We start from the raw sequence: 71,360 nt of genomic DNA, 5'->3' as shown, positions 1-71,360 counted from the left end.
AGATATGTAGATAATACTTTTTTAGAAGTTAGTTTTATTTAATCATGTAAATTTTAAAAACGAATTTTTAAACTCTCATTCGAAATGGTCACCATTTGCTTTCACAGAAGCCTTCAAACTATTAGCACATTCAGCTATAGCAGCTCCTCGAACCAAAGATGGTTTCAGACTCTCCAAATTTCTGTGAGGTCTTCGACAGGTCATGTTCTCCAATTCTGACCACAAACTTTAGTGCAATGGATTCAGATCTGGACTTCCAAAAGGTCAATCTTCTGCGGCAATGAGCCCAGGAATATTGTTTTTAGCCACCTATGGGTGGTTTTTGCCTTATGGACTGGAGCGGAATCTTGCCAGAAGATCCAACCACTTTTTCGCAGAAATGAAGAGATGTATCGCCTTTACAAGACACTCGCCACCAAACTGGCTGGATGGTGGCCACGCTAAAACCTTGAAACAACATTTTTTGCGTCTTTAGAAGTTTTATCATCGATTTTGTCGTTTTGCTTAATAAAAACTTCTTCAACAGTAAACATTTTCTCATCTGTGAAAAGAATAAAGCTGCTTGCGTCTGTCGAGTCTAATGTTCTTCAAGCGCGTTGTCCAAAGATGACCAGTTGAGCGATGGAGGGTTTTCATGTGGGAATCATCTCTAATTAGTCTTTATGTGGATCTGGTCAATACATTAATTTTCCTGGGCATGATTTTCTGCATTTTAAGGGGATTTCTGCGAATTCTTTCTCGAACGACTTTTAAGGCTGCATTGGTTCGAACCACGCGAGGACGGCCACTTCTTGTTCTGTCTGTCACTTCAGATGTTTGTGGAAAACGATTGATCGCGCGCGCGGTGAACAAACAATCTCGAAATATTCAGTTTTCTTACCAATCCGTAAATCCCACTTGCACTTTTACCACCCTCTTTGTAATGCAATCTGCGTCATGTAATGCTGCGTACCCAGTTTTTCATTTTCTCATCAATTTAATTTTTTTAAGAATTTCAAAATCTCAAATGATTAACTTTTAGAGTACTTATAATAATATATTAATGCTGATATCAATCAAAACAGAATCTGTCCAGCTATTAAAAAAATTATGTTGAGATCACTATACGGCAAAATTTAAATTTTTTTCAGGATATTAGACCAAACCAGCCTGTATTCAGAGATTGAGTCATAAGTAACAAATTGATTTTCTCGATTTTCGAAATTGACCTCCGAAATCGAGATATGAGCCTTCGAAATTGGGGCTTTAGTAAACAGTTATTTAAAATTGATATGTGTAAATAACTAAAAAAGTAAAAATATGGCAGTGATCCGTCTACCCCACCTATTTAAATCGGAAAATTAAAAACAGTATGCAGTGAAACCACACTGGGGCAGACACTCACAGTTAGTCAACTTTTGTCCGCCAAAGAGGGGTGTCCACTCACGGCGGCTTATTTTAGAACCTTTTAATTTTCTAATTACAATAATTCAATACTATTTCTAATTTGAGTAAAAGCTACTGTATGTGTGCATGAAAAAACAACACACTTTTTTCATTTTTTTTATATTTTGTCCGCCTATGATGATCTAACGTCGGCTTAGCAAAGGGTTTTGTTTAATTTGGTATGAAAAGAAATCTTAATGTGATATTTGATAAGAGATTCGCGCCCGCTTAAAAGTAGTTTTTGTCTAAATTTTATGAAAAATAACTGTCTGCGGATAGCCAAGAGAATGTCCATTTGAGAGAGAGTAGTTTGTTCCGAAATGTATACTTAAAATTTGGTATTGGGAAAAATTTCTGCACAAGGGAAATGTCCGTCTAATAGAGATGTCCGTTAGGAGATGTTGCACTATATTCTAAGTAATGTTTGACTGATTTTTGCAAAATTGGTGTTGTTATAAAGGTGATTAAACGCTCTTTCCTTCCAAATGCGTTATTAATATATTTATTATTATTGAGTATGAAAATTAATAATTAATTTTTGTAAAAACTAAATTAGTAATTATATTGCGAACCTTATATACATATATTGTATTATATATAATATAGAACAAAAAATTTGCTTACTTTAAAATGTAACTTGTTATCTAAAAAATAAAAACAAAAAATGTTTTTTTTAGTTGAATTATTATTAGTATTTACGAGCAGTTTGCTTCTTAAAAATCGTGATCCTATTACATAAATGATTTGGAAGTGAGTCAAAGAGAATTAAAATAGTATATAGGAAGGCAAATTCATATAAGGTGATAATAATAGTTATTTCCAATTAAAAAATGTTAAGTAAAACTGCAATGGAGCTTTTGTTTTGCTTGCGTAAAATTTAATATGAAATTCAAGTCTGTTAAATATACATAAGTTCAATTGTAGAAAGAATATATAAGCGATACTTTGATAAATCTATCATAAAAAGTGAGTCTAGGGTAAGCCCTGTTAATGTGATTTTCAAAAATAGTGAAACAAAAAAATTGATCTACTGATGTTTGGAGTTCCTGCAATTTGTTATAAACCGGGTTATTACATAGTGACAGCAGTTATATATGAGCGAAAATCATCAAATATTTTTAGGTTTATATTAGATGTCCATAACCGCGATACATATTTTGTCTGTATATAGTAAATCTATACATTCGGCCGCCGTAGCCGAATGGGTTGGTGCGTCACTACCATTTGGAGTTCAGAGAGAACGTAGGTTCGCATCTCGGTGAAACACCAAAATGAAGTAAAAGTTTTTTCTAAAACCCTCGGCAGGCAATGGTAGACCTCCGAGTATATTTCTGTTATGGAAAAGCTCCTCATAAAAAATATCTGCCGTTCGGAGTCGACTTGCAACTGTAGGTCCCTCCATTATTCATCCAGTATTCTAAAAATTGTTTTTAAAAATTTGCAAGTTTTGATGAAGATTTGCTGAATTCTTCTGATTTTCTTAACAAATGAAATTTATTTGTAAAGGGTTTTTCAATATATCAAAATATTAAAAAACAAATCTATATTTGCCCAGGCGAAAAGTAAACCAAATTTTGTATGCCTTTTAATATATCCACTTCCGTTTGATGTCAATATTAATATCATAGAATGAGTACTAGTATTTAAAACCATTTTTTTTTTTTTGAATTTTCTGCTTTGGTACTTTAAAGTATTTTAAAAAATTAAATTAATGAGAAAATTAAAAAGGAAAAAATGCAGCATTTGCGTATAAAATCAATAGTTTTACGTTCATGTGTAGGCTTTTGTCGTACGGTATTATAATATATTAATAATAATTTCATATACCCAATTTCCGACCCAACGTTATGAAAATTTGGAATTGATTACAAGTCAAAACCTTTCATTAAATTTTCAGTCTTGCGGACAAATTTCAGAAGCTCTGCAACAGGAGAATTTTTGATTTCATTCAGATCCATTTGATTTCGATCAAATACGGCACTAGTCTTTGCCAAGTCAATACATTTTCACAAGATATACAATGTAGTTTCATCATCCTTCACACAGAGTATACCCTCAAAACCAAAAACTCAAACCAACTATTTTCCTTATGTCTACTTTACGCATGTTATGCAGTTCACTATTGTGGGTAAAAGATCTTATAAGCCTTTTGGCTTCACTGAATTCTTATGACACTTCGCAATAGGTAATTTTTTGAGCATTTTCCCAAATATTTGACCTGCATTTAGCTTCTGCCCAGTTAATACCACAGTTTATGTAGTTCTATATAGTGAAAATCTGTTGCCGACCTCGCCCTAGCAGTTCATCAGTCACACACCATTATATGGTATATGAGAATACATCAAATTTTGTTTTTGAATAACTTTTTTACTAAATAAAAAATATTGTATGTTGAGTGATAGAAATCTTTATTTGACACTTACGCGCTTCATTGCCTGTTTGTTTGTATTGCAAAAGTTGTAAATCTTCTTATAGGATGATTGATTTTGAGAGACCTTGTAAAAGTAGAGACCTTGTGCAGTCAAGAGCACAATTTCCCAAAAATACCTCCGAATGGCAGACTGTAGGTAGAAAGTCCAGACGAAATGCAAAATTAGCAGCCCATCTACAACCTCAAGCAATCGTCGGCATTAATAAGAATGAAACGACGGGACGCCTGGAGACTAACGGCAGTCATAACTGGCTTTTGGTCTATCGGAGAACAAGCAGCCAAAATGGGTATACCCCACAATACATACTGTCACAGTTGAAAACAATCGGAGAAAAAGGAGACAATCTTCCATTTCCTCTGTGAATGCCCTGCAATATGGAAGGACAGAATGTTAACCCTGGGCCAACCACTGTTCGAGAATCTCGAACAACTATCTGGCTTAGACGTTAACATCCTAATAAGGTTCCTTAACCGCACAGACTGGATATAGTTATGCTGTAAATAACCGTTAAACAAGTTGGTAACGAGGATGGGGCAACAAAATGGCGCGGAAGCACTAGTTGGATTCTGAAAGAATCACCACTTTAACCAACCAGCAAACTTAACACGGCTCAATCCCGCTCATATGCTCAGCGGTTAGTAAGAAACTTCAAATTTTAAATCTAATTATGCCACCGGACACCCAAACGTACATATATTCTCATAAAATTTCAGTTCCATAGTGCATATAAAAGAACAATAAATAATTGACGCTTACACCCTTTTTGGGTGTTTAGCCGAGCTCTAGAGCTCCACAAATAGACGGACCTACAGTTCCAAGCCGATTCCGAACGGCAAATATTTGTTTTTTTACGAAAAGCTTTTTCATGACAGAAATACACTCGGGAGCTTTCCATTGCCAGCCGAGAGGCGACCGCTATTAGAAACAACTTTTTCTATCATTTTAATGTTTTATGCATGGAGATTCGAGCCTCGGCCCTTCCGAATGGTAGTCAATAGTTCATATAGTCTAGGTTATATACGATTTCGAATTTTATGCTGTGAAAAAAAATCAGAAGCTGAGTGCTCTTAATAATAATCATTACATTACACATATTTAAATCAAAACAAAGTCATTATTCATGAAAGAGGAAATAAAAATCGAAAATATATATTATATATATACATAATTGGCGCGTACACCCTTGTTGGGTGTTTGGCCGAGCTCCTCCTCCTATTTGTGATGTGCGTCTTGATGTTGTTCCACAAATGGAGGGACCTACAGTTTCAAGCCGACTCCGAATGACAGATACTTTTATGAGGAGCTTTTTCATGGCAGAAATACACTAGGAGGTTTGTTTTTGTTTTTATTAATTTTGGTTTCACCGAGACTCGAACCTACGTTCTCTCTGTGAATTCCGAATGGTAGTCACGCACCAACCCATTCGGCTACGGCGGCCGAAAATACTTACTTACAAAAATCGAAAATACTTACTTTAATCAAAAAAGAAAAAATCAGTAAATAGCATAATAATTAATAATTATGCTCGAAAAAAATCCGATACTAATAATTAAATATTGATTAATATATTTTAATTTCTAACGCTCACAGCCGCTAGTAGAATACGATAAGCATCACACACTGAAATTCTCGCTCAAAATATCGGAAAGCAGTCTTCAAACAAAACACAAAGATCCTAAAATTTTCACTTGCTACGAAGCTTCGTCAGACAATTCGTCACACACACGTACGTAGAAATATGAAACAATTTGAAGCAGATTTGGCAGTGTCTAGGTGCCTTTAAAATTCCGCTTGGGTATGTTGCTCTTTGTTGAGAAGACACCACACACTATATTGAAACTTGCAATATATAGCAGATAAGGAGCAGGGAAAATTCGAAGGTACATGAATTTTTATTAAAATATTTAACAGTAAATCTATGAATTTAAAACTTTTCAACAACATCAAACTTTTATTTTGGCCTACTTATTTCTTATGATTTATTTCTAAAATACACCATTTAAGTTGAAGGTTCACGCTTGATGTCTTCGTTCATTAAATTTAACTTTTCAATGAAAGTTGTATAATTTTACTTGCCTAAAATACCCCTTTATACATATAATATCCCTTTTCCTTTTTGTTATATGTATGCAATATAACCGAAAAATTCTAATTGAAACATTCATCTTAATTTTCACCTTTTTGCCTAATTAATTCACCTAAATATAAAGTAAATTAATATAAACGCCGCAACGAAAAATCTGTCCCCAAAACAATATTGACCAATACCACCAAGCAACTTATTTGAACCTACACACACATACGCACAAGCGCCCGTATAACTTCCCCACCTTTTTGGCAAAGAGTGCTACAAATGTAGTGAGGGGTTGGGTCATTCGACTGTGCTGTAGGTTAACGAGAATTAATGGTTTTTAGTGGCATATTTAAGACAAGAAAATTGCCTTCAACGGCTACTATTGCAGCTTTGTGCGGGAATGAAGATTTCTTGGGCTACTACTTGCATACATTAAGGCGCACATACTTTACAATACTCAGCTTTATTAGCACCCGATTGTTGGACACCTTTTCACCTTGGTGACATTAAGTCACTTGCATAGAAAGAATGAAATAAATAAAATAAAACTACCAAAGACGTAGGCCATATATTTATTTCGGCGCAAGACTGAGGTGTGAGTGTGAAAGTTAAATGACAAGTCGAACCATGAAATTGCTGCTAAGCGTAATAACACAACTAACAAATGCAGGGTTTGGCATAAGAACAACACTATTGTTGGCTACAGCAACAACATCTCTAACACCCACACCCACACCAACACCACTACCACTTTCACCCCACGTTCTCCCCCGCCACGCACGCATCCAATTTAATAGGAAAACAACACAATTTTCGGTCGTGAAATTAATTTATGCCTGCAATTACGCCACGTCGTCAATAAAACACATTCATCTCCCAAACGCTCGCCCAGCGTCAACAAAGCTTCGCGGCTGGGAGCAAAGGCCATACAGCTGATTGCCTTAGCTGGTATAGAGTACCGCGGAGTGGTGTGAAGGATGCCAGTTTGGCAAAATTACTACCGAATGCCTGCTGCTTTGCCAAGTTAATTGGCTTTCTCGGTGACTCCACGTACGCGCGCGATTGGAAATTAAAATTTTCTTACACTTAACAAACATGCACTCGTCTACATACACAAATAGAGAAAGCTCCTACATATACTTGTACGAGTATACAGTTGCAGCTGGCAAAACGCAAATTTCCATAATTTTCAGATATCTATGCAAGCAGTGAAATTGAGCCATAATTAGCGTCGAAAAGCAAACGGTGCTAGGAAACCCATAGCTTCAGCCGCTACCTCATTCTCAACCTGCCCCTCGTCCTCATATTCAACCACCAACCAACACCAACACATACTCAAACTTACCGCAGGCTGCTTGGCGAGCAATTCATCGTTGCAAAAAGGCAAGTAATGTGTGCAGTGTGAGCACATCAGAGAGGGATGAGCAGCGAGTGGTTATGCGCATATGAGGTGTATGCGAATGCCCATTAAGCGCCACGCTATTCACGCCAACATCATCGATACTTTTCGAAACTAATTGGCAGCGCTTTTCGGTTTACTTCTTTGCCTCCGTAAAATATTTTTTTCTTTGTTAACGTCCTTTCACGCAATGTCTGTGCATTTGAGTGCAGATGTGTATGTATGTGCGCGCGCTCAGGTCCTGCCAGCTTTCGCATATAAAAAGCAATAAAATTTTTGCGTTCCAATTAAAAACGCACACAATCGCAAAGACAATCACACCGAAGCAAATATATATGTACGCACACATATATACACAAATGTATATAGGTGTATGCATTTGAGGGCAAAGCTACTTACCTTTAACAACTACTCGTATGTTTTTATGGTTTATTGAGTTTCATATATATGTGCGAATGTGTAATTATTCCATCCATCGCCAATTTACGCCACATTTACGCTTCTGAATGCATTTATGTATGAAGCTAGGTATGTTTGAAACAGCTTTATCTCTCAGAGCTTCTTTCGTATTAGTTTGTGTGTCTTTCGACATTCGGCTGGTATTAATATCCCTTAGTGCCCATAAAAATCATAACTATTTAGTTACCCTTGCATGGCAGACAAGAATGTTCTAAATTAGTTTTATGTAACAATTTATAGTATAGCGGTTAACATTTATTGATTTTTTTAGGTCGAGTTAGCTCCTAACATGTCGAAGCATTGTCAAGTTAAATATAACACTGTGGTACAAAAAAAAAAGTTGCAAAAAAACTTTGGATCGGACATGGTGAGGGTTGTAGCTTATGAAAAACTGAAAATAATGGTATAGTTGACATTTCCAATACACCCCCAAAATCTTATTTTATGGCCATAAAACCGTTTTTCAGTAGGTTGATATGAACAATCACTCCTAACTTCGCCAATTTCCATCCGATTTCGAATTTGCTTTTTTAGTTCGAAAGAACAAGAACAAGCCTTTTTGACAGTGTGTTAACATTTTTTCTGAAATGACAACTGACGAGACTGTAGACGGAAGTATTTGGAATTTTTTTATTTTTTCTCTATTTTTTCGACTTTGACATAATTTTTACGATATTATCCGATATTGAGGATTTTTTTTAGTACACTACTGTTATAGTAAATTTAATTTTGCGTCGAATGAGCTATATTTGACTGTAATTGAATTAAAATTAATAGAGTTGTGTGGGTTTTAAGATTTTATCTTTTTTTACTACGAGATTTGGTATGCGTTTCGAAGCATGAAAATAATAACAAGTGTCATTATAAACGCATAATATTTATTGGAGTATTGTGCAGTGCAGCACTGTACGGTATGGTACGGTGCAGTACACAACGGCACTGGTTCCAAACTTAAAAATGCATTGGAAACGGCCCTTTGGAGTTTAGTATGGTACGGTACATTTGTCATTTCTTCATCAGTTTTGAATACTTCTCTGTAAGAAATTCGATCATCATCATTCATCTGAAGTCGTCATCAACTAAATTCCATTGTTTAAATCGAGAAGCGAGCGTTTCAGATTGTCTTCCCGATAGAAGTATGTAAATCACGAGAAAGATCCTGAAAATCTGAATTTGATACAATGTCTCGTTCTGAAAACTTAGAACCAGACGAAAAGTACTCTTCATCATCAGGTTTATTGTTATCAGTTTGATCATCATCAGCAATGAGTTGAACTTCCTTCAGTTCATGACCTGCAGTTGAGTCAATCATATCGTCCAAGACTACGGGGTTCTTAACAGTTGCAACATCAGCATACTTTATGTGCTTTCGAGTTTTATAATGATGACCGTTTACGTCCGTTTTACAAAAATAACAATCATCTGGTTTATGATAAGGCTGATGATGCCATATCATCGGAGAATATTGAGAAATTTGACTTTTCTGGCAACGTTTTGATTTATATCTTTTGAATTTCAATGAAACAAACAATAAAACTTTGACGTTTTAATAAGGTTAAATTATAATAACAAACTTCTTTTGTTAATCAATGTACAGTGTGAACTTTGGCACACTTGGGAGCTTTTTCATATTTCTATTGAAAAAAATGTGCTATAATATGTCAGATATTTTCGTAAGTTCTAACCAGTTCTGTTGTATGCAGTACAGTGTACTCTTATGTATTCATATATACTCCAATAAATATTACGTATCTATAATAACGCATCAAAACACGTCCTTATTCCCATTTAGCGTAAGCTATACCAACATTCCAAATTAGTAAAAAAAAAAAACAAAAAATCTTAAAACTCGCACAACTCTACTAATTTTAATTCAATTACAGTTAAATATAGCTCATTTGACGCAAAATTAAATTTACTATAACAGTAGTGTACTAAAAAAAATCCTCAATATCGGATAATATCGTAAAAATTATGTCAAAGTCGAAAAAATAGAGAAAAAATAAAAAAATTCCAAATACTTCCGTCTACAGTCTCGTCAGTTGTCATTTCAGAAAAAATGTTAACACACTGTCAAAAAGGCTTGTTTTTGTTCTTTCGAACTAAAAAAGCAAATTCGAAATCGGATGGAAATTGGCGAAGTTAGGAGTGATTGTTCATATCAACCTACTGAAAAACGGTTTTATGGCCATAAAATGAGATTTTGGGGGTGTATTGAAAATTTCAACTATACCATTATTTTCAGTTTTTCATAAGCTACAACCCTCACCATGTCCGATCCAAAGTTTTTTTGCAACTTTTTTTTTTGTACCACAGTGTAATTTTAGTTTTTCTTTAATAATCCAAGGTCCAACAAAATTGCTCAGATTGAAGTTGCCCGTTATATTTCTTTCTATTTTAGTGGGCATACTTTAAATTGTAAAAAATTCCAATACTTTCTGAATTAAAAACAAATAGCAACGACGTTCAAAAAATACTTTTTAATTAAAAAGTTCCCAATCATAATTTGCGTGCCACCCACTTCTTCTTCTTCTTGATTGGCGTAATAACCACTTACGCGATTTTGGCCGAGTTTAGCAAAGCGTGCCAATTGCTAATCGAGGTGGACCCACCAAGTGAAGTCAAGTCCTTCTCGATCTGATTTTTCCAATTTAGAAGGGCCCTTCCCCTTTCTCTGCCAAAACTAACTGGTACTGCATCGAGCCGGAGCATTTGTATCCATTCGGATGACATGAGCCAGCCAACGAAGCCGTTGGATCTTTATTCACAGCACTATGTCTATATCGCCGTACAACGTAAAGGTCCAAAAATCTTTCTCAACACTCCAAAGGACGCCTCATCAGATATTGCCATCGTACAAGCTTCTGCGCCATACGTTAGGACGGACATATAGAAAGCCTTATAGAGTGTTAATTTTCTTCGTTGAGAGAGGACTTTACTACTCAATTGCCTACTTAGTCTAAATTAGCACTTGTTTGCAAGAGAGGTTCTACGTTGGATTTCAAGGCTGACATTGTTATCGATGTTAATACTGGTTCCTAGATAAACGAAGTCACTTAAAAATCGGTTCTAATGAAAACGAAAACAAAGCCTCCGATGAGAACTGTGTGCTAAAAACACTCTTATTTAATTCACCTGTACTGTTTTCACTATTTTTGCCTTAAAAATTGGGTAGCCACACCATACACAAACAATTTCAGTTAAAGTTTTATTCATTATTATATATTCTGATTCTAATTTCGAAAAACTCTACCTACTATATGATCGCGTATAGACCTTTTGCAAGATTTTTCTGATATTTTTTCAAAATATTATAATTAACCATTTCAGATCCATCAGTATAGTAAACCTAAGAGGCTGTTATAGTAAACCTACAAGAATTCTTGTATATAATTATAACGCCTGTATTGCGTGTAGAATAATAATTCCAGTAGCAATATTTTGGAGAATTGGAGAATTAAATTATTCAGCAATGGTTCGAGAACTCTCAAAAGTCAAAAACCTTCTTCCAATGCAATCACAAAAATTATACGCTTCAATTAAAATGTAGTGAAGCAGAATGTATGTAATGAGGGCAATAACATCTGCTGAACAGGTACGCATATCCCCCGTGCTAGACACTCAATCAGACAATGCAGTTTACCCAAAGTGGTACGATTTCATATTCAGCCAATGACTGTCACATTAGCACGATCCTCTAAAAATGTGGGGGAAATGTTTTATTCTTTTAAAGCAATACAAAATTTTCATCTCAATCTACTCATTTAGCTTTCCGCCACAAAACCTTGAACTTAATTTCAATCTTTTTTCTAGAGTCACTACTGTATATTTCACCTCTAGCAAACTTATTGTAAGTGTATCCCACGGTGAGCTTGGTAAAGTTGGCATTCCTTGCGAGAAGCAAACGTTAGTGATAAGTTGCAGTACAAGGTTGATAGATTACCAGGTTTGGCCAATCTGCTGTGGTGAAAAACAAAATTGTGCGAACAATTTCGGCTGCCACGTCACAAGGCCCCCTGCAGCCAAGGATAATAGATTTATCAGGTTTGGCCAATAACTATGGTGAAAAATATAATTGTGAGGAGAACCCCCGCTGCCACGTCACGAATCATCACCAACCGAACTCTGCATGATCATTTCACACATATTCACACACTCGTCAAATCAGTCGTTCTTCAGAGAGCAACGAAGTGGCAATGTTAATTTTTCTCGTATATCGCTAACAAATTCTTAGATTTTTCGGAAACAAACCGATCATTTCACCATGCTCTGTAGCCGATTTCTACTCGCTTGATTTACACGAATCCACACACTCCTTCGTTCAATCGTTATTCAGACGGCAATAAAGCAACATGAGCAAACACTGTCGTCTATCACTAAAACGATCTCAGTTTTTTCGTAAACGAACCGCTGTCATGACCCCAGTGACGTCAGCAAATTAGCTGGTACTTTCAAATTCGCTGAGCGCCGGTTAATGGTCTGATCTTGGCAACACTTTATGAATTATTTTCACCATGGTTTCAGTCAGTTTATTAACAAGCCCTTTCCGGCACTCCAATTTTCAATTACATTTAACTATTGTTGGAATCTAGAAGAGATTGTGTCCTCACTCCAGCATACAATGTAGATATTTAGATGACTAAGTTGCTAAACTATTTATACTTGGCTCTTAAGTAAACACCTTTACGTAGGTATAAAAATTTATATATCCATGGATATTTATATATTCTCTTTAGGGATATTATTATCATTTTATATTTATCATTATTGCCATAGATTAGTCACGGAACTCAAACATACATACACACACTCACAGCCATACCCTTTTGAAGGCTCACGCACTCTGCTTACTATCAACTCCTCTTATTTTCTTTTTCATTGTCTTTCGCTGTCAAATTTCCTGCCATGTAGCATTTGTCCACTTTGGTTTGACCGTTGATGCCACCGTAGCGAATTATAATTGCCTATTTATGTAATATGCTTGGGTATTGTCGCAATTACCTTATTTAGTATTTTATTGCATTGTCCAAATGTTTATATTTTCATTTATGTTTTGTTGCGTTATGAATACCTGCCTTATTGCAAAAGTGAATGTGAAATTGCGACATTTGTGGATGCTTGAAAGTGGACATAATCCATTTGGATATGACCATGAAGTCTCGCAATATCTTTAGCGTTAAATTGGATGCTTCCTGATGGTTAGTTTTTGCATTTCTTTCTGTCATAAACATAACTAATTTAAATGCATTGGGGAATGATGGTAACATACACATATGCATATGTATATGCATGTATAGGAGAGTGTATTTGGGTATGTCAGTATTAGAAATGGTTTGCAGTTTTTGTGAATTTTTCTTCATATACATATAGGGTGAAATTGTAATTCTTATCATAGCAAACATCAAGGGATCAACACACATACATATGTATTTCTGAATTTTAAAAATTCTTTAAGGGCTAATTTTTAGAAACATTTCCAGTATACAGTTTTATAACCGATTGAATTTTGGTTAAATAAAGTGCTAGTTTTAAGTTGCTCAAAAATTGAGTGGCTTTAAAAAAACTTTTGCCGAAGGTTTTTGGTGTTTTCTTCCAAATGAAAGAAATGTCGCACTTTTTGAAAATAAATATGGAGATTTCCACAACACTGCCAGCAAAAACAATATTACACTTACAACTTATTACTTACAACTCCATTATACCCAAATTCAATGGGCTACAGAACTGCGCACTCGAAATTTTTCTAAAAATGCTTATTAAAAAGTTTGAGATTAGCGGGAAAATTTATTGAATTTTCTTAATTTGCACAAAGTTTGTAATTTGATTTTATATATATTTTATAGGAGAATGAATTATATATGTGCATGAAAAAATTATTAAAATTAAATGAGAAACAGATGAATTATCAAAAATTATCAATAAGTCTCAGTGCTATAGTTATTTAACGCATTTTATTTATGCTGAGTTCTGGCGCTGCTTCCCTCCGTCCCGAAACTTTAAACGCATTCTTTTTAGTAGAATGCCGTCGGAGATTGATATTATGCCCACAAGTCAGAAATTATTCAGATACGCTATCGAGCTATTCTATGTCAAATAATCCAAGTATATTGGATATGGTCTCCAGTAAAAAACAGGTCTTTAAGTAAAAAAACGAAATAAACTAAAATAATTAAAAAAGGAATAATTTTAGATTTATTCAATGTTAAAAATTTTTGCACAGAATTTTTTAAGTGAAATGTTTTCGTTTTTTTAACATTTTTAAATGTTTTTTTTATTTTTATTGGTAAAATATACTTTTTAAAACAACTTTTTTTATTTGAGGAAAATATCTCCTAAAGTTTTTTTATTACTAGCTGAGACTGTGCTCTGTAATCCCTGAAAGTTTTCCACTATGAACTTAACTTTTCGAGTTATATGCAAATACCTACAGCAAACCAGTGAAAAACACCCTGTTTCTGCTCGATTGATTTGCAAATGCGTGTTATAGCCAAGACAAACGTCATCGTTAAGCGGGACTAACGGCATAGTTAATTCTGATTAAAATTTTAGTGTAACAGAAAGTTGTCACGCGGATTAGTAAACAGCTGATTCGTTTATTGGAAAGTTGTGTCAGTAAACGATGGTATTAGCAGACCTGATACTGAGAAATAATTATTTATTAAAAAAATCTTAAATTGCAATTTCTCAAACTGCTCCGAAATATCCAAATAATTAATGTAATTTTGAACGTGTTAATGCAAACTAGCCTTGCATCCAGTCTTTCTTGTTCCTCTCTTTAAAAGTTTCATTACTTTTCATTCACAATAGATATTAACTGTCATTTTTCGGCAAATTTCCCTAATCGTCTGCAATTATGAGAAGTCTAGTTGACAATCCACTTTAGATGCACTTAATTCCTGAGTTGATTCCGAATTAAGTCGGTAATACCGATTATAGACTAGAAAGATGAGGGCTAAAGTGAGTGTAGTGTGCTACATGGAATGACTATTGCTGAAATAAGAACCGAAACCAAATACTCGTAGTACCAAATGTGTTGCAAAATTATGTTAAAATAATAGGCTACTCCAGAGGTAATCAAGAAACTCATTTGATGAAGTTATATTGCATCACTAATTGGAAGGTGACTTTGTTAATTAAAAGATCGAAACATTGAATAATATATCTTCTTCTTTCATAGCGTTACAACGCGGGGTGCGTCAAAGCTTCCTTCAAAATGCTCCTCCAAAGCGGTCTATCTTGAGCTGTTGCTGCCTTTGGCCTTCACGCCCATTAGCTTTCCTGTCAAGGCTTTCTTCACGGTACAGTCAACAGGCATACGGATAACATTACCTAGCCATCTTATGCGTTGCGACTTAGCAAAACGCACAGCTGTCTCGTTCTGAGTTAGATCGTTCAGTTCCGAGTTCAATCGGATTCTATAGGTACCATCATCCATTCTTATTAGGCCAAAAATCTTTCTTAAAACTTTTCTTTAAATGCGAGCAATCTGAGCACAATCATCAACCTTAAAAGTCCATACCTCACAACTACATATATGTTAGGATTGGTCGAATAAGAGTCTTGTACATAGTGAACATTGTAGCTTTAGACAAAGTCGGGAATAAGTACAGGTGGGCGTAATACGCTTTGTTGGCGGCGTTGATGCGATCCCTGACGGCGGAAGTTGAATCACCGCTACATGCGAACATAACTCCTAGGTATATTACTTAAAATGCTGCACTGCTTCAAAAGAATAGGCTCCCACATGGAAATTTGGCATCTGTGCAGGCCGCCTCGATTTCAACAGATATTTGGTTTTGCCCTCGTTTACAAAAAGGCCAATATCGTTCGGAATTTTGTTAATTTTTAAGAAAATTTCTTTTAAGTCATTCCTATTTCTTGAGAGAATAGCGATGTATCTGCATAAGCACATATTTGGATTGTTTTAGATATCAAGGTACCACCTTTGTTGACCTCCCTTACGACAAAGTGCAGCATGAAATTGAATATGACTGTTGATAAGGCATCACCTTGTTTTACACCTGTTTCAATAGGGAACGACTCTGTGAGCTTCCCTTGAATGATCACTTTTGCTTGTGTATTTGTGAGCGTTGCGCTAACGAGCCTTATTAGTTTGGCAGGTATTCCAATAATAAGCAATATGTTGGATCCTATCTCTGTTAACACTGACGAAGGCTTGTTTGATATCAACGAAGAGGCAGTGAACATCTAGCCCGTATTCATAGTGTTTTTCAAACAGGCTAAGAACAAAACATTGGCCGATTGTAGACTTGCCTCTATGATATCCGCATTGGCAGTCTTCAATTATTCTTTCAGCATATTCGTTGATTCGTTCGTAGAGAACATTTGTAAAGAGCTTGTAGGCCGTGTTAAGCAGGAGATACCACGATAATCATCGCATACTCTCTTATCAACTTTTTTGTATACTGGGAAGATTATGCCTCCTAGCCAATCAGATGGTATGGATTATTTTTCCCATGAGTCTATTATTAAATGGTGGAGGCACTTTCTCCTTCTTTCAGGAGTTCCGTCGCTATAGAGTCTTCGCCGCTTGCCTTTCCATTTCGAAGCTTTTTTAAGGGCCACGATAATTTCGTCAAATTCTGGTGGAGGGATGATGTTTTCAGCTGTAGCTATAGGCCCCCAAGGTGAATGCTCTTCTTGATGCTTATTATTTGGAAGATTGTCAAAATATTGTCGTCATCTTTCTAAGATTTCTTGGTCAGCTTGTAATATAGGGTGTTTTTTTAGAGGTTAGGTTTTCAAGATGAAATAAAACGTATATAATATAATGTTATGGCCAAGAATTTAGCTTTATTATAAAGATAAGGATTTGCCATTATGTTTTAAAAATGATTTCGGGCAAGTGGCCGCCGCGGCTGGCTCGAATAAATTCCAGCCGAGAGGCCCAATTTTCGACCACTTTTTGCAGCAATTGGGGCCGTATGTCAGCAATAGCGCGCCGAATATTCTCTTCCAAGACGTCAATCGTCTCGGGCTTATCTGCGTAGACAAGCGCCACAAGAAATAGTCCAGCGGTGTTATATCGCACGATCTTGGAGGCCACGCCACAGGTCCACGGCGCGAGATAATGCGCTCACCAAAAGTTTCCTTCAATAAATCGATTGTTGCGTTGGCTGTATGGCATGTAGCGCCGTCTTGTTGGAACCAAAGGTCGTCCACATCAACATCGTCCAATTCAGGCACGAAAAAGTCATTAATCATGGCTCTATAGCGCTCTCCATTGACTGTAACATTATGGCCGGCTTCATTTTTAAAGAAATATGGACCAATGATTCCCTCTGCCCATAGAGCAAACCAAACAGTGACTTTTTGAGGATGTAACGGCGTCTCAGCAATGGCTTGTGGATTTTGTTCACTCCAAATGCGACAATTTTGCTTATTGACATACCCATTCAACCAAAAGTGAGCTTCATCGCTGAACAAAATTTTCTTGTGAAAATCGGGATCGGTGGCCATCTCGTTTTGGTTCGATTTGCAAACGTTGTTCAGGTGTAAGTCTATTCATTATGAAATGACAAACCAAACTGAGCATAAATCAAGTGACAGCTGTCAAAAAGACCATCTACGAAAAAAGTAGTGCCAACTTGAAAACCTAACCTCTAAAAAAGAACACCCTTTATATCACCATTTTCAGATAAGCAAATATTTATTCTAGGCTGAAATACTGTCGTTTGGTTTTTAATTTTCCGATAAAACTGAGCCGCGTTACACTTGCATTTAATTCTATTTCCTTAATTTCTTTTTTTATCCTTTTTTCTTTTTTATTTATAACTTTTCTAGCTGCCGATCTTTTTGAAACATATTCCGCTCGCGCTCTGCGGGTGCCGCTCGTTATAAAGTTGCGCCAGCTTTAATTTTTGGGGCTGATAAGCTCTTTACATTCATCATCAAACCATTATTTTTTGGATTGTTTCGGTAAGTACCCAAGCACCTCCTTGGCCGAGCTAGATATGCTTTTTGCTACTGCTTTCCATTCCTCTACAGCATGATTTGGACTAAGTTCATCCAATTGCGCACTCAACGTAGATTGGAAACTGATTTTAATTTCTTTATCTGAGTAAAGCTTTTCTAAATTATATTTTTCTCTCTTGAAGTTATTTTTAGACGCAACAACTGCCAAACGCTGCCTTAATCAAATTTTTATCAAATAATGATCAGAGGCGCAGCAATCTCCTCGGAGTGAACGAACGTCAAGTACTGAGATGGCATGCCTCCTGTCTACCAGCACATGATCTATCTGGTTAGCTTTCCGACTTCCAGGGATTTTCCACGTTTGTTTGTGGATGCACCTGTGTTGGAAAGAACTACTACTGATCCATAAGTTCGTCCCCTTAGTATAACAATAGCCTATGTGCTCATAGGCTATTATTTTTTTATTGAATTTTTGGATTCTCCATCGTCGATTTTATATGTGGTCAAAATTTTCTCAAATTTTAGTTCCACAAAGTGGGTCAAAACGTCAGTCAAAAAATAATAAATATTTACAGACATAACGAGATTTGAGTGAGAGCTACTTTCGACAAAAAGTTTGAAATTCATTTTCTCAAAACATCAAAAAATGTATAGGCTATTTTAATACTAAGGGGACGAGTTATTTTCAGTTGCAAAGTTTATTAAGTATTGGCCATTATCACTAGTAGAATTGTGTAGAGAGTGCATCCCAGAGTTCTCTTTCACAAACTCTTCCTCGCCGATTTTAGCGTTAAAGTCGCCCAGTAATATTAACATACCGGAGCCAGCGATTTTATTGCACTCTTTAGAAAGCAAATCGTAAAAGGCATCTTTTTCTTCATTTTTTGCAGCTTCAGTTGGAGCGTATATTGAAAATATTGGCACCGCTTGGAATTTGCCTTTCAATTTAAGGATACATAGTCTATCAGTTACGGGCTGAAAGAAAATCAGACTCTTTCTTATTTTCTTGCTGACATAAAAACCAACTCGGTTTGCTCCGTTTTTTCGCTTCCGCTTAAAAACAACGAATAGTCTCGCTTTTGTATTTCTCCGACATTTTTCCATCGAGTTTCTTGCAAAGCTAACACATCAAAACTGTATCGCATTATATTCGGCAGCAATTTCCGCCATTTTTTTCAGGTTGCAACATAGTGCGTACATTCCATGAACCGAATTTTACATCGTTGTCCTTTACACGTTGCGTGAGTCGTCTATAGATGGGGTTGTACTTTATCCGAGACTTTTGTGAAGGTGTAATGACTTATTGTTTTTTTACGTGAAATGGGGGTGTCAGCTCTAAGTCCATGTGCCTTTCAGCAAGTTTGCGGCAGGAATTTTTACCTGCGCAGGGCGACAGCATTTGCTCAGCGCCAGGGTGTTAGGTTATCCCGCCCTTACTCGGTCGACATTGCCTCGTTGGTGATAACAGGGGGCACCAAGTCTAAAATACGGTGGGTGAGGTTGCCATTTGAAGAGGAGAGGCTATAGATTTCGCATCACTTTCCCATACCCCCATTGAATAATACAGTGAGGGGCAAACTCCATTCCCTATTTTTTTTTCATATTATGTGAAAAATATGCAACAGATTTAAGTTTAATCGGTTTTGTTAACTAATGTTAATCGATAGAATTCGATTACACTATGTGTGAAATAGCTTTGCGATAATATACGCTGAAATTGCGTATCGTCAATGTCGTTGCGTTGGCTCCCGGTGAGCGTATATTCGACCGGGCGGGCGCGACGTGGACACAATCTTGCTGCTGCACGCACCTATCCACTTGGTGGAACACTTACAGTTTCCGCTTCTGCTACAGTGAAAGCGCTTTACGTTGATCATACGTTGTAGCAGGAGATCTGCTGGAGATGCTGGAAAGACGGTGTGGCCGCGAACTGTGAACATGTCTGTCCCAGATTTACCGCTGCTGCTACGGCCGCCACATTCGTTGTTGCCGCCGACAAGTAGGGATGCAGGCGCTGTGATCGCAAATACTGATGTCACGCAAATGTTTGCCTTTTTCTTTAACGCAAAGTTGAGCTCGTTTTTCTGCATTTTCCATGACTTTTTTTAATGTATCTGGTCCTATGGCTGCGATTTTTGTCGAATATTTTCTTTTAAAACTGTAAGTGTCTTCGGCTGGTTAGTGTAAACCTTTCCCTTCAAATATCAACACAGAAAAAAGTCGGGAGCAGTTAAGTCAGGTGAACGCGGCGGACTGGTCACCTTTTTTTGACACTAATCGACTTGGAAAAAAAGCTCCTGTAAAAGCTCCTGTGCAATGGTGATATTGATGTTTGATCTAGCTCTGCGGTGTATAATTGGACGTGGCACATTACTGAGAATACCAGTAGATTTAAATTTAGCATATAATGCACGAATTGTCTTAGGATCAGGTGCTTTTTTCCGAGGAAATTTTGCACGAAACGCGCGTTGAGTCAGAATAATTGAGTTCTGATTCTTAATGTAAAGTTCGACGATTTCAGAACGTTCGACAGGTGTATACTGCGACATGGTTAGAATTCTACTGACGTCTACTTTTTAAAATGTCATACTTTAAGCCGCATTTACGTCTACGTCAAAAATTATGGCCAGTTTACATTAGGGAATCGAGTTTGCCCCACCCGTTATATAGCATTTTTAAAAAGAAACCAACGGCCAGAATAACATTTCTTTTTTTTTCCTAAATTATACTTAGTGAGTCTCATACGATTTGGCGCGCTTAGGCCGAATTTCGTCTTATACAATTTGTGTGGCTCTTGATTTTGCACAATATAAGGGGAGTCATAGATTTTAAGTACATAATTAGATAAATATGAGAAAGGGTTTGACGTCCACATGAACGTTGGCTTAACTTGGTCATTTAATTAAATTCAAATATATCTTATCTCGCCTTAACAATATTCCAAACTTTACAAGCTATGTAATATGTTGAATATACCGATATCTTGCTTTTACATAGAAGCCTGTTCATATCCTGCACCTCTTTATGCAAGTATATAATACCATATGTACACCTGTGTTCGCAATAATAGTAGCGCGACATAATGGATGGACTTGATATTTGTTTTTTATTTATTTAATTTTTTTCAATTTTTTTATTTAGTTTATAATACAAAAAAAGCCATATAATTTAAAATTTCAAACCTTGTACAAAATTAAAAAAAATCAAAAGCAAATCAAAAATCTGAGTATTCGGTTTTGTAGCCCATTCAATTTTAGTACAATATAATATTGTGTCAGTTAAAAACTGCAAAGACCGATCCTTAAACTGTAATTGTAAAAAATATTAATTGAAATATTTTCAACTTCAGCTAGAGCAAATCGACAAATATAACAGCTTCATTTTTCGCATCCACTCCGATTCCATGAATTTCAACGATGATTTCGATTCATTTTTCATACACTTACCAACAATTTCGATGAAGTTTTCAGTGATTACTGATTTTGGGCGGCCCGTATGTTCATTGTCATTTACCTATGTCCTCACAACCATCTCTGAAACGTGAAAACAACTCACTCACTCTCTGGCACGGGATAGATAATCATAGCCATAAACTTTTTTCATTAAATCAAATGTTTCGGTAAACGTTTTACCGATTTTAAAACAAAATTTAATATTAGCTCTTTATTCGAAACTCATTTTTGTACCGATGACACAAACATACTGACACTTTCGACGCAATAACCAGATGAACCGAATGTCATCAAGCTTTCGCTGGAAGTCCGCTAGGAATGGAACTTTTAACGCACTAACACATTAAAAATTTGGCGCCATCAAAACCATCTTTATCACGCCAGTCTTGTTTGGACTTCACCTTATAGAACAGTTTGGAAACTTTCCTGAGATCAATAAATATATTATTCCAGTTACACCTGAAGAAGTTGGTAAGTTAATAAATGAAATGAAGCTTAAAAAGTCCCCTGAATTTAATTACGGCTGCAGTCTTCGTAATCTGTCGAAAAATAGCATTGTTTATTTTACCAGCTTATTTGATAAATGGCTCAGCTTTACGTACGTACCTATATACTCGTATATTGAAATTCGTGGAAGGTACCATGATACCTAAGCCTGGTACATCTCCCAACGGAGTGTCCCCTTACGAGCTAATATCTCTGTTACAGATAATGTCGAAACTTTTTGAAAAAATACTTCAAAAACATCTACTCTTTGAAAATAAACATCTCATTCTCATTCGCCAAATTGGTTTCAGAAAACAACATCCAACGCTCGATCAAATACACAGGGTCATAAGTAACATAGAAAGCTATGGAAAGGAAAAAAGTGTGCTCAGCCGTTTTTCTTGACCTACGCTTCTTGACACCGCATCTATAAAATAAATAAAAATCGTTAATAAAAAAAGTTAACTGTTCGATTTTTTTTATGGAGGAAACGCACAAGACCACCAGCAAAACACAAAATTATCAAAAGGCTACGCGAATTTTAACCTACGTGAAACTTGCACTTCAATGGTCAAAATTCAATGGCCTAAAAACTTCATTCTTGAAATTTTGCTTCAAATTCTGTTTGAAACAGTTTAATTAAAATTATGCACAAGGTTTGAAAACTTAATTTAAATGATTTTGTTTGTATAAAATATTTAAAAAAAATATAAATAAATAAATAAAGACAAAGAACTTCAAATCCCGATTAAGGGGGCAGATACCTTTAAACGGCCATATTTTCCCTGATTTTCATTAAAATTATTTTAAATGAAGAAGTCAATATATTTCTTTCAAAATTGGCATTCAGTTTATTTATATATTAAAATAATATAAATTTTTTTTATTTATTTTAATCATTTAAAATGGCGGATATACACTCAATTCTTCCAGGAAGGTCGCAGCGGGGCTTAATTTTCTAATTCATAATTTCTATTTATATGAATTAAAAAAAATTAAAAAAAAAACAAATTTCGCGGAATAAAATGCTTAAAAAAAATGAATTTTGGGGCAAATTTTTCTACTATTTTTGCTTCGAAAAAATTTGTTTTCGAACATTTTTCGAAAACTTGTAAATTCACATAGTTCGGTCAATAACTTTCGAGTTACCGTGTACGCCAATTCGAAAAATATTGTTTTGAGAAATACGCGTCTAAAGTCGTCAATGTAACTATACCTTTCCCAGCGCTCAAACGCAAAGAATAGAGGCGTCACGGTTGACGATCTATAATATAAGAAATACTTAAATTTACGTTCTAAAATTTTTTTGACATATTCTTAAAGGATTATATTAACATTTTATGAAAAAAAATTTTTTTTTTTCGAATTTTTACAGGTATCTTAAGCATCTATGGGGAAAAACAGGACAATACCTTAACTGAAGAAAGTGCATACATACAAACCTGTTTCAACAAGAACTCAACAATGAGCCTGAACCGACCCTGGAGGAACTCGAAAGAGGCGCGTACACCCTTTTTGCGTGTTTTGCCAAGCTCCTGCTCCTATTTGTGGCGTGCGTTTTGATGTTGTTCCACAAATGGAGGGACTTACAGTTTTTTTATGAAGAGGACATCGTGAAATACGTCAGGTCCCAAAGACTGGGCCATATTACGCGTATGAGTGATAACCACCCCCAGAAATTAATCGTGTCATATAACCTGATAGCATCTAAAGCACGAGGACGCCCAAGACTAACATGATTTGAACAAGTTCTAATGGACCTGAGGACACTGGGTGTTACAAACAGGGGAACTGAGGATCGAGAGCGCGATGCATCGAAACGAATCGCAAACGAAGCTAAATCTCACCCCGAGCTGTAAAAACTGTCCGATGATGCTAATGAAATAAATAGTCTAAACTTTGCAACAATATGAACATAGGTACTATTATTGTGAACACAGGGGTATATGCACACATTTAATTAGATATATACTTACATAACGCTAAGAATCTTCATATTTGTGTTGATACGCAGTCAGGTATTCATTTTCACCACAACATTAGCCTGACATTAACAATTTGTATATATTTGTACAATGCTCGCCACAACGCCCAAAGATATGCAATGAATGAGGTTTCTGCAAGCATGTTAAGCTCACATTTTCACGAGCTACTGACTTGTAAAATTAGCCATAAGTAAACCAGCACTCATGTACATACTCGTAATTGTAAAGTCACAGTTTCTGTTACTCTTTTGAGAGGATTTATTTGACCAAAATTGTATTACAAAATTGTCAGCACCTGAACATTATCATAATTGCAACATGACCACATTAATGCTTATGATTGTAAACACTGCGGAATAAGAAACAATTTGCTGCTAAGGTACACCAGCTGGTCTATGTTTGAAGAAGTAAAGAGTGAAGTTTGAACACTCGACTGTATTTTATCATCACAAATTCATTGTTGGACTACCGACTTTTTACACAAACTGTTTCTTACCTTCGAAGTTAAGTTGTTGCTGTGTTTCCTGGAAGACTCAAGTTGTTGCTATGATTGTGCAAGCATGTGCTGGTTACATGTTAATGTCGAGACGATTAATGCGTGCTTCTGGCGAAGATACATCTACATATCTACACACATGGCTAAGTAGGTACTTAACTCGTTATAAGATTTTGAGTTAAGTAAACCTATTTGAGGCAAGTTATACTCTTATTAACAGATAATCATATGAATTTTGTAATTTTTGTGCATTTAATTAAAAATATATCTTAAAACTACATCAAGTTTAGTTGTGTTAAATGAGCGGCAAAGGAAAAATATGAATTTTCAATAGTAATTTATATAACACCTTCACCAAAAATATCCCGGAATATATTCAGAAAATTCAAAATTCAAGCTTATTCCTCAAAAGGGATATCATCGGCCTCAATGTACTCCCCATCAACTGCAACGCACTTATGCCAGCGTTTGATCCGGCTCTGGAAACATTTGTGGACCTCTATTTTCGGTATAGCCACCAGAACAGTTTTCGATTTTTCCATTACTGTCTTTCTGCTGTTAAAACGCGTTCCCCATAGTAGTTTTGTGACTCGATCAAACAAAAAAAATCGAATAAAATGGTGAATCCGATAGGTATTGGATACTACTCATTTCGTTCTTAAAAAAATGCATGGCACTGTGCGACGGAGCGTTCTCGTGGTACAAAATTGCTTCACGTGAACGTCTCACGACGCCCAAATAATAGTGATCATTAACTGACTGACTTCTGTTGGTGTACAATATCGTCGTAATCCATCGAAATCCTGAACATCACTTTCTTTTTTGGACGAAAATGACGTAGTTTTTTTGGTCTGGATTCATTCGGAGCCCTCCACTCACTCGCCTGATATTTTGATTGCGTGTCGTACTCATAAGCCCACGTCTCGTTTCCAGCATGATGCGTGTGATGAATGTTGTGGCGGAATCAGCCCCAAATCATTGGAAATCGTGGCAGCTCGGTCCCTTTTTGCATGGAATTCAGGTCCTTTAGGAACAACTTTACAGCAACACGACGTAAACCCAAATCATCAACTGCAATATCCTGAACAGATCCATAAGCAATGTTCAAGTCCTCTGCCAGCTCTCAGATGATTAATTTGCAGTTATTGAACAACTTTCCTTTCACTTTATTGATGTTTTCTTCAGTTTTCGATGTCGATTGCCAATGCGTTCGTTATACTCGTTAAAGTATAACTACAGTTTTCCAACATCTCTAAAATTTTCACACCATTGAATCCTTCTTGAATGGAAAATTTAATACAAACTCGTTATTGCAATTTCAAATCTATATTTAAAACTGAAAAAAAAAATCGAAAACATGTGCAGAAGTAGTTTTATTCAAGGCGCTGTAACTTTTACAAATGTCAAGCAATGGCGATAAAATTTATGTAAGAATGTTAATCAGATATATACAACATAATAAAAAAAACTCTAATCAGTTGAATTAGAGCGTCACCTGGCGGTTGTTCCGGGAACTTTTTGATCAAAGTATTATTTCCGCAGCTAAATACCAGCCGGGAGTGGTTGTTGTTTTTATAGCAGATAAATATCCTCATATTTACATGTACCTATACTCCTATACATGTGACATGTGCAGAAGTGACATTCCTGGGCCGGATAAAAATCAGGGTCGTTCCGATGACGTGGAACCGATCTTTGAGCCGAAAGCGGTCCTTAATTCTGCTTTACAATAGTATTTTAGTTAAAAATTCTAGGAAAAATATGAAATTAAGTCTAAAATGCCTAAATTCTTTTGCGTCTCAATTCTGTATATTATTAATTCTCTAAAAACAAATGAATGTAATTAATATTTTGTGTATAAAAATTCTGTATACAAATTTATTTTAGGATAAATTATGTTTTTTAAAGTACTGTAAAGAAAAAAAAAAATACCAGTCTAACGGTTAGACGCGATAGAAGTGAAACCTTCCGTAAAACAAACTGAGAGAGAATGAGACGAAGGCAGCATTAGGAGCGGGATAATTATAGGTTCATTATAATATTGCTATAAAGTTCATATTTTATTCATCCTCAATGTTTTCAATTTCAACAAATGATATGAGTGGCTTATGATAGCTAAAATATGATACAAATGCTTTGGTTTCGATGTTGTCAACATATCTTTGAGATACCGTGTCAATTGTTGTTTTTTTCTGTCGATATTCACGACACTTTTCTGCATTATTTTTCGGCATAATTGCGGTAAACATTTAAAAATGAAAATATTTACGAATATAAAAATACGGACGCAATACAGCACACGCGGTTGCTATTATGAGCGTCGTAGCGCGTATATTACACAGACGTACTAACATACACACAAACATTCGTAGGACGCTTCCCAGCAGAATTTATTCAAGCGCTTCTCTAAACTTCACTTTTGAAGCGCTACCTTTTCACTTCCAAACACGATGAAAAATAGACACTTGGTTGTGTCGTTTATCGTCGGCTTTTTTGAACCAAACGATTACCGCAAAGTGCTTCGTATACACTACCTAATGCGCAGAAAATCAGCAAGCGCTTATTTGGAGCATACTGAAACAAACATATGTTTCTGGCATTTTGTTTTCATTTTTTGAGTTGAGAAGTTCAGTTTTCTGCACGTGCGTGTTTCTTGCGACTTACAGAATAAATAAATTAATAAAAATAGGTCAATAAATTGAAATATTGTAACCAAATACGTGTGGTTTATTAATAAATGTACAAAGTGTTAAATTCTCAAATTCAGATTGGTTTGGATTAGAAGTGGGAACTTTCCAGATTTTTTCCAATTCTTGTTGGCTTGGCGTTTTCAAGGTGAGTACAGTATATTTCTGTTGAAGTATAAATTAGATATAAATATATCCCATTTGCTATACCTATTTAACATCTGGTAGGTAAATATTCACTTGGCAAAAACTCCTGGCATTAGGAGCCAAACAGTGTGCTGCATTTTTGGCATATTCCTAGGTGAGCAGAGTGCATTCCGGTTTAGTACAGCATAGGTATACATCTCATTTCAAAACCAGACTTTACCACTTTTAATTAAAGTGTTATTTTGCAGGAAAGTAAGTGCATCAGACAGGTAAAATGAGTTATGCGCTTTTGGGCTATAGCAAAAGACATTTTAAGCGGCTTGTAGCCAAAGAATTGAATGGTTTGAAAACTGTAGACGAGGAAGCCCCGAAAGATTCATCAAATCGCTCTAATTTAAGCAACGATACGAAAAATGTCGAAGTCAATGGAATTTCTGTTCCGGAAAATCCAGAATACGAGAGGATTCTTATGCCTTTAATGCAACCGTCATTCGATATTATTTCGGGATTTAAAGAATGGATGGTGAAGCATAAAATAAGGCGAGCTGCTGTTAATGATATGCTTGTTTTGTGTAAAAAATCTGGTCTTAATGTCCCCATTTCGACAAGTGGTCTTTTCGAGAAACAAGCGATTTGTACGCGTCAAGTAAAACCTGGAGAATATTTTCATTATGGGTTAGAGCAGGGCATTAAAAAATGTTTACAGTTAGAAGTTCCTCTGGGTCAAAATATTTTAGAATTAGATATTGGTATAGATGGGCTTCCTCTATATAAAAGTTCTTCGAATTCCTTATGGCCAATTCTCGGATCAGTAGCGAACCACACCAATATGTCTCCATTTTTAATTGGGTGTTACATTGGGAAAAAAAAACCTGAAGATATTAACGATTTCCTATTTGATTTTGTTCAGGAATTTTTGGTATTACAGGAAAGAGGTATTGAGCTGGGATGCTCCACAGTGTTTATTAAGCTACGAGCAATTATATGCGATGCTCCCGCTCGCGCTTTCGTTAGCGGAACAGTAGGTCATACTTCTGCCAGTGGATGTTCCAAGTGCACTCAACAGGCTATGCAAAAAAGTGAATGTTCCAATTGCACACAACAAACTTTACAAAAAAAGAAGCGCTTGACATATAGCGTAACAGTTGAGAGCTTAAGAACGGACGACGACTTCAGGGCAAGAAGGGACCCACAATTCCATTTAAAAATGTTTATACACAATGAACATATTTTAGAAAAGTTAAATGTTAGAATGATCAGTCAGTTCCCTTTGGACGTGATGCATCTTATTGACTTGGGGGTTGTTAGAAAAATGCTACTTTTGATATGGAATGATAAACTATGTAGTGGAAAGATTCAGAAGATTTCAAGAGAAAGAAAACAAGATATGGATAATTTTTTCTTATCTTTAAGAAACTGCATTCCAAAGGAGTTCCAAAGGAAACCACGTTCCTTCAATGAGCTATGCCGCTGGAAGGCTACAGAGTTCAGGCTAGTAGTTCTATATGTAGGTCCTGTTCTTTTTAAATGTGATACCTTGTACACACATTTCCTTCTACTTCATTCTTCTTATAGACTTATTTCATCTACTAAATGTCGAGCTAATTTAGATTGTGTGCAAAGTATGTTGGAGGTATTTGTTCATAATTTTCAATATATTTATTGCGAAAACAAAGTAAGCTATAATGTGCATAATCTGCTTCATATTGCAAGTTGTGTTCAACTGTTTGGAAATGTTAATTCATTTTCAGCCTACAAGTATGAAAACTATCTACAAGTGCTGAAAAAAGATTGCCGAAAGCCCAACTTTATATTACAACAAATTTGTAACAGAATTAATGAACGAAACGAAGTATCAATTAAAAATAGAATCGGCATGGGGAAGAAAATAGTTTCTCATAGGTTTGCGTACTCAAATTCCCCTTTATATACAAGTTACAACTTCAACGAATTCTTTTTGAGTATCGATGCACCTGATTGTTATTGCTACTTCAAACCATTTGTGCCTATAAAAATTTGTGGTTTTTTCAAAGATAAGGCAGGTCGGGAATATATTGTAGGAAGGGTTTTTCTTAATAAAAGTAGTTTTTTCACTGAACCTGTACATTCAATGTCGTCGTTAGGGATTGCATATGTAAGCAATCTCAGTGATAATGAAGAAATATTTGCAATCACAAACTTAATTAGCAAATGTATTTTTTTGCCAATAGGGGATAGGGCAGTCATTGTACCAATTTTACATTATTTCTAAAAAAGGGTGACCACTTGAAGAATGAAGGGAATGAAGAAGAGTTTTGTAACGAAGGCATCGCAAAAGGAAATGTTCTGCGATTCAGATAAGGTGAATAACCAGCTAAAAGCAAAATGTGCAAAACTTGGTAAATATCATTACGGTCCTTTTTATTTTAATACCTAATTTTTATTAAAATTGTATACTTCTTTTGGCAGAACTTGAGAACGAGGAGCTAACTAAGTTCCTGCAAGAGCTAAGAGTAGATATCTCACAATTAAAAACAGATGTATCAACAATAAAAAATAGTACGGCAACCCAAGGTGTGATTCTCGAAAAACTTGTTCAGAAGGTCTTACCAAAAACATCAAATTTAACCATTTTGCCGTTCAAAACGATTGAAGAGATTAAGTCTGCAGACAACATTTTATCGCAGTATCCTCGGGACGAATTGGTATTGCTTAATATTTACCTTGTCATATTAGAACTATTAACTAGTTAGGTATTTATTATAATTTCAGGTGGCATACGTACGCAATACCGTAGGTGTTACTCCGATAAGAAAAATTGTTCCTTTCTTATTTGCTGAATCTACTATGCCTTTCATTAATTGGGATGGTCGTCACCAAAGATTTGCAATCAAATCTCTTCAATTTTTCAACGAAATAGTTTTTCGTACGATATTTGATAAATTATATACTCAATGTCGAAGTATTATTATACATTTACCTTATTTTCATATAACAGGTGCAGTTCAAGGTCCCGATATGGATTTCTCCAAATTTGACAGTGAAATGCGGAAGGGGATCCGATCCGCGAAAAACAAAATGTATAAAAACAAATCCAACCAGTCTTAATTATTTTCGAAGCATATCTTAATCTACCATAATTTATTTTGTATGTAAGACTCAACCTTCATCACATTTTTTTACCATTTTTAAGTTAACCATTTATGAACGTTAATGTAACGTAATGAAAACTTCCTTATTTTAAAATGAATTCCAGTGTCCTTATGTAAAAAAAATTTATTTTGAAACATATATGTATGTACATATATGAACATTAACGTAGCGTAATGAAAACATCCTTATTTTAATATAAATCTCATTCATTTAATTTGTGTAACAAAATACAGAAGTAAATTCTTCGTTAAAAGTATTTTGTATCTTTATAAAAAAAAAATAATAAAACAATAACAACCCAAATTTTTGTTTTAGTTCAATGTAAGTACATAGAAACGTAGGAAACGATGCCCATCTCACTCGCATTATTGGATAACAAAATGATGTGCCTCTACACCGCGGTATTAGCCGCGCATTTGGTGTGCTTCACTCCAGCATAGTTAGATGCATATTCGATGCACATATCCTTCGCATTCTTAGATGCGTCTCTATAGCGCAGTATTAGTCGCGTAGTTGATGCACATCACTCCTGCATTATTAGTTGGCATTTACAAGCGCCTCTTTCACGAATCTCGGGAAGCGTATTATCTGCGCAACATTCAAATGAAAGTGATGCGCCAATTTCCAATGACATGCCAATGGGAAAAGATGCGGTATGTGAAACAAGAGCGATGCGCTTTAACGCATCTACGAAACGCTTCTGAAGCGCTTCCGAAGCGCTTTTCGCCCTATAGGGTTGGTTTGAATTTTTTATACATATGTATGTATGCTATACTATGGCCTAGCCTATGTACGTACATACATATTTGTGTTCTGAACTTCCAGCAAAACAATGCTTATTAATATACCATACACATATGCATCTACATACAACCGCACACACAGGCCACTCACTTTATTCCTGTAAATGCGTATGTCGTCCAAAGCTAAAATTCTATGCCTAGCGACTACAAGAACAAAATGCATTAATAGGCGCAGGCGTAGCGGCCATCATCCTAGTTGCCATAGCGCTGAACAGTCGCGGCGGCGCCGAACAGTTTCAACTATTGTACTGTGCAACAAAAACTCATCATCAAAAAATTGATTTATAAATTCGAGCTCATAGTTCTAAGAGCAAGTACTTTCATTCATAAAACGAGCCGCCCATATGCTAATTTTCTCGACAATTCGAAAATAGTCAATATTGGAATATTTCGCGCAGAATTATTTGCCAATATTCAATTTTTGTCAAGTCGAGTACCCGCGGCTCCGTAAATATGTTTGCACCCATATATGTATGTAAATATATGTTTCTAAATGCTCGACAACCGCAGCTGCCTGTTCAAGGTTACTGTACATTAGGCCGGGTCGATTTGTGGGAAGGCAAAAAAATCGCCCATTGCTCTGTAAAATCATATTCTAGGGATCAGAATAAGAAATTTTGCCGAAGGAACCATACCTCTAAAACGATTTCTGATGTCCCCCAATATGGGTCGAACTTTTTAGTTTCTTTTCTATAACTCACATTCATTCATTTACATATGTTCTGACTAAATAAATTTCTTAAGAGAAAAAAATAGATAATATTATAAATAAATAAAAATAAAGAAAAAACATAGCCATTTAGCTGATTTTTTCATGTAAAGGCCAAAAATGGTGATATTTTGAAATTGGGGGGCATCAGAATTCGTTTTAGAGGTATGGTTCCTTCGGCAAAGTTTCTTATTTTGATCCCTAGGACACGATTTTCATAGAGCAATGAGCGATTTTTAAATCGGCCCGCCCTACTGTACATGCAATGCTGTGCCTATGAATGCGCGCTGGATTTCTTGAGAAATTTTACCGTATGTTTTGCTGTGGCGAAGCACATATGTACATACACACAACATATATACATATATCCGCATATATATATACATACATACATATATAAATTCACAAATTTAAATTTGCTTATGCCATCCTTCTGTGTGCCTGGTAATGAAGCATTTTCTATACATATATATATTACGTATATCTTTTTTCTTCTTCTTTTTGGTGTCGCTTTTTCGTTTCACTTTTTCTCAAATCACTCCCAACGATTCTAAAGAAGTTTTCACTTCAAAAATATATGTTGTGTTTTGAATTAAAAAAATTGTATTTATTAAAAACTTAAAAATAAATAAAAACAATTGGCAATTGATTACTACCGAGCGACTGCCTGCCCGTGCTTTCAATATCCCATAGCGCCTTATAAGGGTTTGATGAGCGCGCAGCAAAACCTTCATATGAGGCTCTGCTCCGGTCACTTTTTGGAATTCTGAATGAAATGTGGTGTAACATCCATAGGTTACACCCTGCAGAATTTCATTTGTAAAGATTTGTTGCAGCATGCTTCATGAAAAAACATTATTCAATTCAAAAATAATAATAGGCGCTTTTCATTCACCACTCCTCTGCTCGCTATCTCTGGGCTCTGCTCACTTAAGAAAAAATGTGCATGTGAAAACGACAACAAAATTATATATCAAGGCTCGCTGCTTTCGAGTTTAGTTATACCTCATAAAACTGGTTTAACTCACTGTTTTCCATGTTGTCAGCTCGATTTAAATACAGTTTTATTAGACCGCGTTCATACAGGGATATTTTTGTTGGTTCCACATGGCGAACTCTCCCTTGGTGTTGCCCGTCGTGTTCTCACACCTTGCAATTGTTAGTTTTTAGTCTAAAGTCAACAACAACATTGAGAAGAACGAGAACACAAACGGTATTGAGCACGAGCAACACAAGTAACGAGTGGAAGCAACAAATGTTTATCTGTAGGAACGAGGTCTTACTAATACTTATTAAGTGCTTCCGAACATATATAATTCTCGGCAACCCTTTTCGAGTGCTATCAACAAATGTTTATTTATACCAGTTGCTGCTTTATCACTTGCTAACGCTAGGCGAATCGAAGAGGCGTAATGTATTATTACTCCGCCCCGATCAGAACAAAATGATATTTTTTTTGTCATTTGTTTTGTTGTTGGCTTCCTTCGGACAAAATAATTCGGTATTTTGCGTTCGCGTACTTTTTCCTTTTATTATCCTTTGGTGAGCCCATTTTCATTAAAGTCTTTCTCAGACTGTTGTCAGAAAAGTAAAGGAATGCGACTTATATATATGTAAGTGTATTACAGAAACCTGGCCGCCGTAGCCGAATGGGTTGGTGCGAGATCACCATTCGGAATTCACTGAGAGGTCGTTGGTTCGAATCTCGGTGAAAGCAAAATTAATAAAAAACATTTTTCTAATAGCGGTCGCCCCTCGGCAGGCAATGGCAAACCTCCGAGTGGATTTCTGCCATGAAAAAGCTCCTCATAAAAATATCTGCCGTTCGGAGTCGGCTTGAAACTGTAGGTCCCTCCATTTGTGGAACAACACCAAGACGCACACCACAAATAGGAGGAGGAGCTCGGCCAAACACCTAACAGAAGTGTACGCGCCAATTATTTATTTTTTTTATTTTTTATTACAGAAACCTAAAGGGTCCACAGAGCTCAGAAGGAGTGCTGCTCATTTGTGGTAAAAGTCATTGGTACGACTTAAGCGATATTTGGAAAAAATAACAAATGAAGTAGTTCTTAAATTTTATTTATATTAATTGAGCTTAATATTAAAGCAAAAACATTCCACAATAACATTAACTGAATATGAAAGAAATATTTAAAAATATTGCACCTATTGAAAAATTGTAAGAATTGAATACAATAATACTTTGGAGAACATAAAACACAACTAAATATAAAACATATTACAATGTAGTTGCAAAAGAACAATAAAGGAAACATTTTGCCACCGCCAACAGTAAACGATAAGTTCCCATGAGGAAAAACTAAACTAGTGGAAAAAAGTTCTGGTTCAGAAATGGTTCGAATTAGGGTATACCCATAAATTTTAGTTAGACAAACATGGCTCAAAGCTCGTGGGTAAGGTGGGCGGAGGTGTGCTTATATATTACGAACATCTGAAGATCTCCTTTTGTTTTTGGTTTCCCGACTGCTAGAGTGTCTTTCAGGCTACATTGAGGGTAATAGGAAAGCCGTGATACTGGACAGTGTGATGTGAAAGCTGGAGATGATATCTACATTTTCACTGAAAGCTAGGCGGTGATGAAATCCCTCAAAGCAATCGATAACCTCTAAGGTAGCCATGAAGTGCAGCAAATCTCTTAATGTGATGGCTGAATTATTTCACTCGAACGTTGAGTGGGTTGAGGGGAACTGCAGGGCCGATGAACTAGCGATAATTGGCACCAAGTAAACTGACGAGTACACAGACAATTAGCTAGAAGTAGAACAAGGTTGTTAGGAAAACACTCTTTTGACTCTTTTATGGTATTATCCGTTGTAGAAATAAAACCTATCCCACGCTTCATAAGAGAGTCTAAATGGTTCCATGATGAATAAACACTGAGGTTCCCGTGTTACACAGTGGTACCTAAACGGACCTTCTTGGTCTAAGTGACTTGGCTATTCTAAACCGACTGCCACAAAAACTTAAGCTAACCTGAGCATACAGTGGCATATGTAACCCTTACAAACATGTAAGCTACTTATTTTTGAGAAACTTGTAAGAGCAGCGAATGAAAGATGGCGTAACTCACCCAGCTGCAGAATAGCCCGACAATTGTTGCCGACTCGCAATGCTAAACGCACAGAATCTCTGCTAAACCCAAAATAAGAATAGTCTTATCACACTGGTTTACGTTATAACGGGGCACTGACTAAAAGATAGACAGGCCCTGAAGATGAGCATGCAGGCACATGATTTCTGCAGAAACTGTCTAAATGAGGAAGAGAGGAAGAGACGATTTCGCATCTTCTGTGTCATTGTCCTGCTCTATCCAGACGTAGATTCGCCACTTTAGGTAGGCAATTTATTATTGAATTGGATCCCCTTCTAAAATTTTTAAAAAATTCACACCAGCTTTAAGAGAGATAAGAATAAATTCCCCAAGCGGCATTACAATGGGCTATGAACCTGAGTATGTCCCATAGTAGACAATCGCTGAAACCTGACCTAACCTATGGTGTGTGGATGAAGGGAGGACAGAGATACATATGTAGGTTTGTATTCGATGTAATCGATGTATTAATCTCGTAACTCAGAGCATATTGGTATTCACGGGTTTGTATACTTATATATCTATATACCGTTAAACAAGGTTTTATACTCTTTCGCGCTAATGCGATATAAAAAGAGAAAAATTGTTCGGGCCGAGGAACTCCTAAATGGTACACCTAAGCTCTAGCCCAGAGTTCCCCAAACTTTTTTGTGTCGTAGACCCCTTGCCATGTTTTCCGTGTTGGGTAGACCCCCTACTTACCTGATATTGATTTCCTGTAAATTTCTAACTGTAGTGAAGTTTAGTGCTAAAAACTTAAAGTAAAAACACATGTTAATTTATGCATTTATTAATTGAATATTAATTGAATTTAAATTAAAACTACTAAAAAATTTTGTATCTGTTATGTAAAATATACGTAACAGAAAATAAACTATAAATAAAATAACATAAGCAATAAGTCAATATTTTTAGTGAGAAGGATGAACCTGATGCTTTAATAATAAATTATCAACATTTGGCGTCAATTTTGTAAGGGTTAATCTTAGGGTAAGGGTTTCTTTTTTTCGTTAGGAGATTGGTAACAGCGCTGAACCCCCTTTCCAGTAGGTATGACGATGGAAAGGAAATTAAAAATTTCTTCGCTATATTCCATAATACGGGATAAGTAACGGGTATGTTGTTTTGCAGCCAGAATTGCTGATATCCGTTCTTACACTTGACGTTTGCATTAATTGACGTTGGCAATATTTTAATGGTTAAAACGTCATTTATTACATTCTATAATATATTATATAATAAATATTTTACTTCATAGGTGCTTTTATAAATAATGGATATATAGATATTTTGATATTATAAGATAGTATGATGTAAGTAAATAGGTACTATCAGTGTATGTGTTGGGATCCACTATCGCGGACCCCCATTTTCATTTCATTGACCCCCAAATTTTTTTTTTTTCGCTGACGCAGACCCCTTGCAGGTTGTCATAGACCCCCAGGGGTCGATATAGACCACTTTGGGAATCACTGCTCTAGCCTATCAATTATTATGGCAGCGGCATTGCCGAAGCACTGGTTCGGAACTACTGAAAAAGGCATACAGTGGGGCAATTAACATTCCTTAGCGCATCGATATGTAAAATTCACCAATTACTACTTTATTTTAAAACGCAAAGTTGTCATGGTTCTAAAATCACTAGAAGCATACCAGTTCGTTGGATTTCTCTGCAGGGATACCATGCCAGCATAACACCACACGCGAATGGATTTCTACATCGATATTGTGCCTTTGTATTCCACTTTTTAATAACATCCTGCGCATTGTCAACGCAGAACCCCAAAATGTGTGCTTTTGTTACGGATTCTCTCAAATTTAGCCGGAGCATTCCAAGATCCGGAAATTTTCTTTTTAACGCGCAACACTTAAATACCATAAAATTAATCCAAATACATACACACACATACTGGTAAGCATTAACAAACACACATCTGACTACGTAAACAGGCACGCAAAGTTTTGTCTGACACCCAAAAAGTTTTGTGAGAAATTCAATAGTTTGTTAAACGAAAAAACCATCTTTGAGTTATGTGACCTATATAAGTGTGTACACCTGTGTTCATAATAATAGCAACGCCACATGTTTCAAAGTTTTGACTATTTATACATTTATTTAATGTTTTTATTCTTGAAAAAAAAAATAATTGGGCTGATGAATTTATTTCGAGCATTCGTTATATGAAAGAAAATGCATAACACCATCAACATAAAAATTAAAAAAAGTCAATACGAATTTTGAGCCAATTTAACTTGGCACGATATTATGCCAAAATTGAATGGATATGCAGTTTTGTAGAATATCCAATTTTTTTTTTAGTTCTAACTAAAAAGTTTTAAATTTCAATAAAAAAATTTAATTTTGTTTCTGCCAAGTTTGAAACTTTGAGTTGTGTAGTTTTTTTTTTTTTTTTGTTTTGTAGTATGAACTATATTTTTATAAAACAAAATAAAATTAAATATCAGAAGTTTGCTATATGTGCTATTGTTGTGAACACAGGTGTACATAGGTAGATGCAAATGTATATACTTATACATGTGTGAACTTTACTGGTACGAGGTGTGCCTTTTATATGTCGAGATTAGAGAACAAAAACAAATTTTAATCATCGAAAATCACTTTATTGTTTTTCAAAATATTCTTCATGAAGATCTATACACTTTTGCATGCGTTTGAACCAATTGTCGAAGCACTTTTGCCACTCTGAATGAGGTATCTCCAAAACATGCATTCTGAATGCCGCAACCACTTCTTCAGGTGTCGAAAAACGTTGACCTCTCAGTTTGTTTTTTACGTACGGGAATAAAAATAAGTCATTCGGTGCCAAGTCAGGACTATACGGCGGATGACACATTAATTCGATGTTTTGGGTGCTCAAAAATGCAGTTGTTTGAGCCGATGTGTGAGAGCTCGCATTGTCCTGGTGAAGAGTGATCCGTCTTTGGCGATTGGTTTTCCTAATTTCTTGGAAGACAACTGGCAAACAAATGGTTGTGTACCACTTAGAATTTACTGTTCTGCGTTGTTCTAGTGGTACGGCTGCGGCATGTCCAGTTTTTCCGAAAAAACAGGCGACCATTTGCTTGGAAGTGCTTCGTGCGCGAACAACTTTTGTTGGATTTGGCTCATCTTGAAACACCTATACAGTCGACTGCTGTTTACTTTCGGGCTCATACGCGTAAATCCATGATTCATCACCTGTCACGATGTCATAGACGTGTTTCGAAGCCCCGCGATCGTATTTTTTGAGCATTTCCTTCAACCAATCGACACGAGCCTTTTTTTGAGCGATTGACAAATTGTGTGGGATCCAACGCGAACAAATTTTTTTGACAGTCAAATGTTAATGCAATATTGAATGTATGCTGGTCCCACTAATGCCTAAGATTATCTCAATCTCACGATAGGTCACATGACGATCTTGCAATATCAGTTCGCGCACAGCATCAATGGTTTTCGGAACAACAACTGATTTTGGACGACCTTCACGAAATTCGTCTTGGAGTGAACTACGACCACGATTGAATTCGCCATACCATCGATAAACACTGGTCCTTGATGGAGCTTCATCGCCAAAAAATGAATTAAGTTCATCCAAGCAATGTTGCTGAGTTAATCCAAGTCGAAAGTTGTAAAAAATAATAGCACGAAAATATTCTTGATTTAATTCCATTTTTGGACCGAGATGAATCTTTTAAGTTACTGTAAACAACACAAATAGCGCTGGTATTTCAAAACGTTCTGAGTACGTAAAAGCCAAAATATGTCAAATTTTGCGATACAGCTGTCAGTTGCCAGATTGCAACACCAGGGTTGCCAAATCCTGCCAAATAAAAGGCACCCCTCGTATTCCATGCTTTGGTATGTGATAATTGCTTTTATATTTATGTGTATAAGTGCATATGAATTCCTTTAACAAAAGTTCAAAGTAACTACATTTACATATACAATATTTTTAGAGTAGAGATTGCTCTGGAGAGATGGACAAGGTTCGCAAGCTGTAGCGCACATACTTCATTGAAAGGCGTTTCGGCGAAAGTGATGTTGTCCTGAACCATAAAGAAACTCTGAGTACGGCTCCCTTTACCTCCATTTTCCAGAGATGACTTCAATATAAATCATCAGCTTTAAAGGAAAGTAAGTTAGCTAACACGGCTCTATTCCAGGGAACACTCTTGTGAAGGGATGACTCTAAAACTCGGAAAACAAAGAAGCTGGCACCTTTGATTCTAGAGCAAAGACATTCATGCCGATGGGCAGTCTTCCATGTATATTTCAAGCGGAAGTTGGTATCATAAATCTATGTGAAAAGACTAGTCTTCGAAACAAGCATTTTACATTCTCTTTTTTTCCTCGTTTGAGATAAAATTGTTATTGATCCTGGAGTACGTATACAAGCTCAATGCCTTAGTTGAAAATATTATAATCATGCTCGTCTAGGTACCAATCCATAAGGCATGAAGAGAGACGAAGAGGCAAATTGTTATGTAACTTTAAAAAAGGTAATTGGGCCAGATTCGCTGAATTTACCGAGGACACCTTCGCCGTTCTCCCCATCCCCACCGATGTGCGCATAGGCGAATACGCATTCCGCAAGGTGCTCACAGCTGCTGCGGCTCGCTTCATACCTGCTGGAAGGATCCGGTACATACGTCCCAATTTCCCAGCTGAAGCAGCTGATCTAGCAACCGAGCATGACTACCTACGCTAAGCCGATCATGGGGATCCTCGCATAAAGAATCTCAATTTGGAGACCCGGCAACTGGTAATTCAACACAAGCGGACTAAATGGCAAGAACATTTAAAGACCTGCAACTTCACCTCTAGTGTAAGTAAGCTGTAGTCCACCGTAAGGTCGCTGTCGAACCCGACGAAGCACAACGACAAGGCGGATATCTCTTTTAACGGTTACACTTCGTCGGACGCGAAGAGGTGCGCGAGCTATTTTACCCGGCAATTCATACTGCATCCTCCGGCCGACCGATTCAAGCGTAGCGCCACCAGACGGCTGCACAAACTTACGAACAACAGTGCGCCACTTGCTTTCTCTAGTGATGAGGTTCAGGGAGACATCAACAAAATGAAATAATCTAAAGCCATTGGCCCTGACGAACTAAACATGCTGATGTTGAAAAAGCAGGATCCATTGGGAGAAGAGTACTTCACAAGGGCTTTCAATATGTCTATGGCCAATCTCATAATTCCTGACAAGTGGTCTCACTACTGCAACCCGGGAAACCTGCCAACCTAGGGGATTCTTATCGGCCGATAACTCTCCTTTCCCCATTAGTGAAGCCTCTTGAAGCCCTTCTACTCCTACTCTACCCAAAACACCTGACCCCAGCCTCACACCAGCATGGCTTCTGAAGAATGTACAGTACCACCGTCATAAATACTCAAATTACCCGCAGGCTCAACCAAAACCGCCCCTGCGAGAGGACTGTCCTAGCAGCGTTGGACCTAAAACAGGCTTTCGACACTGTCAGCACCACCACGGTACTAGATAATATTTTACATTCGACACTCCCGCCAGAGCTGAAGAGGTGGACCGCAAACTACCTGAGTGGTCGTCATTCGTCGGAGCTATTTCCAGACCAAATCTCTAAGCAGAGAAAAATAAAGCAAGGAGCTCCGCATGGAGGCACCCCTCACGTACTAACCACGTTTTCACATGCCCCATCAAACCCAATCATCTAACACCCCTCTCCCTCTGGACCCAACCTGTCGAAACAGCAAGTTTCCTGGGCTAAAGTGCTAAACAAATTTTATATTGAAGAGATCTCAAGCCACAGTTTTCACCAATAAAGAGATGCTCAATATAAATCATTGCCTATTGCTAAATTCAAATATATACATAGACGAGCTCCGTTACTTTAAGAATAGGTAGGCACCTCGTAAGAATTTACTTTTTTTCTTTTGACCTAAAAAAGATTTAAAAAAATATGCTTAAAGCGTTGCTCTATTTCTCTGGTACACCCTGTTCTAAGAACGGTAATTGTGAATATTCCCGGAAGAGAAGCAAATTGTTTATGCCGTAATCTCATGAACTGACTGGTTTGTCGTGCGGTTAATAGGTGATTTTTTTAAATATTTTAAGCTTGATGAAACTAAATAAAGGATAAATATATTAACAGGGGAATGTTGAACAAGAATCATAGTTAAGTGCTGCCGGGCTATGATGAAAGTACGATGGATCAGTCGACACTTAAAAACTCTGAAATCAATTGGCCTACAACGTAACTCTGTGCCTTGGCAAAGTACAATATTGTATCGGAGATGGAGTGGAGAGGTGACCAGCGCCAACTCCATCTCAACGAAATCCCACAAGACACGTGAATCATTTTTGGAAAAGGTAGCAGCCGGCCCAGGTCTGCAGGAGTTCTTCAATGCCAAGCGCACACCATCTCATGCAAAATTAGAGGCAGAGAGTGAAGTATCGCCAATTCCTTATTTGCTGCCGGAGAATTACAATGGACAAGGGCGTAAAGTATACTTTGAGGTTTACGGTTGCCAAATGAACACCAATGACACCGAAGTGGTTTGGGCTATTTTACAACAAAACGGCTACCAGCGTTGTCAGGAAGCACAGAAAGCAGATGTAATCATGTTGGTGACATGCGCTGTACGCGACGGGGCCGAACAAAAGATCTGGAACCGTTTAAAGCATTTAAACGCAATGAAAAATCGTCGTCCTACACGTCACGGTCCACTACAAATCACTGTCCTGGGTTGTATGGCGGAGCGACTGAAAGAACGTTTACTTGAACGAGAAAAATGCGTCGATGTGATTGCCGGACCAGATAGTTACAAAGATCTTCCCCGTTTACTCGCCGTATCGCGGCATTATCAACAATCGGCCATTAATGTACTGCTTTCTCTGGACGAGACGTACGCTGATGTGATGCCAGTGCGTTTGAATGCCGAATCACCAACTGCGTTTGTGTCAATAATGCGTGGGTGTGACAATATGTGCACTTATTGCATTGTACCGTTTACACGTGGTCGTGAACGTTCACGTCCAATAGAGTCAATTGTGCAAGAAGTTCAGGAACTACGGAACAGTGGCGTAAAGGAAATCACTCTGCTGGGACAAAATGTCAACAGCTACCGGGACATTACCGCAAGCACTGAAAGCAATATAGAAATCATCGCAAAGAATAAAGTTGTGCCAGGTTTCAGTACAGTTTATAAACCCAAGCTGGGTGGCATGCGCTTTGATGAGCTGCTGCGACAGGTAGCTGAGGCAGCCCCTGATATGCGTATACGTTTCACATCACCACATCCGAAAGATTTTTCCGAAGATGTGTTGCGTGTCATACGAGACTATCCGAATGTTTGTAAAAATTTACATCTGCCTGCACAATCTGGGAATGATGCGGTGCTAGAGCGTATGCGACGTGGTTATACACGCGATGCGTACCTTCGCTTGGTGGACAGCATACGAACAATGCTGCCCAACGTCGGTCTATCCAGCGATTTCATTTGCGGCTTTTGTGGTGAAACTGAAGACGAGTTCAAAGACACACTAACGCTTATGGAACAGGTACGTTATAACGTAGCGTTTCTTTTCGCTTATAGTATGCGTGAACGGACCACTGCACATCGACGTTATAAAGATGATGTGCCGGCGGTGGTTAAAACTGAACGCTTGCAGCGCATGGTGCAGGTGTTCCGTGAAGGTGCTACGGATTTACATAAGAATTTCGAAGGTCGTGACGAGCTTATACTTATTGAGGGGAAAAGTAAAAGGTCAGATCAATTCTGGTTCGGACGCAATGACGCCAACATTAAAGTCATTGTACCAGCCATGAAATTAGATGGTGAAATGGAAACCAAAAAAGAAATAACAACGGGTGATTTTGTAGTTGCCAAGATTTGTGAGTCCAACTCACAGGTCCTGAAAGGCACACCTCTTTATTTTAGCTCAATTAAACAGTTTTATGCAAATAGCTATAATGACCAAAGCAATAAAAAGTTTTAAAATAAGTATTTGTTACTTTTAAATCCTTTTATTTTGTCTTTATTTTAAATAAGGTGGGCCAAAGTTTTATAAATCCATGGTTTCCACTTTGACTAATGGTTCTGCTTCTGTATTTCGTGCTTTAGTATCGGCAGTAAGTAATGATTTATTGTGGAAGTTTGATATAATACGACGGTAAAAATTGAATATTTTCTGACTGGCTGCGCGGCTCATACATTCTGCATCATTAAATTCAGCCATTTTAAAGCGACCGCTCGTATGGACCGTTACTAAATTCTTTTCTAAACTATCAAACACAAATATAAAACTAGCACGTTTTCCAATCGCCTTACAATGATCTGGATCAAGTATTACTTTGTCATCCTTGTCTACAATACAGTGTACTGCAGCAATGGTAAATTTCATGGGCACACCACCAGAGAGCAAAGCCATGCAAGCGCCATTTATTGCACATGCTTCAAGCTAGAAAATGCTTCAAGATGTAGATACGTAATTACAATTTTCATATTATTTACTTACACCACATCGATTATCTAACTCCTGTATTTGTATTGAAATGGTGGTACGAGGATGCAACACGGTTAACAGTGCCGACTCGCAGGTATCGCGTATAATACTTTCCCTTAATTTGTCTTCTATAGTCGGTATGCCAGCTTTTGGCCGGTAAATACACTCCACGTACGCCTTTTCTATATTCAGATTCTGCGACTTTACTTCGACTGGTCCCAGCATTGAGCAGAGGACACAGGTATCTCCTAAATAGTAAAAAACCATTTGAAGGTATTTAATATTTAAATATATTAGTTACATCGCATACCTTGCGTAAATAAGGCCGATCCATCGGAACGTGTTAACGGGTTTAGTTCGCAGTTAATAGGGCGCAACTTGAGATCTTCAGTGGGTACAGTATCTATTTTCATATCTACATCTACTGTTTCTGTTTCTGTAAACATTGTTATTTAATTTATATACTTAAAATGTAATTCAAACAGAAAATTAACAAAAATTGTAAATTGCAATCAGCGATATCCCACGAGTTATTTACATGCTTGGTCTTTCGGTTGAGGCCATTCACAATGAATAAACCAAAGCGAATTCATACAAGGTGAGAGCCAAAGTGAGACAACAGCTATTTTATTCTGCAATTTGGTAGTTTGAATTCAGAATTTCAATCATATTGCATACAAGCAAGAAAACAATAGAAAGAAACAGACTTGTTTAATCAAATAAATAACGGTTGTATACAAAAGCATAAATGAATCGAGATAGATATAGACTATTAGTATATCAAAAGACTCAGAATGAAGAGAGGAGTAAACTTTGCATATACATTTGTCTGTAGCTTAACATCTGTCTGTCCCTTGACCGCCCGTGCCAACGGTAGCTGGACTAAAAATATCATTTTTAAATTAAAACTTCGAACATATGGTACTTTTGTCCACGGTAAATTGATATTGAAATTGGGTGAAATGAGATATAGACTACTAGTATATCATGATTGCTCGCCATCGGATAGAGCCTTGTAAATTTTTTTCTATGTTATAACGAAATATGATATTACAAGTGAGAACTCAGTAAAAAGTTCAGATTTTTTTACGAAACTCAATAATGATATTAATTCCCGGTGAAGACTGACTTAAAACGGATAATGTTTATTACAAGTGAGAACTCAGTAAAAAGTTTAGATTTTTTTGCGAAACTCAATAATGATATTAATATTCCCGGTGAATACTGACTTAAAACGGATGATGTCTATGCTAGTCAAAATTACCTAAATTCGGACAGAGCCAAGCTATAAATATCAGTGTAAATTTTAGTAAAATTAAATTTGAGTCCGAACCGAATGTATTACACCTTATTTTTTATAAAATTTTAAATATTTTGGATAATTGGATGCATAAACCTTATTTCTATCTCGGTGAAATGTTTCAGATAAATTGCAATTGATTTTGCTTAATACGATTTTTGTAAATTAATTAAATCGGACCATCACGACTTAAGATACACCCAGCACACATTCGTTTCCCTAGCAATTGGTTTCACGTTATTTATTATGTCGTTGCAAAAAATATTACCAGACACTCATTATAGTGATTGGTTTTAAATATTTCTCCGTTAAAATTTTACTGAGGATTTATATATACAGCTTGGTTTCACTTGATTCTCACTATCCCAAAACACTATCTCACTATCACTAAAACAAAAAACTGGTTGACTTTGAAACGGATACATAAACAAAAAGTTTTCTATTCCAATTTTTTTTATAAAAAAACCTTATATTTTAATATACCTATTACAAAATTTTCCCATTTTTTCTCTCGAATTCTGTATATTCGGAGTTTATATCTAGAAAAGATTTTCAAATAGGTATATGACGTATAAACAATATTTTATTCTATGGTGAAAGTTTGGAATGGCTTTTTTTTATTTCTATATCAGAGTACAGTACAGTATACAGTACGTAGACTTTGATAATTCTATTTTAATATTATATAATATTATTATAATATTAATATAATAAAATCACTCGTTACTTTCGTTTTTTTAATGCCTGGATTTTGAGTGACATATAACTGGAGATTTATTTTGCTACGTTTTTCTCAAATTAAACGTCTCTTTATAATTCCTCTGAGTTCTATCACTGGATTATTAAATATATCTCGTAAACTAATGGCTACACAACTTATAATACGTTCACATTTCAGTAGATGATCCACTTTTTCGTGCTTAACTCCCGATCCGTAATTAAAAATCGATATTTCCCATACAATATTTCTCTCCCAAAATCTGAGATTATAAAATAATTCTAGATAATACATTTTTGGCACAGGGTTGTTTTCTTATTATTACGCGTGTAAAGAAAAACGTCAAAGTAGAAACTAAATAAAATGGATGTCGGCAAAGAAAACAGGTTTGTAGACATAATTCTAATAAAATGTTTGTTGGGTATACATTCATATACCAGAAAAAAACGTGTGTCCATAGACGCTTTGACCTTTATTGCCTATTATAAAATGTAATATCGAATTTCGTCATTTACAGTCATTTACAGATTTCCTCTAACTGTTTATTATTAAGCTATTCCTTCTCCTTGTCTTTTCTTCATATCGTTAAAAATAATTAAACAAAAGAAAAACACCGAAATATTCCACATCTAGATTACCATACAAATATAAAGTTTTTTTTTTAAATCGGTAAGATATATGTATATAATATAAAAATTTCATGGTAAACGAATATTTGAATACATTATGAAAACTTGTAATAATACTTTTTTTCTTATATAAAACAATATTTTAATATGTAATGAGCATTTTTACACTCTTAAATTCCATGAACAAAAAAAAATAAATAACATTTAATGGATTTTTTTCAATAAGTTGAAATAAAATCATATTCTCTGACCGATTCCGTAATGAACTGAGTAATCTGATACCAATTACACTCAACTATTGTGACTGACTTTGTGGAAAGAAGAAAAATTGCGAAAAATACGAAATTGGTTAGTGAATTTGGCTTACTATTAATGATTTGTTTATAGTCTAAATCTGTGATTACTCACTAATATATCGTTAAAATGTTGCAGTCTTAACGGATTGTTTATTTTTGTTGTAAACCTTCGTGTAAACTAAAGAGTTTCGTAGGAAAATGACAGATCCTTGGATGGTACAAAACTCAGGTCAACAGAACAATTCGGTAGAGAACGGTGCAAAGGATAATAGTATTCTACAAGAACCGAGCGAAGAAAATTCTGAGCTAGCACCCCTTGAATTTGAAGATAATTTCGCACCCGCGTCAAACGCACACACCAGAGATAATTTTGAAAACACGGTGTCATCAACAAGGAGCTGCAAAAAAAATAGCAACACCACTGCTTGCGCCGTCGAGCCATTACCCGATTCCGATAATTACTTGCGTGGGCTCGGTATGTTGACAAACATAAAAAAGATTGAGCAAAATAATTGAAATAGGCAATGTAATAATATATTTTGTTTGCTTTTGAATTCTCAAAACAGAGCGAAAATTGCAGAAAATTAAAAAGGGTGCTAATTTAGTGGAAGCGCTAGCGGAAAAGCGCAACGACTGTTTACGTCAGCTACTGAATAATGGTGATCCCGATAATAACAATGCTGTCTTAGCTTTGGATCAGCCCGTAAACAACCCCGAGTTCTACAGACATCTTCAACCAGTACAAGCTATTTCTGTGGGCGAACTGGTGCACATTGTGAAGTACGATCAACTGCAACAGGAACCGACACAAGAGAACAACGATAAGCAAGTAGATAAAGATAAGGAAGTTAAAAAAGAAGAATTCCGAGAATAGAGAACATAGTTACATGCAAACATGAATACGCCATTCGGCGAAGTTTTTCTATTCCTCACCGATTTGGCATGGAAAAGTCGTGTCACTATACCGATGTTAGTAACAACGATCTTCCTAATTATGGATATACGTTTGCAAATCGAAATTAATATACAGTCAGGACAGGTCATATGCGAAATTTATATGTTGAACCATTAAAGACTTGTAATTGTAATTTCAGGCTGCGGCTGATTTAGACCAAATAGATTTCGTTGATGATAATAATGATGATGATGATGATGATGTTGATGATGATGACGACGACGTTGATTCAGACGACTATCTTAGCGATGATGCGCATGATGAAGATGAAAATTCAAATGGGTATATGGAATTTGTAAATGCTGTTGAACGCGCGCGTAACGATCGAAATCATGATAACGCTGCTAATCGCTTACGGCGTTCCCTGGGCTGGAGTTAGTCTTTGTTCTTCTTTGTGTAATATGTATATGCATAAAATTTACCAATTTCCATTAGTAACAGCGCAAATGCAAAAATTATGCTAATCGTGACCCGTAATCAAATAAAACAAAAAATATTATATACATATTTAATTGTATCCAAATTACCTTTGCGATAATGTTGCTCTTAAGCCGTAATTACTATGTCTAATAAAATTTAAATGTAAGCAATCAAATTTAATTCATAAAAATGCTGCTGCATTACTTCCAGAGGATTGTGAAATTTTAAATATGTTCAATTATAAGGACTGTTGTTGTTGTTGTAACAGCGTAAACATTCCCCATACTTACATACGGTGAATGCTGCTGGAGTGACAGTCCTTGGCCGGATATAAGTCCGGGTCGTTTCGGTAACGTAGAACCGACTGTCGTGGAAACGGACTTATAAGGACTCTTTGTACGCGGTTCTTAATAACTTTTCGGCGTTGTCATTTTCTAAAGACCAAACTTATTTTTTAACTTCCAAAAATGGTGCCATATCGTACGGTATGCTACCATATTAACGGTTTGATGGCGGTCGCTCTTTTGCATTCTGTACATCGAGGATCCCTTGAGCATATGATTGAAGTTTTTGACTTTCAAACAATTTTATTTATTTTGTGGAATGTGGTATTTTCTACACCTTTTGCCTTGCATTGGTTTAAAAACTTCAGTTTATAGTCATTGGAAAATTTAACAACAAAAAACGTCGGTGTTTAAGGTAGTTTTTTTGACCAACACGAAAATTTGTAAACTAGCTCAGCTGATATGACCCCTATAAGTTCTTACAAGTGATGGCAATGCATTGTAACAGCAACAATAAAATTATTAAGTTTCCGCTCACCAGAAAGGGCAAGTTTACCGGGGCACAATTACTCAATATATGTTCGGAATCTGGGGTACTCCACAATATTAACCACCTAACACTCCTGTCGCTTTGGACCCAATCCGTCGAAGCAGCTTGTTTTCTGGACTTACCGTTAGATGAGAGAGACGATGACGATCGTACTTGCAGGACTTGCTGAACTGTTATAACAACAACAACAACGACAAAAATGGTTATACCTTTCATAAAACTTAAAACAAACAAACTACTAAATATTTAATTGCAGGTGGAGCTCGAGTCATACTCAAAGTTCCAAGTCTTTAGCTTTTCGGTATGTTTTTAGGTTCTTAAGACTCAGCTAATCAAGAAAGCATGTCGATATAACGTGGTAGTGAAAAAGAAATATTTATATTTAATCTAGAACTGTTGAAAATATTATGAATAATTATAGAAGTCTGATTAGCATTATTGTGACTGATTCGCGCAGTCTTCAATCTATTCTAGTATTTTACATATAGAGCTTAATCAATTCATCACTAACAGCAGAGGGCGTTAGAATACCCAAATCGGTGAACAATAAAGTGATGTAGGCGGGTGGGGTGTAATCCACCTGTGGATGAACTTTAGACACATCGAGCAGGTGCTTGCGTGAATACTGAATACAAAGAAAGCGGAATTAATTGTAACATGATGGAACACAATATTTGCGTGACCTTTTACCTTATATTCATCGGGTAAATCGCGCTGATTTAGTGGGTAGAGTCGAGTAAACTTAAAACTTTCAGCCAAAACATAGAATGGCTTTTTCATTTCGCGCGCACAGAGTCCCATGGTGAAGGAGCCGATTCTGTTTATAATTCCACCGCTTTCAACCACCGCTTCAGCGCCTACCATTACAAAGTCCATTGATTCCATAACATAGCCTATTGCAGAATCCAAAATCAACGTACTGCTAATTCCGGCTCGTTCTAAATCGGCTACCATTTGAGCGCTGAAATTAAGAAAAAAGAACGTATCCAAAGAAAACAAATTTAAATTGCTTACGATTTTAAAGGAAATATATAATTATATAATTTACCCTGAATTGCCAGGCCCGCCTTGTGCCACATAAACCTGAAACTCCTTATTTTTTGCTGCAGTTATAAGCGCTTTTAACACAACACGAGAACGTGAATGTGTTAGTACGCGACAGCCATCAGTAACAAATTTCTTCGCCTGTTGGGAAATCACATTGCGAGAGTTCTCCAGCTTCGACAAAAATATTTTACCACGATGTACCATGATTTTTCTACATTCCTCCATGTCTTTGTCGTCCAAACTTAGTGTAATGGAGCGACAAAAGAGTTCGCCGCCAGACACTACAGCCGCTATTGAGAGGTCTGTGTTGCGCATTGCCGCCACAGCGTCACGCATTGTCGTATGGAGAATGTGAATGGTGTCGACTGAAGCGAACCAATTAAAGTATATTTACTGTAGGATACGGTTAGGTATGGGCGTATAGCTTACATTGTTTGCTTTCCAGAATCATCAGCAAGGTTTTAATTGCAGCTGTGCCCGATGACATGTCCTTGTCCCGCTCCAGCAGTTTTAGGAAATAATTGCGCACTTCCACTGTTGGTTATTGAGGTCTTAATTATTCTCTTCTTGGAATAGTACGAACTTACCAGCTTCTTCAATCTTTTGGTCACCATTGGCTGCCATTTTTGCTCTTATTTTAAGATAAAATAAGTTAGGTTTAGTGTTTTTTAATAAATTTCACCAAATAATCAGGCACTTTCGTTGACGTTGCGAATTGTCAATTAATAGCGTGGTTATACGCAGCAAATCTTATTTTATAAAATAATAAGAAGGCGAATTGAGTACTGAAGGTGGCGTCTTTCCAATTGTGTACCCCGTTTGTTTATATAGAAATAACAACATAAGTGCATAAATATGTGGCAGTTAATATTGCAGTATGAACAATAAACACTGCAATTGCACTCCATCTAAGATTGCTGGACTGGATTTTAACAAATCTCTTGCTAAGGTAATTTATCCATGGACCCCCTCACCCTACTCTTATTACCTGATGTTGGGAATTTGATAGGTTCAATTTCGATTGTGCATCAGACGTTAATAAGTCAACAACGCTAAGAGGCAACATCATCGATTTGACTTTTTCAAGACACTACACTCGAAACAGTCCCTTTCATTTCCTACTTTTCCTATTATCGTCCTATTCTCTACAGATAAATGGTTCATTACCATGCACACAGGAAGAAGGCATATGCAAATACAAATATGTGATTACAAATGCGCATATACATACATATATATGCTCACTCAAGTAAGAGAGAGAGCCAGATGTCAAACGTTGCCGAATGCGGGGGTACATTGTGCACTTTGTCGTTCATTCCGCGCTTTCGCTTGCAGTTCAAGCAAGGTAACGACGAATGAGCAAGATAACGACACATTTTTTCGTGCGTGCAGCCGGCTGAATCGAATTATAAGACGTTATCACGACAATAATAATCAGGAAGTATTGTTGGATTAATAATTGGCATATACATTCTGAAATATTTTCATGTTCGATAATGATTCATTCATTTTGTGTTATTAAAACTGAAAATAAAACATCTTGCTAAATTTTTTTTCTACACCATTTAAAAAATTCCTTAAATCATTTTTTTTAAGAAAAAACAAAAACAGAATGCAGAAAAAGAATCTGTCATAATAAAGCAAATTTTATAAAAAAAAATATTTTATTAGGTGCGCAACTAAGTTCCCGCTGTTTGTCAATAGATGCCGCCAGCAGTGTGTGCTACTCGATTCTAACATAACCTAAACGTTATAAACCAAAAACGTTATAAATTCGCTTTGTTATAAACCAAGCTTAGACATATGGTAAACAAACTGCTTCGACACATTAGTGATTTTGTTTTGGTATCATATACTTTGGGTTTTGTAAAAATGTCTGATTCTGTGACGAATAATCGTCATTTGCGGGAAGTGTTGATTTTCCTCTTTCATTTAAAAAAAACGGCGGCTGAAGCGCATCGAGAGCTACAAAAAGTTTATGGAGATGCTGCTTTAAGTGAAACAACGTGCCGAGATTGGTTTCGTCGCTTCAAAGACGGTGATTTTAATGTTGACGACCGTACGCATGAAGGAAAGCCAAAAACCTTCGAAGACGCTGAATAGGAGGCATTGCTTAATGAGGATCCGTGTCAAACTTCTTGCTTCAGTATTAGGAGTTACCCGCCAATCCATTTCCAAACGATTGCATGCTTTGGGAATGATTAAGAAGCAGGGGGCTTGGGTTCCTTATGAGTTATAATACATATTATTATTTAATAAAATATTTTCGATTTAGAAACTCAATAAAATAAATATATGAAATATTTGCATTGAAAGAAAGGCGTTTTTGGTACTCTTGGGCTAATAAGAGGTTTTCTTTGGTCTATTGGTGAGAGTTACAATTTTGTACTGATTCTCATTGGGCAATGTGTTTGTCTGCATCTATAACGAATGTGTGAATTCAATTTGTATACGTTGGGAAAATTGTATAAAATTCTCAATTAAGTGCTATTAAATAATAAATACTCGTAATAACGTAAAATCGTCTCCGGTTTGAAAATAGGGTAAGTGCGGCCTTTGTAAAAATTGTTATGCAGACAAGGTATTTGCCGATTACATGGGTGATTCTCCGCGTAGCGCAGACTTCCACGTCCCAGACGTTTTTAAATAAATAAATAGTATTTACAGTAATGAATCCAACATGAAAAAGTAATTTCTGCGTTTACAAACAAAAACCAGTTGTTATATACATATGTTAAAAAAATAGAATTTTCTTCAAAAGGGCAGTTTAACCCTCTAGTGCATAACAGTGCCTTTAGGCAATGCTTGCTTTGCAACAGAATGTTGAATTATTATGTAACTTTTTTATTTTAAAAGTTAAACGGGCATATTTTATACAATTTTATGACTCTTTTTTGATATGCAAAGTTTTTACTTCACTTGCCATTATATAATGAATGGCAGTTGTCCGCGAGAAACTGAGTATTGAGCATGCATAAAATAGTTGTGTGAAAAGTGTAAACTTTTAAGTATTTGTTCGCTGGTAATTTATATAAAGAAAGTGATAAAAAAATTCAGGTAAGTTATTTCATGTATTTTCAATGATATTCAGTTGTCAAAAGTGTTAGCTTTATGTATACTTCATTAGGGTGACTTTTCAAAGTTTCAATGCCTAAAGGCACCAGCATGCAGTTACCATGTGAATAGTCTTTTGTAACGAACTTCTCTCTTTTGAAAATTTTAAAGTTAAAATGAAAGGTTCGAAAGCAAAAATGCAAAACAAGGTTTCAAGTTTGACTGAAAAAGAAATTGAGGAGTTTCTGAACACATCAACGGATGATGAAGATATAGATGACGGTATCAACTTGGTTGACAAATTCAGTTTTGGCTGTGGCGAACTGGGCATAAGTGTATCAGATCTAAATTTAACTTTGGTTACGCCTACAGCTTCCGTAGCCAGGGAAGAATCAAGTGTAAATTTACATGGTGACAGTACACCACCAGCTCCTCCAAAAGGCCTAAGACGTGCGCAGGGGTTAGTAGTTATATATTCAGGAGATTTGATGGATATGGTGTCCTGATGCGACAGAAGGATGAGGAAATAAGCAAAATAGTGTGGAAAAAGAAAAGCATGAAAGTTCATGAAGATCAAATCAAATTCCAATGCCCGGATATGTCTGGTTTCGTACAATTAACATATAAGTGTTTTTGCTAATATACTTTGCTGATGAAAATTTTTTTACTACTATTGTAAATGAAACGAACTTATACGCGAGGCAGAAACAGATAGATACATCTTTTGTATGTACAGCTAATGATATTCGGCGCTTTATTGGAATACTTATTTTTATGTCAGTTTATAAATATCCAAGTGTTCGGTCATATTGGGGCCGACATGGTTTTGAGGCTATTCGTACAACAATGCCTGTAAACCGTTTCGAGGAGATAAATAGATTCATACACTTCGCTGATAATGCACAACGGCCGGAAAAAAGCTCCGAGGAGTATGACGTCATTTATAACGTGAGAAGAGTCATTGATCATTTCAATATAGAGTTTTCTTCTATTCCAATGCCTCAAAGATTATGCGTTGACGAACAAATGTGCGGAATCAAAATGACGAAAACAAGCATTAGGCAATATATGCCTAATAAGCCACATAAATGGGGTTTTAACTATTTGTTTTATATGATACTAGTGGGTTTTCATATCAGTTTGAATTATATTCCGGCGCTGGCGATAATCAAATGGAGGAAGAAGTTCCAGATTTAGGCGCCTCATCGAATGTGGTTGTAAGGTTATCAAAAAACATTCCCGAATTTGCAAACCACATACTTTATTTTGACAATTTTTACACGTCGCTGGGCTTAGTACTTTATCTGGAAAGCAGGGGTATCCATAGCTTAGGAACAATTCGCGCCAATCGTATCATGAATTGTAAACTGGCTACTGACTCTGATTTGAAGCAAAATAAGCGCGAGCGTGGTTATTCTGAAGAATTTGTTGGGCCAGCTTAGGGAATCGATACATCAACGGTATTGTGGAATGATAACAGAAGCGTCCGTTTTGCTTCAACTTACGTGGGTATACAACCACACGGATCCAGTACAGATACATGTTTGCAAAAATCTCGTCGATGGAATCGACGACAAAAATCTTACGAATACATTGATACACAAATTGTCCAAGACTATAATAAACACATGGGCGGTGTCGACCTGATGGATAGCCTGATTGGCCGATATAAGATCCGCATAAAGACCCAGAAGTGGACGACCCGTATTTTTATCATTTGTTAGACATGACATTAGTTAATGCGTATATTCTTTACAATCGTATTAATTCATTGCAACACGAACGCTTGACTCTGGCTGAATTTCTATGTGAAGTGGCAGGAGCTCTCAGTAAAATAGGCCAGGATTCAGTCAAAGGCAGAGGAAGGCAAACAAACTCAAGCAAAGTGGAAAGTTTTGTTGTCGGTAAGAAAAAGGTTATATGCCAATATCAGATGTACGTTTTGATAACGTTGGACACTGGTGTAAATTTCGAGATCAGTCTGCAAAATTGCATTGTAAAAATAAACCTTGTAATTCGCAGACGCAATCTTATTGTGAAAAATGCGATATTCCATTATGTAATTCATCCACAAAGAACTGTTTCAAAGAATTTCATACCAAGAAATAACTAATTCAAATACAAGTGCATACATAAGTAAGTCAAACCAATCATATATAATTATATATACACATATATATTTATAAATATATGTATTTATATATCTAATGTACGTCTTAATGCAGGCAAAGATACAAACGAATTAAATTATTAAAAAAAATTAATAAAACAAATATAACTGATCGATCAAAAACGAAAATATGTGTACTTATTTTGATACAGTACAATGATACCTTAACTGCATGGCTGTGCCTTTTGGTAAAAATTTCTTTTCTTAATTTTTGGCAAAACTGTAGGTAAAATATCAAAAGCGATGTCGGATTCGTATTCTCTGACGCTGAATTAAGCGAAGAAAATTTTTAAATTAAAAATTAAAAAAGTATGCACTAGAGGGTTAAGGTGCCAAAACGTCACGGTGAAGCTTGTCCCCAGCATCACTTATAAAATAACAACCAATATTTTAGTGAAGTATAATAATCAGTATTGTTATTGACATTTTGGTATTGTGCAAGGTAGTAGAATTGAAAAATATAAAACACTTATTAAAAAAATAATTTTAATGCTTTTTTGGATGATATTTCTTGTCCCCAGTTTTACATAAAAATAAAATGTCAATTAGTTTTAGAATTAACATTGCTAACTTAATCCACCAAGGCAGAAATTAATCTTATGATTGAATTTTTTGGTTTTTATACCTTATACCCAAATTTGTATTGGGAATAACAATATCGCACGGTGAAGCCTCCGTATATTTTGCAATAAAATTAATAATTATTTATAATTAATCTTAAATAATGTGTGGTACTATTATTCTAGTGAATTTAAATGACCTCAACATGAAAAAAATTGAAAATCACCGACAATTTGTTTAAAAAATCAGCATTACATGTGCGTCACGGTGCAGCCTCTGCGTCAAGGTTGAAGCCTCTGCGTATGGTGAATCCTTTTTGTATTAAACCGTGTGCATTATTCAAATACATAGTTACACGAGTAAGTTTAGTGAATTTGTGAAAACAAATAAAGACAAAAAAGTTATTAAAAGAATCAAAGCTAAGGTAAGTTTCTAATAAATTGCCGTATAAATTTCCATAAATTACCGCATAAATTTCCTAAATCAAATGCTTTTTATTTAAATCTAGTTTGATTTCACAGAAAAATAAAAATTATCCTTTTTGACGTGATAACGTCTTATAATATAATTCGATGTAACCGGCTGCATCCACCAAAAAATGCGGCGTTACCTTGCTCATGCGGCGTTGCCTTGCTTGAACTGCAAGCGAGAGCGCGGAACGAACGACAAAAAGGCATAATCGGCCCTCGCGTTCGGCAACGCTCGACTCTCTCCTACTTGAGTGAGCATATAAGTATATGTAAGTATGTATATGTGCATATGTATATAAATTCACATATTTGTATTTGCATATGCCTTCTTCCTGTGTGCATGGTAATGAACCATTTATCTGTAGAGAATAGGACGATGATAGGAAAAGTAGGAAATGAAAGGGAGTGTTTCGAGTGTAATGTGTCTTGAAAAAGTCAAATCAATGATGTTGCCTCTTAGTGTTGTTGACTTATTAACGTCTGATGCACAATCGAAATTGAACATATCTTTCATGAATTTGATAAATGTTTCGTAATTTTTCACGTTTGTGTAAATTTAACTTGACCTATTTCATTCCGATTGCATTTACCTCCTTCTCTATATCAAACAAATAAAATAAAAATTTTGTTTTGAGAAATGCGACCATTCAATCAGTATTTTCTTATGACGTTGTCACGTTAAACTATCGTCAGTAAACCGACTTTGCAGACAACCTTTTTTTATTCTATAATTTTTAACTATTGAATAATCATTATTTAAACAAATTATAAAAATATGTCCAAACTTTTAAACTGATTTCTTCTAATTTGCCTATGAATTCAATAGTTCAATAGATCTAATTAATGTGGTTAAAATGAAGCCTGAATTGGAGCCATTTGAAGCGCTATTTGTTTATAATGATTTATAAACAAAGTATGACTTTAAGAAAAATATTCCCATTACAAAATCCTTCTAACTTTTCTTGTAGAATACGGTACACTAGACAGGGCTAGTTTACTGGGTCTAGTCTTGTAGAATCGATTGACATGCATAGTTTTGAAAAAAGTGCATTTTTTCAAAATTTGTTTAAACAATTACTGTTAAACAATTAAAATTTGAAAAATACAATATAAGGGTAAGTCTTATTGAATTCTCCTACAAATCCAACCGCTTACTTTGGTAAAGAATGGTTGGTCAATAGCTATATAGTTCACACCAGCGTTTACAATTAAATTGTTAAAAAAAAAACACAAAAATTATAAACATTCTTGACCCGTAACCTTACGTTTTTATTTTTATTTAATTGTAAAAAAAAAACCAATAATAATATGAACTGAATTCTGCGCTACGCGGAGAATAACCCACATACAAATTAACAAATGAACAAAATCAGTAAAACTTATTTAATACACGTATTTCAGTTTTTTATTATTAATTTCTTATTTCGCTTTCTTTGTTGTTGTTGTTGTTGTTAACAGCATAGGTAGCCCTGTCAGTGTAGGCATATCATCGTTCATCTTCGTCTAGCTCATCTAAGGGTAGGCCCAGGAAACATGCTGTTTCGACAGGTTGGGTCCAAAGGGAGAGGGGGGTTAGATGAGTCGGTTTGAGGGGGCATGTGAAGAGGTGGTTAGTGTCGTGCGGGGTACCTTCACATGCCGGACGCTTTCTTTGTCTATGATTGCAGTTCATCGAAGATTCTCATAATAGCTGGGGAGGAGTTTAATAAATCACCTGCAGTGCGACGTTTACACGTTAAAATTCCCCCTAAATTCTTACAACGAATGCATCAATGTGCACATATGGATGCCTCAAAAACGAGATGAAGAGTAGTATCGAAATCCATATGCTGATGTACAAAGGCATTTTATAACGTTTATTGTGTCTTTCTTTAAATAACTTAAAATTTTTTAGATATCGTGCTTCTAATCTTAAATACAAATATATATACAAATTCATATTAAATACTTAATGTCATGCTTTAAAAACATTAAACGTTAGGGTTAAAAGTATGAATGGAATTTTGGTATATGCTTTTCAATTAACAATTTCTCTTCATCACTCTTAAATATTTTATAATATGCTCGCCAAGCGCTTCGTTTATATAGAATGACCAATCCGTCTGCTTTCGTCTACTTGCTTGCAGCTCCTGCTCGTGGTTTTGCAGCAGATCATTCAACGAGTCAGCCGCTGCTGTGGAGACATTCTTTAGAGAAGTCGAGGAATGTATATAAGTGATAATCCGTTGATTTGTATAGTTTTCCTATTTACCAAAGAATAATTACTACATTTAAATTTATATTTAAAATAATTGTTTGCTTACCTCATCAGCCCCCTCCTTATCTTTCACCAAATGTATGTAATACAGTGTGGTATCCGTGAGATCACTCGTCATTTCCACCTTATCAATGGGGAATACACACATTAAACTGTAGCTTTGCAACTCCATAAGAGCGAAAACACTGGTTGTAAGCAAGGCGTAACCACGGCGCAATTGTTCTTGCGCCACTAGTGTTACCTCGTGATTAAACAAAATCTGATCTGACTTCAGTGTACCAGGTAACAGTTTCCAAATGCGATACGCTGATGGTTCTGATGTTATACTCGCGTAAAGACAAGAAACACGCAACTCAGGCATAGTATTGAAGCCCACAGTATGGAGTACACCTTGTCCGGTGAGCGCCAGCAACTCTGCTGCACCACTAAGAGGCTTTGCTACAGCACCTACAAGCCCCTTACCGACACCAGTCATTACTTCGACAGGTGAGCGCGCCTCCAGAGTGTGGCGCGCCAGTCCTCCGACTGCGCCTAAAATGCTTATACCTAAGCCCGTAACACCTTGGGCTAATCCTTCGGTGAAACCATGCGGCCGACAACGACGTAGCGCTTCAGTGCGTTCAATATGTTCCTGGTCCAGCGTAAGACGATCGAGATTTCGTGCCACAGACGCAGCTAGCTTTGACACCGAATTCAATGTGCCGGCAGTAACGTTACGCAGAAGTGATGCCGAACCTTGCGTTATGCCTATAATGAAACCCCATGGCCCACGGAAAAGTCCTTCTACTGGCATGGAAACGAAATCACGCAAGCCTGTAGTAAACGAGCGTGCCAAGCCACTGGGACTGCCGAGGATCTCTAGTGAGCCCACCACCCAGCCTGCCCCAAAAATGGCACCCGACAAATAATGCATGCTGAGCGATTGGCCGAAACGCAGAGGCACGGTTAGTATATATTGGCGATTGTAGGTGGAAAACGATAGCGGTGAATGATCAAGCGCTATATAAAGCCGTATAGATGTATGGACGGAGAGAAGTACGCTGAGTGGGTCAATCTGAAATTGGCGTATCTGCAGAGGCTCTGCAATACATATAGCTTGTCCGACGATGACGCGCGGTAACAAAAATTCACCACTAGCCAGAGTGATACGTGCGCTCGATGGTTCTGCGCGATAAGCACAATTGGAGGGAGTGCAATCGACAACTGCATCAAGCAAGTAATTAAGATATGAGTCCTCAATATAGATACGCATTGGACTGAAGCTACACACAATGGAATGAAGCTTCATTTCATCCTCAAAGAAACCGACTTGGAAGTGAGCCATTAGGGGACGACTTCGCAGATTTTGATAGGTGCGATCCAGATAGTGCACTGGCGGCACAATCGGCTTTCGTTCGTACAACTCCTGTGCGCACAGCACAACAGGAAAATCATATTGACCACACACGTAGTTTTGATTATCCAATTGCAAATTGGGCAACAACAGGTGCAGTTCCCTGTCATCATCGTCGTCATCAAAGGCAATTAGCGTGTCATCGGCATACAGACCCACAATTTCAGACTTCACACAGTCAGTTGTTTTGCCATCAGCGTGCAAACTAACGATTAATTCCTTAATAAAGCAGCGCACTTTCAGTTGGGTCTTTGTGTTGCACTCGTTGGAAAAGTGTCTACACTTGGCAGGCGTGTTGCGCATTGTGATCGGGTCGTGAATGGCAGTGCTGGGAGAAATCGACAATAATGAAGAATTGGGACTTTCAGCATCGGGAGTAATTTGTGGCGTCAGCAGACGTGAGCGTAGATCTTTCACAGAAAACTCAAGCTGTGAAAATTTATTGAATAATGAAATGTTGAGTGGCGTATTGCATGTGGACATACCTGAGCGATATAGTACACAAAAACTCGCGTGACACGATGCTTATCGCAGACAATTACTTTGACATCTCCGTGATTTGGTATGTATAAGAATTTTTCCCATGTCCTATCCGTGCGTATAGGCTTCGACCATTTCAATACCTTCTTCGTTGGATTTTCTGAAAATCCGAATGGACATTTGAATAAACATACAAACCAGCAAATGGTTTTACACCTAAATACCTTTGTACAACGCTAGTGTAATATTGCACGTTGTGGACTCGACATCCGGAAAACTCGTATATAGCTCTGGTGGAGTGTAGTAGCACTTACTATATGCCGGCACATGCTGATACCATTCAAAGTGCCGTCCGCTGTACTCTGGAGTGGTATTGGAAACTTTGCTATTCTCCGATGCGCTCGTTTGTGCGATAATGAACTGAACATCCGTTTGATTGGTAACCAACAGCGCTGGGCTATTATCTTCGAAAATATTCAAATAGTAAATACGATCCTTTTCGATGAGAGTGACTACAAGTGGCAGGGAATCCTCTCCATTTTGTAAAGCGAAGCAGCGACGTGTAAAGGGTATACTAAGCGCAATAGGTATAGAAAGGTCAGCGCTTTCGGGCAACTTTATGCTGGCGAAATACACATAAGCTGTATCCTTGGTGCGTTTGGCCTTTTTATTGGGTTTCAAGTCGTGAAATGAGTCCAGAGTATTGCCAATGCTGAACGCAAAGTAGGTTAAAATGAAATTGTTTTTGGAAAAAAATTAATTGAAATAGGCAGCAAGAACTTCACTTGTTCGTTTCAAAGAACACTTACCAATTTTCGGTCCACTGCCTCTCCACCAACTCAAACTTTTTCGCGTTGACATTAAACTCTTCGAGAGCTTGCCGCCGTGCACTTTCCTTATGATCCATTGCGAATGCCAGCACTTGTAATTTGCGATTCGTAAAATTGGCTACTACATATTTTGGGCGAAGGCGAAATACACGCTGCTCGTTTTTAATTACATGTTCCAATACAAATTTATAAATTTCCGCCTCATGTACAATTCCAATATCTATGCTATCATTGTCGGGCAAAATATGCCCACGGGAGCCACCCGATGGTGTGATACCATTACAATAAATTGGGGCTGAGCTAACCCACTTTGCATCACCATTTTGTATGGGCAAATCTATGGTGAACGAGGCCGTGATTGCACTCAACATTTCAATGCAATTCGATTTGATAGACGCACGGTCCACAATTTGTCCAATACAAATCCCAATGTCTATTCCAGTTGCATTGATGAACATTGCCCACGGTGTTACTTCCAGGCAAGTGGAGCAAGAAAACTCCCGCGCCGGTTTTATTACAAACAATAGGTTTGCAGCATCGGTGCAATGGGAGATGCGTTGCACGCGTAACTCATCCTCATCATCCAAAGGCCATTTGGATGTTGGCAATCGGTCAGCTTTAAGTTTGTATAGCGCGTCATCAATACCCCAGCTTTTCTCATCGTACCAAAAAAATGTGTTCCATTGCACTGATTTTAGAGAGAGTGTTTGCTCTGTATCGCATTCGCAGTTTAAGGGATACCTAGGGCGGGCAAAACGTTTAAATAATATACTTTTTTGAATTTTACATTATTCTACTTAGTTTGGAATTTAACTTTGTGCTCTGTCAGATGTGTAGCAGGCACATCAAGCACATAGCGTCCGCCGCGTGGTTCAATTTCAAATTGTTTACCAGTTGTATGCTCATTGCCAGCCAGTGTGCATGGTAGCCTCGATTGCACTTCAAATATGGGCCAGATTGTCACAAGTATACGCTGCGGCTCGAATGATTCGTTGCATAGCTCCTCTAAATCTTCGCGTACAATACGAACCCAGAGACTAACAAATTCGTTATTTGACGTTGGCACTGTAAAGAAATAAATGTTCTTAACGAGTGTACTTTTCACGCTAAAAATACTCACCTTTTACTAACCAAGGTAATTTTTTGTTCGGCTTTAAGGGTATGTCTCCTGTGCGCCCTTTCACTTTTGGGGATACCATCTTCAGTCTAGATAGATAAAGTTTATATTTACAATTATTTCAAAAATTACAATTTAATTTTGTTCAACTGATTATATTTTTCACATACTACCTTATTGACACATTTGATGTGCGTTGCACTGCCGCATAAAATGATGCGCACCCCTCTTTTTTCACCAAATAATCGAGCGATTTTTTCTCTATATCGGATTTCTTTTCATCGAATCGTAATTCTGCCCGCAATTCTTGTGGCACCATGGAGATCAACTCAATTTGTCCTTTCAACTGCACCACCACCTGTGTGGCTGAAAGTTTTTGCGACTCAATAATGAGACATTTATCGCCGATACGTATAGTTTGTAACTTGCATTCTCCGTCGAATTTGAAGGGGATCGCAACCGATTGCGACGCATCAGTGATGCGAGTCTCATTGTCAGCTATGTAGAAAGACAGCTCCTGGCTGCTGCCATCATTGCCAAAGCTGTACAAACTACACTCCAACGGCTGCAATTGAATCCGTTCTGTGGTGCCCGTTTGTCCGAAGGAAACCAACGCGTGCATGCGATTTGCAACAATACATTTCGGCAATAACACATGACATTCCTTCGGCTCAAACGCTTGGAAGAGCTCCTGCCAATGCGCCTTTGATGATAGTAATGTGTGCAGTATCGAGGGTCCAATATTGATTCGGAATTTCTCGAGAACAGCGTTGATGTTTAACGTGCGTTTTAGCTTGTTTACGCTCACATAACTTTGCAGTGTTGCATCCTCTAGCACTGAAAGCATATTCAGGAATCCATAATCCAGACACTTCACATTGAGCGTCAAACTGCTATCGACGCTGTACATATGGGGGGCGTTGAAAACTGCATGTATGCGTAAATTCTCCAGCAAGACGACCAAAAATTCTTGACTAATTTTCTTGGATGGTGCGAGTGTGTATTCGGCCAGTACTGGTGGCAATTTGTATTCAGCATCGGCTTGATTGAAAAATTTCACTTGCAATGAAGCACACGAAAGTAGCACCTGCAGTTTGGGCACGCATTCGGATTGAAAAGCTGTGTCAATGCGCATGCAGCCTACCAGCACTTTTGGGTGTAAAATAAATTCCTCCTCATTGCTTTCAAGTTTGAAGAGTTCCTCAATTTTTAAACTCGGAATCTGTGTTGGAAAAAGGAGCGAGCGAACTGCAATAAATTTTTATGTAAACAGAAACTTTGTAATTGGATTTACCTTATCCTCCTCCTCTTCACCGGGTTCAAAGCATTCTCCGTTAACGGCCACCAATGATTGCATTATGACGACGCGCCAAATGTTCGCGCATATCTCACGCTCAGGCAACACTATATCTTTGGATGAGGTTTCGGAGAGCCAAAATTCGCTAAAGTGTAGAAAACATTCATGCGATTCGCTGAAATATTCCATTTGGCAGCGGATATTGATTGGCTTTTGAACCTGGCAGAGAAAATTAGATTGGATTTATTTAAGACACCGCTCGTTGAGGAACTAAGAATCTACTGGCAATGGTAGGAATTCTACTTACCGCCATTGGTACAGGAAAAACATGTATTTTACACATTTTTCTTGGTTGCGGGTAGCGCCAGCAGATAATACCGAAATTCTTTTTGATTATTTGAATTTGATAAGGCAGCGGTAGGAAAGTGTCGGTAGCCATTTCTACAAACTGGAAAGCACCAGCCCTACAAACACAAACGTACATGAAGACATAGCATATATGCGTGCAACACATACTTTAGCATTACCTCAAGTCGTCCTGATAAAATTCCTCGCGTCTTAGTTTCTCCTTGCTCCCATTTGAGCCTTGTGATCTTGGAGTTTTCATAGGCATCAACTTGTCAGCGGACATTTCTGCAGGCTCTCCCATTGGTGGACGACGGCGCAAAAAGTCCTTCCATTGTTCATTCGCACGGGCAGACATTCTTTCCAGTCCTCGTTGTGTGCGTTGCAGCTCTTTCAATCCGCTAACATCCATATCCACCTGCAGCACATCTACTTTAAGCGTGCCGCTCACCAACGGTAAATAGTACCAGGGCTCGCTTACAAATGTAAATGTTGAGCGCAGTGCAATGGGATGCACAAATATCTTCTCGCTCAGTTGTAAATGCATTGCACCCACAGAAGCTTTAAGTACAGACTTTTCTGGACGCTGCAGAAATGTGGCATTGAAGTGCATATCGGCACATACCAACTTACATTCGTATTCACCTTCATGCTTCATCAAGAGCACTACTTTGTCGAGCTTTGTATGCAATCGATCAGAGTCATAGAAATGGCTACGCATGAGCATGATTTTAGAAGCTTTCTGCACGACTTTTGTTGTTCTTGGATTAAGACAACCACTTCGCAATATGGTTTGGTATAAGATTAGTGTATTATGAAATAGCACAACTGTTTGGTCTTCCAGGAGAGTTATAATTATTGGCCTTGCCACTTCTATGTCTGTCTCGACGAGCCTTTGCTTGGTTAAATGCTTGCGCAAAGTGATGAGCGGTGGCGGTACGCCTGTAGGTCCCAGCTCTCCTGGTCTTGTGTCGACAAATTCAATAGAAAACGGATTGGCAGATTCGAGTTTCGCATCTATTGTAGATACTGAATGTATATTCAAATTGAACACCGATATCTGCGCAATACTATCGTAGATATTTTGCGTGAACATAAAACTCGGCTGAGACACCGACAAGGAGAGCAGCGGCACCAACCGCATGACATCCATTTTTTCAGTGCCTATGGTTTTTGACTCAGCGGTTTCTTCCATTTTATCAATAACGTCATATATTTGTAATGTGAAAGTGCCGGCTATAAATGATATGGTTTGTGGAAATTTGCGCAAAACTGTATCAGTGGGTGCAGTCAATGTGGACAGACGTTCTTGGCGCGATTGCTGCGACTGAATGCCCGAGTCGGTTTTTACATTTTGCTCAGTATGCTCATCTATTGGCTCAAATACTGGTGCTGAATTACGTGCGGTTTTGTTCACGGGGGCAACAAGTAGTTCCGCACATTGCAAAGAGCTGCTAGAGTTCTTTAATACACTCTCAGATTCGTAGTGATGGGAGTGCGACTTTAACTTTTTCAATCGCGAAGATGAACCATTCGAATTTTGGCGTTTAGCGATAATACTGTAGTAGGAGAAAAATTAAGTTATATAATTTATATACTCGTATGCAACTTGATTTGATTAAAAACTCACGCGTATAGTTCACTCATCTGACACACCATACATCCTAGCGCATACAACTGATCAGTATTGAGTGTGGCCACAAAATCCGATGCACAATTAAATTCGAGCGCTTGACCGCAAATTAATACATTGTTATAAGCAATGCAAGGAGCAAAGATGCCAATGAAAGTGAAGTGCTTAAAAATGTTTGCAATATGTGGCGATGTTTCACGATTCTGTGTGTTCCACTCCACTGCAGGATTGGTGTGCTGAAAAGTTTTGGCTTGCTGCGCCATATGACCCAATATCTCCGTCCAATGGCCAGTGGCTACAGAGAGATTTTGCAACACCAATTCATACTGACGATCTTCAATCAATGAGCCGGGCGTGTTTAGGAAACCTAATTGCGCCGCTTTACTGTACACATCAATACGCAGTGGATTGCGTTGCAGTGGATTCTCTAAGTTCGGCGACATTTTAATGGATTCAATCTAACAACAGTTAATGCGTTAGTTTAAAGTCTTTTAAAATTAAATATATTATAATATTGATTACCTTCCAAATAATCACTGTACAGTATTCGCGTTCCGTAGCCAAGGGCGTATAGACCGTAAATCCTTTGCTATCCAGATGTATTAATGGTAGATCCGAAACAGTCGGTGGATTTGTTTGAGTCTGCTTATTAGTATCTTCTTTGGGATAATCCTCACACTCACTTGCCACAAACAGAATACCCAAGGAACCAACAAACTCTCTTAAACATTTCAAATCGATGATTATTTCCATTGCTTGGACTGTGACTATGATTTCAGCAATAGAGCGATTAGCGTCGCATTTGGGTTTGACACCGATACGTGTGTAGAAACTTTTAAGCCCAACAGAAGTGTACACAATATTCAGGAATGGCATATTTGCCACCTCCCCGAGCATCTTCAAACGCAAACCAGCTTCGGCTAGCCAACCGCCACCCTCATTTGCATCAGGTTTGTAGTAAGTCAGATTGCATTGCCCAACTTTGCCGGTGAACTTAGTATAATCCTCACGCTTGTCAACGGTTGAAAGCAAATCTTCAAGCTCAAAAACAATTTTACTCTTACGTTCCTGTGCGGTTAATTCGCAAATTATTTTTGCAATGGACCATTGGCAAAACAGCGATGTGGAGTAGGACGTTGGAGTTTCTGTTGAAGCAATAATTGTTAATGTACATTTGAAGAGCCTTTTCAAATAGTTGGCTTTTGTTAGAATTTCCAGTACTTACTTTTTTCTAAAAATACAGAGGACACCGATGAACTAGTTTCCAGTTCCAAAAACTGTTTAATTGCTGCACTTTCCTCGGATGCAGTTATGATTTTCATAGGAGGTGGGGAAGCTTGCATTTGTGCGCTTGCGCTCAACTGTGCCATCGGCCCTATTAGTTTGACAACCTTACCCAATATTCCCAGATGCAAATTTAACGCCTTGCACTATAACAAAATATTACATTAATCGACGGTGATAAATTATATATAAACAGAATTGGTAATTCCATTTACTAGGGTCGTCAAACCTTCGTTTCCGATAAATGAAAATGTATAGGCGTCGTATCTACGTGTATTGTTATGGCATCAAATTCCATTGAATTACTTTGTGGCTGCATACACTTCAATTTTGTAGTTTCCTGTAGTGGCGCCGGAGATGGCATTCCTTCTATCTGTGCGGCTGCTCCTATGGCGTCACATATATTCTCACAAGATTTTTCGTTTATAGTACTAACCAGTGTCGTCATTGTCGAGGTTATATCTGCATCCAATTGTGTCTTGTGTGTAACAACAATTGTGATTGTGGTATATACATCTGAGAGCACAGTATCCAGCTCGGGGCAATTGTACCTTTTTACACTTAGGCCATACAACGCGATTACCCAATTTATGGTGTCCTTTGGCGCTGTATGTATGGTAAATTTTTCTTGCAGGTTAGTGCGTGACAAATTTTCGGCGTTTGTGGAACGCATAGCTATTCGGGGCAATTGAATTTGGGTGTATTCACCTAGTATATCCTTCTGGTTATTATACCATTTAATTTTTTCAGCTACGTGGAGCATAATTTGACCGCATTGCAAACTAATAACTAAACATTTAATTTTTTGCCATAGTGAAGTAGTAGTTGGCTTCGTAGATGCTGGTGGCGAAATGCTGGTTGTGGTATCCAAATCAACTTTCTCATCGCGTTCAGAACTGAAGTGAATTGTTTCTTCAGGATGTGAAATCTTGCGAGACGGAAGTGAATTGCGTGAAGAGCGACGTATGAGAGGTGGGCCAGCGACTGTACCACTGGCTGAAGTAATATTTGTGTGAACCCGAGGCGGTTGGCCAGTACCGAGTTGTGTTTGTGTTGGAGTTTGTGATTGGAGCTGTTGTGTATGTAATTCCACTTCACTAGATGGTTCTTGAAATATAAAAGTATGTTTATATCACATATTTAAAATGTTTTTCTTTCATTGTAGAATGCGAAAGCTTGATATTTTCTTTAGAATTTACTAAGTATGTACAGAAAAGGCTTCGCTTTGTACAATTAACGGCTCAATCGATAATACATGGCTATTTTTGCTTACCTTTTTCAACAGAGTAATCGTAATCCTCTTGGTATTTGAGAAACTCAAGTAATACCATATCGACAAATATCGAAATGGGTTCCACCCATATAGCCAACGCGATAAGCTCTTCTTTTTCATTTTTCGCTGAATGTATACCTTCCGGATTTGATTGTATGCTGGCAGTTAGCCATTTCTTTGGTTCATTCCCTCTAACGGAGTCCATTAGAATATGTTTTCTAACACAAGGGTCTGTGTAAGTTACCACGTACGATAGCAATGCGTAAAGTTCAAAATATCCAGTGGAATAACTCTGAAAGCATTGGAAATCGGAACGGAGTTCTTTAAATTCGTTATGGAGAGTTGGCTGTAATTCGTTTTTCATCAATTGCATCGATTGGTTAGCTATTTTCCACAATAAGTACGGCCGATAGCTAAGCACACAATTTAATAGACGTTCGGCAATGATCAAATCACGCTTACTAAAGTCAATATTAATGTGCTCACAATATAAATCTACTTTTCTCATCGGTATAAGTATGTCTTCCTTCCAATGTTGTTTTTGCAAGAGATCAGAGTATACTAATTCTATCTGTGGGATGTGCACAAGTCTAGCAGTAGTATGGCGCATTCTATTCACCATTGAAAACGAAATCTGTTTCATATGGAAGGTGTAGTTGTCATGGCAAGCATCAAGCAGCACATGTGGTTTCTCTGGCAGTTGACAGGTGGTGTGCACTAGCTTATCAGGATATAAAGGCCTGCACAAAGTGCCATCTATGCTTTCGATATGTGCCAAGAAGTAGGGCATACTTTGCTTTAATGCGCTCGGTAATCGGTGTTGTGCGTGTTTTTGTGTAGCTGTTGGTTCGGTGATGGCATACATTTCAAAATTAATATTCTTCAAATCAAACTTATAAATGCAAAGCGGTACATGCGCCATAAGTTCATCGTAGTCTTCCATTAACGGTGGCGGCAGTTTGGATGTGCATGTGCTGCTCGGAGCAGCCGTGTCTAACTGGTCTACATGATAGCCTGAATAATCGTATGAATCAATTAAATCTAGTATTGTTTGTTTAACCTGTCGCAAAGATTGATTCCATCGAAATGTGAGGCCAGATGATAGGATGCGGTATGTCAAATGTGTGTCCTTTATTGCTGGTGCAGTCGTATCGAGTTCTTGCTGTCTGTTGTCGCGAATTTTTACTGTTTTATACTCGACAGAGTCAAAAGCAATTATAGGCGTTCGATGTAGCAAATATTCGTCAGTGTAGTGTGACATGTAGCCATCGTAATTGATGCAAGCGCTGAGATCAATTGTTGCAGCCTTTTCATCGAATAGGCTATTATCCATGAAGCCGGTCATCTTTTCCAACTGAAAATTTATAAAAAGCAACAAAAAGAAAAAAAATTACTAAATGCACAATGGTAAGATAATAACATTTTTACAGAAGGGCTCGAAATCAGCGCCGTGTCGGAAATGTCATCGAATCTGTACGAACCCAAAGGATCGACTATTAAATACGAAATGCCTGACTTCGTGCTACGCCAATTTTGCTCTTCGCAGGACACCTTTTCGAAGTACAACCCCCCAATGGTTAACCGTACAATGGGTGTGTATTTAATGCGTTTTGTATTGCCAACGAAAGTATCCACTATCAATTCCGAGTTTTTCAACGTAACATTCAGCTCTTCCAAGTATACACCAATATCTCTTAAATGACCGGTAACCTCTTCAGGACTGGGTTCCTCAAATCCCACAGGTTCAAATGATAATGTTGGTAATTTATTCCAAGCCCATAGTAGAATGGATTCACGACCAGCTTCTTCACTCTCCTGATCTTCGATGACATCTTCTTGTTCTGTTGTTAAGAATTTCGCATTTGTCCTGCCAAATTCAGCCATTATGTCTATTAATCGCATAACCATTGGGAACTGCATGGATGTAATATTGATATCCATAGATTTAGTGAATATTCCTACACGAGTTAGACTAGTCGTTGATACAGTGTTGGTGTTATATTTACGTAATATTCGGATTTCAAACGAACATCTATAAACAAATATTAACTACTTTAATGTACGTAAATATTTTAGTTGCCATATTTACCGATACAGAATTGGCTCCTGGCACACTTCAATGTGTCCAGCTGAATTCCGTTTGTCCATGCAAATGGTAAGATCCGATACTTTAATCAATTTCCGCATCATCACTTTGACAGGATGAACGTCTGTCATGGCAATTTTCCAACGTTCATCAGCTGCCCCGAATTGCAATAGCTGCACGTTCATCGACAAGACAATATCATCCTCCACAAATTTAAGAATTATATTGTGACACTCCAAATTGATGTTGTTGATGATTTTGTTCACTATACCAGAACCAGCAGTTTGTTGCGCAGAATTGTGCTCATCCAGTGCCCGCTTGCGCTTTTTTGCAATTTCACTAGTTTTGCGTTGCGGTGATGAACTGGCCGACGAAACATCATCTGTCTTGTTACGTCTTAACTTAAGTACAAATTCAATTGTATTAATTATAATGCGGATTGGTTCTGAAGTGATCTTTGTCCAAGGTACACGTATTGTCAGTTCATGTACGTGGCCTGATAAAAATTCGCAAGGTAACTGTAGCTCTTCTTCGAGCACGTCCAGACGCAAATCAAGATTCTGCAGCGTGACCTCACCCTCCCACAACGAAAGCTGCATATCCTCCGATCGTATGTTCTTCACATACTTTGCCACGTATTCCATAATTATGGGCGTAACGTAAGACTCGATTCGAAACATCTTGGCGAGCTGTGGTTGATGCACTACCCTAGAACTTTTAAAATATTTCTGGCCACTTTCAGTCTTTTTTACTTTACTCCAACTTCGAATGTGTTTTTTATTGCATTTTTATATGAATTTTGCATGAATTGCAAGATAGTTGCGAATTTTGTGTGGAATGCCAAATAATTACGTGCAGTTCAATATTTATTTTGACATTAGCGAACAGCTGTTCGGTTGTCAAAGCGCTTTGCAATGATTGGCCAATGTTGGAAGCCGGTTGTTTATTTAGAAGAAAGAAATGACAACAAAAGGCATTAAAGGCAAGATGTAAACAAAAATGAAGTGCTCAAAAGAGTGAGCCGATTTTAACCCTTGTGATAACATGATAGTGCTCGTGACCAAAATGGTGAGTTTTTGCGTTTATATATTAAATAATATTACTAATATTTTTTATTAATTTAAACAGTCAATACATCAATCAGTACATTTTTATGTTAACACCCACTTACCACATTATAATATTTGTTATCACGTTAGTTTTAACTCATTAATTGCAATTTATTATTGTAATAAAATCACTAAATAAATCATTCTTGCGTTTTTGGCAGCATAAGCAAATTAAAATTATATGGAAGAGTTGAGCTGTCAAACTCTAAAATAAGCATGGAGAAATAGGGACAAAATCAAACAATCAAAAACCCAGAGGCACTAGTACTGTTATTCACCTTTTGATGACAATTACGCATTTGTTGTTGCTTTTGTGTTGCCGGAGAGAAGAAAATTGAACATTCTGAGGATTCTGATACTAAGAGAGTGCGCAGGCGGCAGGGAAATCAAAACATAATACTGCGGTAGGAGAATTCCTGTGATTGAGGTTTATGATTCTGAGCGTGTACGTGAACGACAGCGCCATTATTTGTGTGTTGTGGGATTTCTTATAACAAATTATACAGAAATTGAAATTTAATTTTATCTTTTTTTACACATTTTTTAATTACTCTGTTTTTATATATGTATATGGTA

General features: G+C 37.0%; 7 protein-coding genes across 9 annotated transcripts; 4 read left to right on the top strand and 3 right to left on the bottom strand.

The window, feature by feature from the left end:
- The first annotated feature begins 26,802 nt into the window (after positions 1-26,802).
- On the top strand, positions 26,803-30,289 carry LOC129252220 (uncharacterized). 2 transcript variants are annotated; one of them, XR_008583326.1, is made up of 3 exons: positions 26,803-27,586; positions 29,730-29,883; positions 29,956-30,289. XR_008583326.1 is itself a non-coding variant. In XM_054890911.1 (2 exons), the coding sequence occupies exons 1-2, from the start codon at positions 27,253-27,255 to the stop codon at positions 29,795-29,797; spliced, it is 402 nt and encodes a 133-aa protein (XP_054746886.1). In that variant the 5' UTR covers positions 26,803-27,252; the 3' UTR covers positions 29,798-30,289. The 2 variants fall into 2 exon arrangements, 1 of the variants encoding a protein (XP_054746886.1); XM_054890911.1 differs by having other exon boundaries at positions 29,730-30,289.
- A 10,456-nt stretch (positions 30,290-40,745) lies between these two features.
- On the top strand, positions 40,746-42,742 carry LOC129253003 (CDK5RAP1-like protein). The gene is made up of 2 exons (XM_054891216.1): positions 40,746-40,812; positions 40,873-42,742. Exon 2 carries the CDS (start codon positions 40,914-40,916, stop codon positions 42,717-42,719), a length of 1,806 nt encoding a protein of 601 aa, XP_054747191.1. The 5' UTR covers positions 40,746-40,812; positions 40,873-40,913; the 3' UTR covers positions 42,720-42,742.
- Positions 42,726-43,780, bottom strand: LOC129253004 (exosome complex component RRP46). The gene is made up of 3 exons (XM_054891217.1): positions 43,537-43,780; positions 43,239-43,474; positions 42,726-43,181 (listed from the first exon to the last, which is right to left on the bottom strand). The coding sequence occupies exons 1-3, from the start codon at positions 43,670-43,672 to the stop codon at positions 42,786-42,788; spliced, it is 768 nt and encodes a 255-aa protein (XP_054747192.1). The 5' UTR covers positions 43,673-43,780; the 3' UTR covers positions 42,726-42,785.
- Positions 43,781-46,194: 2,414 nt separating this feature from the next.
- On the top strand, positions 46,195-47,043 carry LOC129235722 (uncharacterized). The gene is made up of 2 exons (XM_054869727.1): positions 46,195-46,644; positions 46,736-47,043. The coding sequence occupies exons 1-2, from the start codon at positions 46,368-46,370 to the stop codon at positions 47,041-47,043; spliced, it is 585 nt and encodes a 194-aa protein (XP_054725702.1). The 5' UTR covers positions 46,195-46,367.
- Positions 47,044-47,064: 21 nt separating this feature from the next.
- Positions 47,065-47,724, top strand: LOC129235723 (uncharacterized). Its single transcript, XM_054869728.1, has 2 exons — positions 47,065-47,208; positions 47,264-47,724. Exons 1-2 carry the CDS (start codon positions 47,065-47,067, stop codon positions 47,501-47,503), a joined length of 384 nt encoding a protein of 127 aa, XP_054725703.1. The 3' UTR covers positions 47,504-47,724.
- A 1,005-nt stretch (positions 47,725-48,729) lies between these two features.
- Positions 48,730-50,135, bottom strand: LOC129248323 (translation initiation factor eIF-2B subunit alpha). Its single transcript, XM_054887824.1, has 5 exons — positions 50,013-50,135; positions 49,855-49,959; positions 49,427-49,790; positions 49,069-49,339; positions 48,730-49,003 (listed from the first exon to the last, which is right to left on the bottom strand). The coding sequence occupies exons 1-5, from the start codon at positions 50,047-50,049 to the stop codon at positions 48,857-48,859; spliced, it is 924 nt and encodes a 307-aa protein (XP_054743799.1). The 5' UTR covers positions 50,050-50,135; the 3' UTR covers positions 48,730-48,856.
- Positions 50,136-57,401: 7,266 nt separating this feature from the next.
- On the bottom strand, positions 57,402-70,564 carry LOC129253001 (intermembrane lipid transfer protein VPS13B). Of its 2 annotated transcripts, XM_054891213.1 has the most exons (18): positions 69,679-70,564; positions 69,018-69,621; positions 67,590-68,943; positions 66,546-67,423; positions 66,258-66,462; positions 65,555-66,177; positions 65,030-65,490; positions 63,582-64,958; positions 63,362-63,518; positions 63,052-63,273; positions 61,931-62,979; positions 61,761-61,846; positions 61,438-61,705; positions 60,620-61,381; positions 60,035-60,522; positions 59,816-59,970; positions 57,984-59,759; positions 57,402-57,923 (listed from the first exon to the last, which is right to left on the bottom strand). In XM_054891213.1, exons 1-18 carry the CDS (start codon positions 70,353-70,355, stop codon positions 57,702-57,704), a joined length of 11,364 nt encoding a protein of 3,787 aa, XP_054747188.1. In that variant the 5' UTR covers positions 70,356-70,564; the 3' UTR covers positions 57,402-57,701. The 2 variants fall into 2 exon arrangements, with proteins under 2 accessions (XP_054747188.1, XP_054747189.1); XM_054891214.1 differs by lacking the exons at positions 69,018-69,621; positions 69,679-70,564 and having other exon boundaries at positions 57,550-57,923; positions 67,590-68,591; positions 68,650-68,782.
- Positions 70,565-71,360: the final 796 nt, after the last annotated feature.

This window comes from Anastrepha obliqua, chromosome 1 (genome assembly GCF_027943255.1).
Source record: "Anastrepha obliqua isolate idAnaObli1 chromosome 1, idAnaObli1_1.0, whole genome shotgun sequence".
Lineage (NCBI taxonomy): Eukaryota > Metazoa > Arthropoda > Insecta > Diptera > Tephritidae > Anastrepha > Anastrepha obliqua.
The sequence above is the reverse complement of the archived record's forward strand: the minus strand, read 5'-3'. Positions and strand labels throughout refer to the sequence as shown.

Excerpts from the sequence above, each read along its gene's own strand:
- LOC129252220 (XM_054890911.1), top strand. The coding sequence starts at position 27,253 with ATGAGTTATGCGCTTTTGGGCTATAGCAAAAGACATTTTAAGCGGCTT. Across the intron at positions 27,587-29,729 it reads TAATGTCCCCATTTCGACAA|GTGGCATACGTACGCAATAC; the intron begins GTGGTCTTTTCG and ends TTATAATTTCAG.
- LOC129235722 (XM_054869727.1), top strand. The coding sequence starts at position 46,368 with ATGACAGATCCTTGGATGGTACAAAACTCAGGTCAACAGAACAATTCG. Across the intron at positions 46,645-46,735 it reads TAATTACTTGCGTGGGCTCG|AGCGAAAATTGCAGAAAATT; the intron begins GTATGTTGACAA and ends TTCTCAAAACAG.
- LOC129253003 (XM_054891216.1), top strand. The coding sequence starts at position 40,914 with ATGATGAAAGTACGATGGATCAGTCGACACTTAAAAACTCTGAAATCA.
- LOC129253004 (XM_054891217.1), bottom strand. The coding sequence starts at position 43,672 with ATGTTTACAGAAACAGAAACAGTAGATGTAGATATGAAAATAGATACT. Across the intron at positions 43,475-43,536 it reads ATCGGCCTTATTTACGCAAG|GAGATACCTGTGTCCTCTGC; the intron begins GTATGCGATGTA and ends TTTACTATTTAG. Across the intron at positions 43,182-43,238 it reads AGTTAGATAATCGATGTGGT|CTTGAAGCATGTGCAATAAA; the intron begins GTAAGTAAATAA and ends AGCATTTTCTAG.
- LOC129235723 (XM_054869728.1), top strand. The coding sequence starts at position 47,065 with ATGAATACGCCATTCGGCGAAGTTTTTCTATTCCTCACCGATTTGGCA. Across the intron at positions 47,209-47,263 it reads TTAATATACAGTCAGGACAG|GCTGCGGCTGATTTAGACCA; the intron begins GTCATATGCGAA and ends TTGTAATTTCAG.
- LOC129253001 (XM_054891213.1), bottom strand. The coding sequence starts at position 70,355 with ATGTTTCGAATCGAGTCTTACGTTACGCCCATAATTATGGAATACGTG. Across the intron at positions 68,944-69,017 it reads CGCTGATTTCGAGCCCTTCT|TTGGAAAAGATGACCGGCTT; the intron begins GTAAAAATGTTA and ends ATAAATTTTCAG. Across the intron at positions 62,980-63,051 it reads GTGAAGAGGAGGAGGATAAG|ATTCCGAGTTTAAAAATTGA; the intron begins GTAAATCCAATT and ends TTTCCAACACAG.
- LOC129248323 (XM_054887824.1), bottom strand. The coding sequence starts at position 50,049 with ATGGCAGCCAATGGTGACCAAAAGATTGAAGAAGCTG. Across the intron at positions 49,960-50,012 it reads CCAAAAGATTGAAGAAGCTG|TGGAAGTGCGCAATTATTTC; the intron begins GTAAGTTCGTAC and ends AATAACCAACAG. Across the intron at positions 49,791-49,854 it reads GATTCTGGAAAGCAAACAAT|TCGACACCATTCACATTCTC; the intron begins GTAAGCTATACG and ends GGTTCGCTTCAG.